At 46.7% G+C, this 72,089-nt stretch overlaps 1 protein-coding gene across 2 annotated transcripts; it reads left to right on the forward strand.

Annotated features, from left to right (window-relative positions):
• Positions 1 to 368: 368 nt before the first annotated feature.
• FAXDC2 (fatty acid hydroxylase domain containing 2) lies at positions 369 to 51,864 on the forward strand. 2 transcript variants are annotated; one of them, XM_075344307.1, is made up of 9 exons: positions 369 to 473; positions 16,031 to 16,075; positions 16,157 to 16,248; positions 20,107 to 20,210; positions 32,451 to 32,572; positions 34,096 to 34,301; positions 36,177 to 36,282; positions 45,403 to 45,569; positions 50,672 to 51,864. In XM_075344307.1, exons 2-9 carry the CDS (start codon positions 16,031 to 16,033, stop codon positions 50,826 to 50,828), a joined length of 999 nt encoding a protein of 332 aa, XP_075200422.1. In that variant the 5' UTR covers positions 369 to 473; the 3' UTR covers positions 50,829 to 51,864. The 2 variants fall into 2 exon arrangements, with proteins under 2 accessions (XP_075200422.1, XP_075200424.1); XM_075344309.1 differs by lacking the exon at positions 369 to 473 and adding an exon at positions 763 to 784.
• The last annotated feature ends 20,225 nt before the right edge of the window (positions 51,865 to 72,089 follow it).

Raw genomic sequence — 72,089 nt, forward strand, 5'->3', positions numbered from 1 at the left:
TAAAAGCACATTTTGTCATACCATGCCTGAGGAAGAGACCTGAGATGTCTCGAAAGCTTGCTTAATAACATCATCATATATTTTATTTTAGTTAGCCATTAAAAGGGATCACAACTGCAAAATTTTAATTTTGTTTCTCTCACTGAGAACAATCAATCATTTTTCAACTGACTAACACGGTACCAAAACCTTTTTATTTTAGCTAGGACGGAATGATTTTAAATTTCGAGGACCAGTGAGAATAAATGGATAAATGTGACGCTGTGCATTTATCCACTGTCCCTTTAAGGGGTGTGCTCCAGTTCTATCTGAAGTCAATGCACTTTGGCTCAGCATCACGGGTAGGTGGGACTAGGACGAAGCTTGGGAGGCTGTCAAAAGAAATAACAATAAAGATCTGCAGAGAAGCCAGGCTGCCGGTCCCAGAAAGCCCTGAGCCATCGAGGAAGAGCGGCCAGAGACAGACAGCAGGGGTAAGGGCAGAAAGGGAAGGGGAAAGTGTCTGCTCAACTTTTCAAAAATCACAACTTGTGACTTAAAATGCAGGAAATGTATCGGGCGGATTACAAAGGGTTATTTATTTTTTTTAGTGTCGGCGTGATCAGCATTTCCCTATGATCACTGGTTCGGCTTTGTCTGGTGATTGAAAGCGATTCATGCAGAATGTAATATCTCTAGGGGATTGTGTGGTGTTAATGGAATTATGTGATGTTCTTTTATGATTAAGAAATTTGGTGCCTAAGTGTCCACATCACAATTTAATATTTTCAAAACAATTCCAAGGGTAAGTTATTATTATTATTTATTCACTTATATAGCACTGTTAATTCCGCAGCGCTTTACATACATTGGCAACACTGTCCCCATTGGGGCTCACAATCTAGGTTCCCTATGAGTATGTTTTTGGAATGTGGGAGGAAACCCACGCAAACACGGGGAGAACATATAAACTCCTTGCAGATGGTGTCCTTGGTGGGATTTGAACCCAGGACCCCAGCGCTGCAAGAGTGCAGTGCTAACCACTGAGCCCTAAGTTCACTTTGAGGTTCAAACTGACAAAGTGCTGGACCAATATCTTATCTAAGGAATATGTGTGTATGTAGATATCAGCGAACAGGTCAGTATTCCTTGCCTCCTGCATGGGAAGCCCCGAGAACTGCCTCCTACCAGACGACATCCTTGGGTTCTCTTCTGTTTAGCCAGACTGATGCGACATCGTCGGTGTGGTGTGACACACACACAACGTCACACTAGGTGGCTAATGAAGGACGACAAACATAAAAAAAGACAGGCACCACCAACTAAGATCGCCTCACCCCAAACATGGCGAATCAAAAAAAGAGCCGCGAATAGGTAGGAGGTAGGAGGCGATTCTCGGTGCCCTCGTACAATGGCCAAGGAGTACCGACCTGGCCACCCGACCAGGGACCTGCAAATTGATTCTTTTATCTCTAATATACGTGTGTATGTATATATATATATATATATATATATATATATATATATATATATATATATATATATATATAGATATAGATAGGTAGATAGATAGATAGATAGATAGTGGGGAAAATAAGGATTTGATACACAAGTTTTACGACCTACAAAGAATGATGAGATCTGTAAAAAAAAATCCAGAAAATCTCATGGTATGATTTTTAAATAATTAATTAGCATTTTTTTGCATGAAATAAGTGTTTGATACAATAGAAAAACAGATTTGGTAGAAACCTTTGTTTGCAGTTACAGAGGTCAGACGTTTCCTGTAGTTCTTGACCAGGTTTGCACACACTGCAGCAGGGATTTATTTTGGTGACTCCTCCATACAAGATCTTCTCCCGATCTTTCAGGGTTCGGGTCTGTCGCTGGGTAACATTGAGTTTCAGCTCCCTCCAAAGGTTTTCTATTGGGTTCAGGTCTGGAGTCTGGCTAAGCCACTCCAGGACCTAAAAATGCTTCTTACGGAAGTTGCCCTGGCTCTGTGTTTTGGGTTATTATCATGATGGAAAACCCAGCCATGACGCATCTTCAATGCTTTAACTGAGAGAACGAGGTTGTTGACCAAAATCTCACGATACATGAGCCCATCTATCCTCCCTTCAATACGGTGCAGTCGTCCTGTCCATTTTGCAAAACAGCACCCTCAAAGTATGATGTTTCCACCTCCATGCTTCACGGTTAAGATGGTGTACTTGGGGTTTTATTTATCCTTCTTCCATTCCACATTTCAAGTGAAGTTGGTACCAAAAAGTTCTATTTTGGGCTCATCTTACCACATGACCTTTTCCCATGCCTCCTCTGGATCATCCAGATGGTTATTGGGGAACTTCAAACGGGCCTAGACATGTTCTGTCGTGAGCAGGGGGATCTATAAGATTTTAATCCATGGCAGTGTATTGTGTTACTAACAACTGTAATCTTTGAGACTGTGGTCCCAGCTCTAATCAGGTCACTGACCAGGTAGTCCCATGTAGTTCTTGTCTTATTAATGACTTTTCTCAGAATCATCCTTACCCCATGAGGTGAGATCTTGTATGGAACCACAGACCGAGTAAGATTGACAGTCATCTTGTGTTTCTTCTATTTTTTAATAATTGTGCCAACAGTTGTTGCCTTCTTACCAAGCTGCTTGCCTATTGTCCTGTTGCCCATCCCAGCCTTGTGCAGGTCTACAATTTTGTCCCTGGTGTCCTTAGACAGTTCTTTAGTCTTGGCCATGGTGGAGAGGTTGGAGTGTGATTGATTGAGTGTATGGACAGGTGTCTTTAATACAGGTAACATGTTTAAATAGATGCAATTGGTACAGGTAATGAGTGCAGAGTAGGAGCTTCTTATTGAAAAAATAACAACTCTGTGAGAGCCAGAATTCTTGTTGGTTTCCAGATGATCAAATACTTATTTCATGCAATAAAATGCAAATTAATTATTTAAAAATCATACAATGTGATTTTCCGGGGGTTTTTTTGGATTCTGTTTCACAGTTGAAGTGTACCTTTGATAAAAAAAATTATAGACCTCTCCATTCTTTGTAGTTGGGAAAACTTGTGAAATCGGCAGCGTATCAAATACTTATTTTCCCCACTGTATACACATATACTGAACGAAAATATAAAGCTGAACTTAAAGATCTAAGACTTTTTCTATGCACACAAAACAAATATTGGTCACAAATTTGTGTAAATCTGTGTTAAATGAGCACTTCTCCTTTGCAGAGATAATCCATCCACTTCACAGGTGTGACATATCAAGATGCCTTTTAGACAACATGATTATTACACAGGTGCGCCTTAGGCTGATCACAATAAAAAGCCACTCTGAGGCCGGTTTCATACGGGTGTCATACTTGTGACATCTGTGTTTGCATACGTGTGACATGTTCCGGAGAAAACACTGGGATTTGTAATAAAAAGATTTTCTATATTCACGTGTATCCAGCGCTGTTTTCTTCGGCTCTGCTGTCTCCTGCTTCTGACCCCAGCTAATTATTCTCATTGAATATTCACTGCACCTCGGACATGGAAGCCAGAGCATCGCAGGGGACAGCATCACCGGTGACAGGTGAGTATTCAGCAAGCAGTGTGTGTGCAGTGACGTCCAGGAGGTCATCAAAGTTCCCAATGAACTCTGATGACACCCCCGCGATACCCACGCTACAGCGGGTGTCATAATGGTGACATCACAGGTTCATTAGAGTTCATTGGGAACTTGGATGACCTCCTGTACGTCACTGCACACACACTGCTTGCTGAATACTAACCTGTCCCCAGCAATGTTGTCCTTGACGATGCTGTCCTCAGCGATGCTGTCCTCGGGCTATGATCCGGCTTCCAGGTCCAAGGTGCAGTGAATATTCAATGAGTATAATGAGCGGCGGTCAGGAGCTGGAGACAGCAGAGCCGAAGAAAACAGCGCTGGATACAGGTGAATATAGAAATTTTTTTTATTACAAAGACACGTGTTTTCTATGACACGTGTCACACGTTTCACATCAGTGTGAGATCCGTGTGACACCCGTGATGCTGGAGAAAAAACGAACATGTCTCTGTGTGTGCGTGGGGATCACGCGGGGTCACACAGTCCGTGTGAAAACTCAGACATGTGTGTAACTCCAGAGAATAACATGTTAAAAACGGATGTCACATGTACCTAAAACACGGACGTCTGTAACCGGCCTCATATTGACTGAACAAAAAATATGAACTAGACCCTTTTGATTTTGCTCCCATTTTTCACAAAATGAACTGAACTCAAAGATCTAAGACTTTTTCTATGAACACAAAAAGCATTTTTTTCTCACGTGCCATTAATTCCGAAGCCTTTAAAAACATTGTGATCACCGTGGGGCTCACAATTTAAAATCCCTATCAGCATGTCTTTGAAGTGTGGGAGAAAGCTGGAGAACCCGATGGGAACCCACACCGAGCTCATGAATATAGAGCACTACATGGAAGCAGATTTACTAGGCCTCTAGTGATAATCTCCTGCTGATTAAACTGTGATTTTATCAAAACTATTGGCTTTAGAATGAAATGTCATAAGGGTAATGTGTAGGGTACTACATCTAGAGGAGCATGACGTCTCATTCTAAATCCAAAGTAATTCACATAGGGTTGGTCCTTTGCAGTTATAACAGCTCCCACTCTTCTTGGAAGGTTTCCGGCAAGACTTTGGAGGTGTTGGTGGTCATTTTTGCCCATTCATCCAGAAGAGCATTTTTTTTAGGTCAGACACCAATGTTGGAAGGAGGGCTAGGCTCACAGTCTCTATTTATTTCATGTTCTTCCACACCAAACTCCCCCAACAATGGTCCTGATTCATCAAGACTGGTGATTTTCTTTTGGTCTTGATGAGGGAGTATGTAGTAGTTGGAAGCTCTTGATTCATGAAGTTCATGAAGAGGTGCACACCAGGGACTTACTCTATGGACTTGAGCAGTGTTTCTGAACTCCAGTCCTCAAGACCCACCAACAGGTCAGGTTTTCTGGATTTCCTTAGTATTGCACAGATGATAGACTTATTCCCTATGCAATGCTGAGGAAATCCTGAAAACATGATCTCTTGGTGGGACTTGAGGACTGGAGTTGAGAAACACTGGATTAGAGTAATATATCTGGTGTAAGGAACCATTCCTTGTCATGAATTAGACCCCACGGTGCCCAATCCCTCCCAGCTTCACCCATTTTTTTCCGATCTGGTAGAAACTGGGGCAACAATGGCAAAATCTCAACATTTTTGCCCAAAATTATGCAACTTTCTACAATTTTTGGAGTTAAATCTTTGAGGAACCCTGCCCTGTATCTTTATGGATCGTACTTTGTGTTCATGGGGAACAGAAAATTGGCCTTCTTCCAACTGTTCTCACAAAGCTGAAAGCTACAATTGTCCACAGTGTCTTGTTCTGAATCATTAAGATTTTCCTGAGTTGAAACTAAGGATCCAAAGCTGGTGCCTAAAAAACACCTTCATAATATTATCTCTCCTCCGCCAAACTGTACAGCGGGCACAATGCAGTCAGGCAGGTAATGTTCACCAAACCCAGACTCGTCCATCAGACATCAGATAAAAAAGTGTGATCCATCACTGCACAGAAGACGTTTCCTCCAGTGGTGGTGGCTTTACACCACGCCATCCGACTCTTGGCATTGTGCTTGGTGATGTACGGCTCGGCATTGTGCTTGGTGATGTACGGCTGCTCCTGCTGCTTGGCCATGAAGTTCTTGATGGGGAGCAGTATTTGCGCTGGTATCAGTGAGCTCTTTACCACCAGCTATTGTGTCACACATGTAAGTTAGGGGTACTTCTCACATAGCGAGATCGCTAGCGAGATCGCTGCTGAGTCACAGGTTTTGTGACGTACCAGTGACCTCATCAGCGATCTCGCTGTGTATGACACTAAGCAGCGACCTGGCCCCTGCTGTGAAATCGCTGATCGTTACACACTGTTCTGGTTCATTTTTTGCTTGTTGGTCTCCCGCTGTGCAACACGCATCGGCGTGTTGGACTGCAGGAGACCAACGAGCGCCGGCTCTGTATAAGCAGCGTACGCTCTTAACCAGGGTAAATATCGGGTAACTAAGCAAAGCGCTTTGCTTAGTAACCCGATGTGTACACTAGCTACTTATACAGGGAGCCAGCGCTAGCAGCCTGTAAGCGGTGTATGCTGGTAACCAGGGTAAATATCGGGTAACCAAGCAAAAACGCTTTGCTTAGTTACCCGATATTTACCCTGGTTACCAAGCGCAGCATCGTTACACGAGTCACTGGTGGCTGATGGCTGGTCTCTGGTGAGATTTGCCTGATTGACAGCTCACCAGCGACCATGTAGCGACGCACCAACGATCCCTACCAGATCGGATTGCTGGTGGGATCGTTGGTGCGTCGCTATGTGTGACCCCAGCCTTAAGTCAGATGGCACAGTGAGGGGGTCGGATGTTATACACCAGAGGCAATGGGGCTGGATGGTAAATACTTAGGACAATTGAACTGAATGAGGAACCTGAATCCAAAAAACAAGTCACATGTCCCAAAAATGTTGTCCATGTGATAGACATACATTAGAACACCAAAGAAACAATATGTGCAGGATACACGACTAAAATTAATAATCTTTACTTCACCATACACATAAAAAACCTACATATACACGGTGTATGTATGCATATATATATATATATATATATATATATATATATATATATATATATATAGTAAAAACCACCTAGGCAAGCAGGAAGTGAAGGACAAAAGATACCAAAATTGCATGAACATCAGTGCAAATAAGGATATAAGCAAACCGTGTTGAAAATAAAATAGCAAAGCACACTGTACATAATGTGAAAAAATGAAATAATAAAAAACATGTCACCTAACAAAATGTTAGCCAAAACAAACCAAATTGTTAAAGAAGTAAAAAATACCAGGGAGAAAGTGAGAATCAGATATCCGTCTGCACCTTGTGTTTCGCCTGAGGCTTCATCAGGGCATATACATGTTAGGGGATGGATGGCAGAGCATGAACTGTGGTACTAGGCTGGATATGTATGTTGACTGTAGCCATGGCGACACATAGGTTTGCGTAAGAGTTGTAGACATAAAATATTAATTATTGTCTTGGGCATTCACACCCAGCTACGTTTATTTACTGCAAAGATATATGGGGTCTATAGAGATCCAGTGGCGGACCCTTCACTATGATGTCTGGTTGCCATAATTGGGACCACCCCTGTAGGCCCCTATACACAAAGCTCGGTGCTCGGGCTTTCTAGGTAACTTAGTTTACATCCGGACACTGCCTGGATATATACTTTCCACTTTCGCTCTATTTACCCCTCAGGGCCTTATGACAGACATGTGCGAGCACTGTACATTGAACCTGTTTGTATTGAGGCACATCGATAAGATGAAAAATTCTTATGGGATGACGTGTACAGTGAAAAGATTAATTATTTATAAACTGCTCCTTTAATATGAATGGGCACTTTATAGTTTATCCCATACAGTAGGCTGCATGTGTGTGTATGTTCAGTATTATAACCAATCAGATTCCAGCTTTCATTTCATCAGTGCAGGTTTAAAAATGTAAACTGTCATCTGATTGGTTATTAATAACAATATCTCCTGACGACATTGGTTGCTTTTGGCAACGTTCCTGCATTGGTTGTATGAGTGTTTGTATACAGAGCAATGTACTTTCTTTTTACGACTCAACTATGACAGATAGTATATGTCCTTCATTTCCTAAGTAATTTTTGTTTTATGCTATGTTGCTTCCCTGACCTTGCCCAGTCCACAGTTAAATGTGTACATAGTATGGTACTGCTTTCATGCCCCTTTCTGTGCCCCCTATATAGTATGATGCTGCCCACACACTACTAGTAGAATGCCAAAACTTTGCCCCCATACAGGATGATGTCCCTATAGTACATGACCCCACAGTCCCCCACACAGTACAATGCCTCCACAGCTCACCCTACACTAAGTGATCCCTTCACAGCCCACCCCACACTATGTGATGCCCCTCTAGCCTTCTAAGCACAGTATGAAATCCCAAAGCTACCTTCATACAGTATGATGACTCCACAGGCACCTACACTGTACGATGCCACTACACCTCTCCACACACAGAATGGTGCCCCCTCCCCCCACATGATATGATTCTTCTCACAGCCACCCTCAGACAGTATGAGATCTCCCACAGTCCCTAAAAACAGTATGATATATTCCACACACAGAGTATTGTGTATTCTGTCCATTTCTTGTGCTTCTTGAAGTATGTTTGGGGTCATTGTCCTGCTGGAATACCTATGATGTAGGACACAAACCCAGCTTTTTGACACTGGGAATTACATTGCAACCCAAAATCCCTTCGTAACCTTTAGATTTCATAATGCTTTACACCCAGTCAAGGCACTCAGTGCCAGAGGCAGCAAAAGAACCCCAAAACATATTTGAGCCTCCACCATATGTGACTGTAGGTATTGTGTTCTTATCTTTGTAGGCCTCATTTCCATTTTCGATAAACAGTGGAGTGATGTGCTTTACCAAAAAAAATTCTACTCGTCTCATCTGTTCACAAGACACTTTCCCTTCTCCCCTACAATTTGGCAAACTGCAGTCTAACTTTTTTATGTCTCTGTGTCAGCAGTGGGGTCCTCCTGGGTCTCCTGCCATAGCGTTTAATTTCATTCAAATGTGGACAGATAGTTTGCTCTAACACTGATGCCCCCTGAGCCTGCAGGACATCTTGAATTTCTCTGGATCTTGATTGGGGTGGCTTATCCACTATCCTTCATTGCAATATTTCATCAATTTTTATCTGCTGTCCACATCTTGGGAGATTAGCTACAGCGCCATAGGTTGTAAACGTCTTGATTACGTTGTGCACTATGGCTAAAGGAAAATCAAGATTTCTGTACATGAACTTGTAACCTTGAGCTTGTTGATATTTTTCAACAAATTTGGTTCTCAAGTCCTCAGACAGTTTTCTTCTCCTCTTTTTGTTCTCCATGTTTAGTGTGGCACACACAGACACATAATGCAACGATTCAGTCAACTTCTCCCCTTTTTACATTATTTCAGGTGTGATTTTCATATTACCCACACCTGTTACTTGCCACTGGTGAGTTTGAATGAGCATCAAATACTTGAAACAATGTTGTTAACCCACAATTTTGGAAAGGTGCAAACAATTTTCTCCTGTAATTTTTTGGGTTTTGTGCCTGTTGTGCCCGGCGTCGTCACAGAGCGGTCACAGATTGCTCCTGCCAGCAATTCAGCAGCTTCCGCTGACGTCACGTCAACAGAGCCGTGGCTCATTTTCTGCTCGACGCTTTCGACAGGGCGTGAGTGCCGATTTCATGCTGATTGACAGCCGGTGCCAAACTGCAGGAGCTGGCCGTCAATCAGCAAGATGCTGGCAGTCATGCCCCGTCAACAGAGCAGCCCGGAAGAAGAAGAGACACTGGCGGCAAGAGAAGTTGGTAACCACTATGTGCCGATGCCGGGTAGAACAGGTAGGTAGTTGCCTCTGTTAGTAACTATCTTCCTTTTATTTCTATTGCCTAAAATCTAAGTTCCGGACCATCCCTTTAAAATTACACACTTTTAAAGGGATAACATACCCAGTCAATTCTTTGCTGGATATAGAGACTGACACCTCCATTGTCTGGATTGATGAGTTTAGTTTCAAACTTTCATGGTATTCTCATCCATAAATGTCTATAATGCCTGGGCCACACGGGATCTAATACGATCCTCGCAGGACACTCGGCTCGCGCTGGCAGTGTCAAGGGAGGAATTTTGGGTAAAGATAGCTAATGGTATCTTCATACAGGGTATCAGAGACGGTGCCATATTAACTATATATATCAGAGCCGATATTAATGAATCAGACAATGAATACATGAGACATGTTCTCCTTGAGCCAGCGTCACCAACAGACTTTCGTGTATTCAATAGATCCAATTATACAGTATGCATCAATAACCTTGAAGCCAGAACACAGAACTTAGGGAGGATTCTACTCCCCAATTTCTCCCAGCATGTTATGAAACACATCTTTGTTCGTTAAAACATTGTTTCTGTGTGAAAGCTACTGATAAGACTTTTGCTCATTATTATAAAACTTTCACTGTTTGTACATCCGTTCACTTATCCTTGGTAACCCCTTCATGACTATACAGCTTAGAATCATATTATGGGTCTATGTGATTGCTACATAGACAGACAGATAATTATGCAACTACATCTATATTTTGATTATTTACATACACAGATATTTTTATTACGTTTAAACAAACAAGCTATAGCTCAGACCACCTCCACAGCAGCACAGCAGCAGCCGAGTGCCATGTGAGTGTCACTGCGACTGAGGTTCGATCATGCGAATGGACCTCAGCTGCGGGGGACGGGCCAGTGCTGAGGAGGGGCAGGCCAATGCTGAGGAGGGGAGGCAGGGATTCATCTCCCTCTCTCCTCCGTAGTCGGCTATTGCCATTCTCACCCTGCACTCGCAGTACAACGGTGTACAGCGAGTGCAGTGTGATCGTTCTCTCGCCCCATAGACTTGAATAGCTGCGAGAGAAAGAGTCTCGAATTACAATCGCAGCATGCTGCAATTGTTTTCTCGGTCCAATTGGGCCAAGAAAATAATCGCTCATGGGTGCTGGGACATAGGTTAATATTGGTCTGAGTGGAATGCGATGTTTTATCGCATTCCACTCGGTCCGATTTTCATGCCGTGTGGCTTAGGCCTTATAGTAAATGTGTTGTAGTAAGTTTAGCTATAGGTGTCAGCTGTAATTATCCCGATTAGTTTCAGAAAGTGTCAGAAAAGTGTAATTTATATATACTTTAACAGTTTCATCTCAAGGTCATATGACACTAGTATCATAACATGATAAGAAGAGCACTTACGTTTTATCTGTCCTTGTTTATTGGTGTTTTTTTTCTCTACAATTAGATAAGTAGCCTAGGTAAAAGTGCGATAAAACTAGTGTTATTCTAGGATATTGCCTTGCTCATTCTGGACACGTACCATTTTTTGCTTACACAGGTATACTAACTACTAATTTAGTTGGGCTGATTTTGTCTTGTTAACGAGCATTGGTCGACTTACACTGAGGAGCAAAAGGGTAACAATATTTAGAACTTTTGACTTTCAGGCTCCGTATCTCACCATCCACGACAGCTTTAAAGGGGGCTTTAAACGCTACGATATCGTTAATGTTTTATCGTCGGGGTCACGTTGTTAGTGACGCACATCCGGCGTCATTAACGATATCGCAGCATGTGACACTTACAAGCGACCTTAAGCGACCTCAAAAATGGTGAAAATCGTTCACCATGGAGAGGTCGTCCCAAACTCAAAAATCGGTAAGGGTTGTTTATCCATGTTGTTCATCGCTCGTGCGGGAGCACACATCGCTATGTGTGACACCGCGGGAGCGAGTAACGTCTCCTTACCTGCCACCGGCCCCAATGCGGAAGGAAGGAGGTGGGCGGGATGTTACGTCCTGCTCATCTCCGCCCCTCCGCTTTGATTGGCTGGCCGATTAGTGACGTTGTGGTGACGTCGCTGTGATGCCGAACGTCCCTCCCCCTTGAAGGAGGGATTGTTCGGCAGTCACAGCGACGCCGCCGACCAGGTAAGTGCGTGTGACGCTGCCGTAGCGATAATGTTCACTACGGCAGCGATCACAAACAATCGCATGCGCGACGGGGGCGGGTACTTACACGCTCGATATCGCTAGAAATTGCTAGCGATATCGCTACCGTGTAAAGCCCCCTTAAGAGTGACACGACCTTCATATTATAGACAATCATCTTGGCTATCTCATACCTAAATTTGACTTACAACTATTTAGCATATGATTAGTTATGCAGATTCTTGTCATGTCACTGCATTGTTACTGTTTTGTTCCTAAAAATCTAAATTTTAATTGTTATTATTTGTTACTATTTTGTAAATCTCCTTTGAATCCTTCTGGGCTCTCAATCCAAATCAAGCAAGTTTCAACCAAAATCTGATCCCAGGTCTCTTCTACACGTTCCCCATGTTGGTGTATACTGGTCGGCTCTCTTGGGGATGTATACAGATTTTTCTTCAACTCTACCCACAAGTATTGGATTGGGTTGAGGTCAGGGGACTGTGGGGACAATCCAGCTCCTCTACTTCATTGTCATTGAACCATTTCTTCTACAATCTCGATGTATGATTCGGGTTGTTGTCCTGCAGGAACACTATGTCGTCCTTTTCATATCCATAGTACTCGAGTGTATGAAGTAACTCGTCTTGTAGGATACTCGCATGAAGCTCAGCATGGAGACCACCATCAATCCTCGTCAAGTATCCAACGCCTTTGGCTGTGAAACAACCACATATCATCAGGCTTCCTCTACCGAACTTTACAGTTCCTTCAATTTCTCAATCCATTAGCCCCTTCTTTCCCATGTTTCTTTCAGATCCATTTGCACCCATCAGAGCCTGTTAATTTTTGTCTCATTTCACCAAATCATGTTTCCAATCTTTTACTGTCCATTTTTTGCACACTTGAACTAACGCTAAAAAAAGGTGAAGAAGCCTCAATTTCAATATCTTATGACGATATTGAAATTGAGGCTTCTCACCTTTTTTTTGGCCACCATTCAAAATTTCTGTATTGTGAGTCGCACAGTGGTTGCATGGACATCAGTGCTCTCACTATTATGAAGCATATCAGCCGCCTCCACTGCCGCATTTGTTGCGCCAGAACTAATAGACCTTGTAATGAGCCGACTTGTTGACGCCGATATTTTGCCTCTTCTTGGCTTTTCAATGGATGGATAGACTTCATTGTATATTCTTCCAGCTGTCATGGCGCTCACATGATGCAATTTGGCAATTTTCTTGCCCAAGAGACCGCTATCTATGAGCTGGATGATGCTGTTTCTCTTTTCTTGGGAAATCTTTTTCATGGCTGCTCCTCGATTCAAACCAGTGACCTTTCACTTGGGAATCAACCTAATAACACACTGAACTATTAGGTAATGAGAACAGGTTGTAAGTTAAACACCAGGAGCAAAACAGTAACAATGCAGTGACATGACAAGAATCTGCATAATTAAACATATGCTTAAATAGCTGCAAGTCAAATTTATGTATGAGATAGCCAAGAAGATTGTCCATAAAATGAAGGTCGTCTCACACTCAAAGCTGTAGTGGATGGTGAGATATGGAGCCTGAAAGTCAAAAGTTCTAAATATTGTTACCCTTTTGCTTGTCAGTGTATACAAGATGATTGGCGCCTGTTTACTGTCCCATTCACACATGCTGACAAAAACTGTATTTTGAACAACAATCATTAATCCCTTTGCGTAATAAGATGTTAATTACCATCCTGGGGAGGGGTCCATATTTATGAAGAGGTCTCAGGAGCTGAGTTCCCTCCACACGTGGCTGATGCCGGCTATATTACATAACCGGCATCTGTCTCTCACAATCAAGGCTTCGACTGAGCTACAATTGCTGCTGTTAACCATTTAGTGGCGCTGTTAACCATTTAAATGTAAGACGACAGTACTAGTGTGCATTATTTCCCTTTGGCCGCTCTGATAGCAGGAGACGTTACAATGGAAGCCAAGAGCTTGTTGAAGACCCCATCGTTGCCATCTTGGTTCTCTTATTAAGTTTAGGCACAGGCTGAGACTATGATTTCCACTGCATATTGCAATACATTGGTTTTGCACTATATAAAATAGGAACTAACAGAGTTAAAAAGATGGGTAGAGTGCTCAAAAAGGGACTAACATGTAATCTCAACCCTATTTTAAAATGTGCAATTTTTATTAATATTCATTAAAATGTACCCACAAACAGACACACAAACATAAATGAGAATGGATCACGATATCCTTGTAAATAACCAAGGAATTTTATATACACACTCACTTTAGGAAAGGGAAGGGAAACTAATATAGCCCTATAAGGGTAGTGTATCCCTACCTAACAACGGAGGGTATGACACCATAAGTTACCGGGCGCCCCCGTTCCACGTCGGCTCTCCCTCTCCCTGACCCTGATATAGGGATGGGATGGAAAGCCCTATAGTGGTGCTTGCACAGTACAATATATAGGAGTTCCCAAATGGTAATACTCTTCCCTGTATTGTTTTCCTTAGATCAAGAAGGTATCAATTTACTGATCTACAACCAGGAATTCCTATTCATGATACTAGCACTGTACAAGACGTATAGACTTCTATTCCTAATAAATTATCTTTATGCAAGGTAGTGATCCATAAGAGTTATTTACAACCACATATGTTACAGGGTGGTATACCCCACAAGTATATTACAGTCACCTAGAGTCCTATCACAAGGGGCTCAGATAATCTCCCCTTTATACCCCAGGAGCTGAAAGAAAAATGGGATACAGACACCCCTGCAAATTACTGCAAAATAGAAAAGGTTGCTCCAATCATATTCTATATAATATAGTATAACAGGGAGAAAAGATGAATTACTTCCCTGAGAAGCAGGAATCCAGGCCTGCCAGGCCTCAACGCGTTTCTCCTCTCCCTTTAGAGGGTCATCAGGAGGCTAAGGGGAGACGGCAGCGGGTCCTGTTCAATAACAATCCATGGCTGTAAGCCAGTAATTTGCAGGGGTGTCTGTATCCCATTTTTCTTTCAGCTCCTGGGGTATAATGGGGAGATTATCTGAGCCCCTTGTGATAGGACTCTAGGTGACTGTAATATACTTGTGGGGTATACCACCCTGTAACATATGTGGTTGTAAATAACTCTTATGGATCACTACCTTGCATAAAGATAATTTATTAGGAATAGAAGTCTATACGTCTTGTACAGTGCTAGTATCATGAATAGGAATGCCTGGTTGTAGATCAGTAAATTGATACCTTCTTGATCTAAGGAAAACAATACAGGGAAGAGTATTACCATTTGGGGACTCATATATATTGTACTGTGCAAGCACCACTATAGGGCTTTCCATCCCATCCCTATATCAGGGTCAGGGAGAGGGAGAGCCGACGTGGAACGGGGGCGCCCGGTAACTTATGGTGTCATACCCTCCGTTGTTAGGTAGGGATACACTACCCTTATAGGGCTATATTAGTTTCCCTTTCCTAAAGTGAGTGTGTATATAAAATTCCTTGGTTATTTACAAGGATATCGTGATCCATTCTCATTTATGTTTGTGTGTCTGTTTGTGGGTACATTTTAATGAATATTAATAAAAATTGCACATTTTAAAATAGGGTTGAGATTACATGTTAGTCCCTATATAAAATAGGCAATTAAACAAATGCGGGGTGGCTAATAAATAATAATAAAAAGTAAAGATAACAAATTAAAAATAAATAAATTTTAAAATTTATATATATATATATATATATATATATATATATATATATATATATTTGGTATCACTCATCTGTACAAGATCAAAATGTAGAATTAATTAACTCCTACAGTAAACACTGTAATGAAAGAAAATAGAGAATTGCATTTTTTTTCTAGTAACCTCCCAAAAAGATGCAATAAAAGTTCATCAAAACATCGTATGTACCCCGAATTGGTATCAATAAAAACATCAGCTCACTACGTAAAAAACCCTCCCAAAACTTAGCACAATTGATAGAAAAATAAAAATATTAATGGTCTCGGAAAATGGCTTCACAAAATCAATGCGAGTTTGGTATTGCCGTAATCACGCTGACCTGGTCATTGTATGGCAAAATTAATGGTGCAATATGAAACTATAGCTTGGACTGCAAAATATCAAGGCCTCATACATCTATATCAAAGGAAAATTGGAAGACAAGATCTAGTGGGTGTAGAAGTATCAGGTTAGACAAGAAGTGGTGCAGAGGTCGCAGTTGCACCCGTCTCTTGGGGATAAGAAGGCACCAATATTGTAGAAAGAACTCGGTTGATGGAGGACGAGGACGTGTTATGGTTTCTACATTGGCCAAGGTGGTCCTCAAGTTGAGTCCTGCACTCCTAATTTTGTTGGTTTTCTTTCTTTACAGATGGGCAAAAGTGAAACTTCTGCCCTCCCAGAACGTAGGGCCCAGGTAAGATGTATACTACACCATAATACTGATAACATGGCGTCCATTTACCCAATAATGAATATTCTCTGTCTCACTCATTAGGATGGTCAGGTTTGGGACTCTGTGAAGAAAACAGCCTTTGTGTTGGGTACTGGGCTTCTTACCTTTGCTGCTTTCAGGAACACAGTCACATGGTGAGGAGCAAAGCTATATATATATATATATACAGTATATATGGTATATAGTAAGTAAGTGCATTTTGTCCTTAAAAAGGGCCTAATAACATTACTTGATTATCGGAGACACCACAAGAGTTCAATATAGTTTCTTATTTCTTATAAAGTAATCCTTACACCCGGTGACATATTATTATTTTATGAAGATTCACTGCGGCTGTACATCCAGCTTTTATGTTGACTTCTACATTGTTGTTGAAACCTCTGGTAAGGTGGACAGAGCCGGACTCTTCCAGCTGCCGTCACCCAATTTTACCTCCTCCTAAGGCTGATGCTGATACCGCCCCTACTGAACCTGGTGCCGCCCATGCTGAAGCTGGTGCGACCTGTGTTGAAGCTGGCACCGCCTTTGCTGATGCTGGTGCCTCCCCTACTGAAGCTGATAACGCTCCTGCTGATGCTGGTGTCTCCCCTGCTGATGCTGGTACTATCCCTGCTGATGCTGGTGTCTCCCCTGCTGATGCTGGTACTATCCCTGCTGATGCTGGTGTCTCCCCTGCTGATGCTGGTACTATCCCTGCTGATGATGGTGCCGCCCCTATTCAAGCTGATGCCACCTTTTATGATGCTTGTTCCACCCATGCTAATGCTGGTGCCACCGATGCTGAAGCTGGTGCCACCCCTGCTGCTGATGGCACCACCCAGGCTGATGCTGATACCGCCCTTGCAGGAGCTGGTGTCACCCCTGCTGATTCTGGTGCCACCCTTGTTGTTGCTGGTACCTCCCCTGCTGATTCTGGTGCCGCCCCTTCTGATGCTGGTACCTCCCCTGCTGATTCTGGTGCTGCCCCTGCTGATGCTGGACGTCCCCTGCTGATTCTGGTGCCGCCCCTGCTGATTCTGGTGCCGCCCCTGCTGATGCTGGACCTCCCCCTGCTGAAGCTGGTGCCGCCCCTGCTGATGCTGGACCTCCCCCTGCTGAAGCTGGTGCCGCCCCTGCTGATGATGGTACCTCCCCTGCTGATTCTGGTGCCGCCCCTGCTGATTCTGGTGCTGCCCCTGCTGATGCTGGACCTCCCCCTGCTGAAGCTGGTGCCGCCCCTGCTGATGCTGGTACCTCCCCTGCTGATTCTGGTGCCGCCCCTGCTCATGATGGTACCTCCCCTGCTGATTCTGGTGCCGTCCCTGCTGATTCTGGTGCTGCCCCTGCTGATGCTGGACCTCCCCCTGCTGAAGGTGGTGCCGCCCCTGCTGATGATGGTACCTCCCCTGCTGATTCTGGTGCCGCCCCTGCTGATGCTGGTACCTCCCCTGCTGAAGCTGGTGCCGCCCCTGCTGATGCTGGTGTTCCCCCTGCTGATGATGGTACCGCCCCTGCTGAAGCTGGTACCTCCCCTGCTGATCTCCTCCTCCAGACTACGGACCCTCTCCTGACTAATTGTGTAGCTGAAAGTGTTTGGCAGCGATTTCAAGTCATAACTCATAAAATGGAGAAGACAAGCTAGCAGTCAACAAAGAACAAAAACATCACAGTAACAACAAATGGAGCCACAACTATGAGGACAGGAGGACATACAGATAACACTTCCCAGATTATTATATTTTTCATCTATTTTATTATTTTATATGACATATCATCATATTCTTTGATAAATATCAGTCTGTACTATGCTGGAAGTCTGATGACTCAATCATATGACTCTACTGCAGTTCTTCAACAACCACAGAATGATGGAATTACTGTAAAAAACAAACAAACCCCATGTAAATAGGAATTGAAACAGGTTTTAAAATAGCAATTTTTTTCATTCCTACTAGATTAAGTTTAGAACTTTCCTTCCTATTTGATAAATTCCCCTTTAAGGTTCTTCTAAAAAAAAAAGATTATTATAAAATTGCGTTTAACTATAAGATAAAGACTCTGCAAGCACATTGGTTAAAAAGCAATAAATCTTTAGCAAATTTCTTGTAAAACTTCATGAAAATGGAAACAATCACTTAAAGGGGTTGTCCAGTGAAAACAACTTGTATAACTTACCTGACCACTAGGTGGCGCTGGCTGCTACACAGTTCTGGCTCTGCTACCTTGGGGACCTGTAGTTCATTAGCACCAATGATTGCACAAAACACATTTCTAACACGTAACATTTTGTATTACAGACAGTATAAAACAGTAAGGGGCGCGACCACCTCATAAATGAGCATACAACTGCTGGTTACGAGTACGAAGCACCCGAGCATGGTAGTGCCCGCTCATCACTAGTTACCAGTAATGAGCACCCGAGCATGGTAGTGCCCGCTCATCACTAGTTACCAGTAATGAGCACCCGAGCATGGTAGTGCCCGCTCATCACTAGTTACGAGTACTGAGCACCCGAGCATGGTAGTGCCCGCTCATCACTAGTTACAAGTACTGAGCACCCGAGAATGGTAGTGCCCACTCATCACTAGTTACGAGTACACAGCACCCGAGCATGATAGTGCCCGCTCATCACTAGTTACGAGTACAGAGCACCCGAGCATGGTAGTGCTCGCTCATCACTAGTTACGAGTACTGAGCACCCGAGCATGGTAGTGCCCGCTCATCACTAGTTACGAGTACTGAGCACCCGAGCATGGTAGTGCCCACTAATCACTAGTTACGAGTACAGAGCACCCGAGCATGGTAGTGCCCACTCTTCACTAGTTACAAGTACTGAGCACCCGAGCATGGTAGTGCCCACTCATCACTAGTTACGAGTACTGAGCACCTGAGCATGGTAGTGCCCACTCTTCACTAGTTACAAGTACTGAGCACCCGAGCATGGTAGTGCCCACTCATCACTAGTTACGAGTACAGAGCACCCGAGCATGGTAGTGCCCACTCTTCACTAGTTACAAGTACTGAGCACCCGAGCATGGTAGTACCCGCTCATCACTAGTTACGAGTACAGAGCACCCGAGCATGGTAGTGCTCGCTCATCACTAGTTACGAGTACTGAGCACCTGAGCATGGTAGTGCCCGCTCATCACTAGTTACGAGTACTGAGCACCCGAGCATGGTAGTGCCCACTAATCACTAGTTACGAGTACAGAGCACCCGAGCATGGTAGTGCCCGCTCATCACTAGTTACGAGTACAGAGCATCCGAGCATGGTAGTGCCCACTCATCACTAGTTACGAGTACTGAGCTTTCGAGCATGGTAGTGCCCACTAATCACTAGTTACGAGTACAGAGCACCTTAGCATGGTAGTGCCTGCTCATCACTAGTTACGAGTACTGAGCACCCGAGCATGGTAGTGCCCGCTCATCACTAGTTACGAGTACTGAGCACCTGAGCATGGCAGTGCCCGCTCATCACTAGTTACGAGTACTGAGCACCCGAGCATGGTAGTGCCCGCTCATCACTAGTTACGAGTACTGAGCACCCGAGCATGGTAGTGCCCGCTCATCACTAGTTGTCACCCATTTACTGGATAGGTGATAACTTGTTGTTCGGTGGGTGTCCGACCTCAGGAACTCGCACCGATCTGCAGATTGTAGAACCTTTATCCCCACTGGAATGGAAAGTCAGTGTATATGCGCAACCTACACATCTTCCATCCCCTAAGGTGCTGTCAACCCCTGCTCTTGGCTTTTTCCTGCAGCCCCATAGGAAATGAATAGATTGACAGACGGCGCCCAACCTGCCGCTCCATTTTCCAATTGGGATAAAGTTTCCCTGATCTTCCGATTGGTGCAGATCCCAGTGGTGAGATCCTCATTGATCAGCAAATTATCACCCATTGGGTTGGTCATTATTCTAGATGTCTACGTATATATATATATATAGTACAAGGGAGTTTATTTTTTATTAACTTATACATTCTCCTCTCATTGCTTTGTCACCCTCCTAGGCATCTACAGCATTTTTGGGGTGCATCTGGTGATTTCTGGCAATCCCTGTGGGGCAAGCTGCATGACTACTATGGGGGCAATGAACTGTCTTTATTCTGTTTGGGTGAGTGTGAGTCAATATATGTCTCTTATGTAATATTGTGCCACATATAGTGGGGGAAAATAAGTATTTGATACACTGCTAAATTTGCAACTTTTCTCACCTACAAAGAATGGAGAGGTCTGTAATTTTATCGTAGGTTTATTTGAACTGTGACAGACAGAATAAAGAAAATCACATTGTATGATTTTAAAATAATTAATTAGCATTTTATTGCATGAAATAAGTATTTGATCACCTATCAACCAGCAAGAATTCTGCCTCACAGACCTGTTATTCTTTTTTAAGAAGCTCCTACTCTGCACTCATTACCTGTATTAATTCCACCTGTTTGAACTTGTTACCCGTATAAAAGACACCTGTCCACACACTCAATCACACTCCAACCTCTCCACCATGGCCAAAACCATAGAGCTGTCTAAGGACACCAGGACAGAATTGTAGACCTGCACAAGACTGGGCTACAGGACAATAGGCAAGCAGCTTGGTGAGAAGGCAACAACTGTTGGCGCAATTATTTGAAAGTGGAAGAAACACAAGATGACTGTCAATCTTACTCAGTCTGGAACTCCATGCAAGATCTCACTTTGTGGAGTAGGGATGGTTCTGAGAAAGGTCAGGAGTCAGCTCAGAGCTAAACCGGAGGACCTGGTCAATTACCTGAATATAGCCAAGGCCATAGGCTCAAAGATTACCATTAATAATACACTACGGGGAGTGAAAACATCATACTTTGTTGAAGCATTTCTGTAAAAGAGACACAACGATAGCACCATATTGAAGGGAGGATGCATGGGGTCATGTATTATTATTATTTATTATTATAGCGCCATTTATTCCATGGCGCTTTACAAGTGAAAGAGGGTATATGTACAACAATCATTAACAGTACAAAACAGACTAGTATAGGAGGAGAGAGGATCCTGCCCGCGAGGGCTCACAGTCTACAGGGAATGGGTGATGGTATAGTAGGTAAGGACAGAGCTGGTTGCGCAGTGGTGTACTGGACTGAGGGGCTATTGTAGGTTGTAGGCTTGTTGGAAGAGGTGGGTCTTGGGGTTGTATCGCAACATTTTGGCAAACAACTTCCTTTCCTCTGTAAGAGCATTGAAGATGAGTCATGGCTCGGTCTTCCAGCATGACAATCACCCAAAAAACACAGCCAGGGCAACTAAGCAGTGGCTCTGTAAGAAACATTTCATGGTCCTGAAGTGGCCACCAGTCTCCAGACCTGAACCCAATAGAAAATCTTTGGAGTGAGCTGAAACTCAATGTTTCCCAGTGGCAGCCCCGAAACCTGAAAGATCTGTATGGAGGAGTGGCGCCAAAACCCCTGCTGCAGTGTGTGCAAACCTGGGCAAGAACTACAGGAAACATCTGACCTCTGTAACTGCAAACAAAGGTTTCTAAGAAATATTAAGTTCTGTTTTTCTATTGTATCAAATACTTATTTCATGCAATAAAATGCAAATTAATTACTTAAGAATCATACAATGTGATTTTCTGGATTTTTTTTATTCTGTCTGTCAGTTGAAGTGCATCGATGATAAAAATTAGAGACTTCTCCATTCTTTGTAAGGCAGAGGATCAAATACTTATTTTCCTCACTGTATTTTAGTGAATTAAAATAGTTGTCTACTTTATTGAAGTTATGTGCTGCCAATGTCCTCATGTCAAAAGTCCGGCACCCCAACAGTTAGGTGGTATGGTCCAGAACATGTGCGCTGCTGGAAGAGCATGTGACCGGATCCTTTCCATCAGCGGCCTCTATAGAACAGCGCTGCGCAGCTCTACGCATGCGCTAGTACCTAATGCTTCTCCAGTGGTATTATCTATTTGGTTGATATTTTCTGTGACATACTGTATATATGTCATATAATAAATCTTATATAACTGATAGAGATGTATATATCAGTTCTGCAGAAGTGGAACAACTCGTTCCATGTGACTTATTCTAATATTCCTCTGATGTCTGCTAACATACATTCCAGGCATAGTTAGGCAGGGCTGGTATTTTAATCCAGATTATCGGTGTTTTCCTGAAAGCAGCTATTTTATACTGCTAATATAAACGAAAGGAGGCCCTAACCCCCTGCAGGCACCATATACTAATAATGAATTTGCCTCCCTATGAGCTTCTGCTCCAAGTGACTTACAATTTAGGTACATTAGATTTGTTGACGACATAATTAAGCCCAGTATCGGACCTCACTTGCCCCGTGTACTTTTTGAACTTGCGCTTTTGACTTTTGTATCTGCATCCCTTATAGATTCAATACAGGTCTGGATATACCAAGGGGCACAAGGACAATAAACCCAAGGGCCCAGCCAGAGTCTAAGAAGGGCACCAAGGTACTCTAGGCTCAGAATTAAACATGGATTCCGGATACCTAGTATTGTTGCACCGACCCCAACCACAGAATTTTCATGGAACTCTATGTAACTATCTGGATTCAGCCACCCACATAATTAAAAAAAAGGAAAAAGAAAGAAAATAGGGAATAAAGCAAGAGCGTTATTCTTACCGAGTCTCCTGCGCAGCTGTGACACTGCCTCTGTAGCGCGCCTGAACCCTTCAGGGCACTACTAGGTACTGCATCCTGTCACAGATGCAGGGCCTACCTCCAGGGACCTGGAAGCTCAATGCCAGTACCGATCAAAACACATAACATCATCAGTTCCCTCACCCAGGTAGGGATGACTGACTAGTTGGGGTGTGACGCCCTGGGCAAGCCAGGGGTCACAGGTCACAACACCACACGCACCCCACACTCCCTGCAGGAACATCAAGCTAACCCAAAATCCTTGTTGCCTTCCTCCAGGGGCTGATGTCCACACCAGGGGGTGGGCCAGGCGGTGGGCTCCGCCCACCGAGGAGTTCACAGCCCTGGAGGCGGGAAAACCAGGCAGTTCAGAGAAGTGAGGGAAGTGAAAGTGGAAGGAAGTGAAGTGGTAGAGGAGCTTAGGAGAGAAGCTGAAGTAAAGTGAAAAGAAACAGTTTGTAAAGCCTGAAGTTGGTCCGGGTGTGTGCCCCGGACAGTGACAGCAAGGTCAGCAGACGGCGGTGATAGTCTGCAGGGGGACTGCTCGGAGGTTGCTGGAAGGACCGTGGACGGGTGGTGACCCAGCGGTACCGGAGCAGTATACGAAGAACAGTCAGCACCAGGGCAGGGGCCTTTCGGATGCCGGCAAGGCTAGGAGTCGCCATAATTTGCCAAATCCGTCAGTGAAGGGGACCTCTGTCTCCTAACAACCAAGTCCCGATTGAAGGCAACAGCCCGACCGTGAAGGGGAGACACCGCCACCGCCAGGGCACCAGTTTCCCAGGGCCAGCGCCTGCGGGCAAAGTAAGGCTCCTTCGGCCCAGCTTGAAGCCGAGGAGTGGGTAACCGGTGGGGACCCATCGCTACCAAGAGACTTTACATAGGTGCAGGGAAGAGACCGTCACCGCTAACTGCAGGGAACATCTGCACCGTGAACCGTCCGAGGGACCCGTCCAACCAGCCGTTTGTTTACCGAGAACTGTGTCGTGTTTACTGGCTGAGTGAGTACCTCCGTGCCGTACGGCACAGCGCTGCCCCTGCGCCCCTGCACCTCCACAGGCCCCAGACCCGCCTGTCCACCATTCCAACCCCATCACTGGGCCCCGGGAGCACCAAAACCCCTACCCACGGAGGGGCAAATCAACAACTGGCTGCTCCGTACCATCACTCCCGGGCTCTCCAGACAGAGCAGCGGTGGTGTCCACTTAATCACCACAACTGTGGGTGGCGTCACGGACAATAAACTATCCCAAATCCCAATCCCCTTTCACTCACGGGCGAGGAGCGCCGCTTGAGTCCCCGGGATCCGGCCCATCGCTCGAGCCACCAAGCAGCAGCAGGCCGCAGCAGCCGCGGCAGCCGGACCCGAGCAGTGGGAGAGCGCGGCGTCCCCTCCTCCGCCCGCGACAGGGGACCCAGTGGATGGCCACCTAGGGGTGGAGCCAATCCAGTCCACTAGCGAACAACCCGGGGGGAAGAGACAGACGACGGGTCAGTCAGTAGTGACAGTCTGAGGAGACGGACGTGTCTCTGAACGGGGTCGTGTAACGGTGGCCTGACTGGTACAGGAGAGTGGTTGACAGGGATGGTACGACGAGGTACCTCTGTAACCTGCACAGTGAGGGGACCTTCATGGACCTCACTGACCCAAGAATCCCGGGGCACCAGCAGTAACGATTGAGCCAGGGACCGGAACAGAACACCGACCCGACAGGGTTCACACTGCCCGTCATACGAACCAGAGCCTGACAACTAAAAGGAGGGGACAGCCGGAGATGCTCCAAGCTACAGGGTTCCACAAAACGACAGAGAGGTGCAGGGGAAAGAAGTCATCAGGGTACCACACCGACACTGGGACTACAGGGACCAGGGGTCTGAACCAGCCGTCCAGTACACCATCTGCTTTGAGTAAAGTCCAAGTTGCACTGCATTCCCATCATGTGGTCTCCATTCTTTCCACGCCGCACTCCATCATCTACACCCTGGGGCTCAGCCCTACTTGCGGAGGGCCCAACATCTCAGCTGTCATCACCACCAGCCCCAGTGGCCATAGACTGTGCAGCGGCAGCTCCAACTACTTAGCCGCAACCTGCAAGTGGCATCAGGATATAAGCTCTTTCATCTCTCCTGTATATACACCCCTTTTAAAAGCGTCCCCAGGGTCACGGAACCGGGCAACGGCCACAGCACACCCGTGACACAGCATCCCTGTATATAGACGGCCCGGGACCAGGTAACCCATAGCCCTGGGGCGGTACACCTCCAGGGCCATTCATTACCCTCATACATATTCACTGCTTCCCCTGCCCACCGGCAGTCCCGGCGTCTCTGATTGGTTACAGTCAGATCGCGCCCCACCCTGTGTGACAGCGTGTGTGATTGCTTGGAATCACACACGCTGTCTGCATCTCTATAGTGAAATAAAAATTTTGCGTAGGGTCCCTCCATATTGTCATACCCAGCACAGATAAAACATACAGCCCCCAGCCGTGCGCTTATCTTGGCTATGTATAAAAGTAAGAGGTATTAAAATTGGGGGGAAAATCGCACGCCATTTTTTAAAATTATTTATTTAAATAATTAAAAAAAAAAAAAATCCATATAGGGTCCCTCTTATTTTGATACACAGCCAAGATAAGCGCACGGCTGGGGGCTGCAGCCTGTAGCCGTATGCTTTATCCGTGCTGGATATCACAATATGTGGCAACCTACAACAATTTGTTTAATGTATTTATGTATTTTTACACCACTATAGAGACACAGACAGGGTGTGCGATTCCAAGCAGTGAGACACGCTGTCACACAGAGTGGGGGTGCGATCTGACTTCAACCAAGCAGAGATACGGGGAGTGCAGACACACTGTCACAAAGAGTGGGGGCACGGTCTGACTGCAACCAATCAGAGACGCCAGTACTGCGTCCGTGCAGTAAACCAACACACACACTAACTTAAAAAACACAGTAAATGTGCTTGACACCTGACAAAGCCTTGGGTGAAATGCATATCGGTTGCAGATATTGAGACATTTGACTGAGTTAATATGTGAATACTTAGGACGTGATTGCTCTTCACTCTCATAATTTTTATGGTGCTTATATACTTTAAATTTAGGGTGTTCATAACCTGGATATCATCTTGTCTTTTGGTGCTTCAGGGACACCATTATTGTTTGTTTTGTTCATGGCCCATATATTTTTGGCATAACATGTACACTTTGCTAAGCCAAGCATGTAGTGCTCTCACGATGGTAACGCACAGCAATGTGCTACTCACTACATTCACCGCTCTGCTCCGTCCACCACGCTGAATCTTCATGCAGCTCTTCCAACTCTGATGCATATCCCTGCTGTCTCCACCTGGCTATAGGGAGGCACAGCCAGTTCCTGTAGAAACTTATGCCTGCTGTGTCCTGCAGGATTTAACTTCCCCAACCTATTCCTAGGTAGCAGGGTTTTATTACGCAGCTCCCCTGGGGAGTTTGTCTCTAGTTCCTGTTTGTGCTAGTTCAGACCTGGGCAAGGGGCGGCCCGCGGGCCACATCCGGCCCGCCTACTCTCTGTGACCGGCCCGCCTGGCTCCGGGTGTCCTTGCTGGCCGGTCACTGATGAGGGCAATCTGACCTGTTGTCCGGAGCTCCAGGCTCCGGGCGGCCCGTGGTCAGATTGCCCTCATCACACGCTGCGTGCCGGCAGGGAACAGAGGACAGATAGTGCAGCAGCGGAACGCAGGAATCTGTCCTCTGTTTCCTGCCGGCACTTTCTCTGTGACACACACGCGCGCGCCCTGATGTCGTCAGTACGGCGCGCGTGTGTGTCATTTGAAAAGTTCCCGCCCCGGCAGGAGAAGAAGATGCAGCAGCCAGGGCCTCTATGAAGAGAGGAAGCAGCTCAGCGGGGAGCCGTACAAGACAAAGATGTCAGCGGGAGCCTGTACGGAGGTGTCTGAGGAGGGAAAGGTGAGTGGTGACTAGTAACCAGAGGGGACAATGGGGGGAGTGGAGGTGAGGGGGGGGGGGGGTAACTGGTGAGTAATATTTGGATGTAGTATATGGCAATGTAGTTTTACAGGTGTAGTATATAGCGGTCTAGTGATGTATATGTGGATGTAGTGATGTATATTACAAGTGTATATAGGGGTGTAGTGATGTATATTACAGGTGTATATGGGGGTGTAGTGATGTATATTACAGGTGTATATGGGGGTGTAGTGATGTATATTACAGGTGTATATGGGGGTGCAGTGATGTATATTACAGGTGTATATGGGGGTGCAGTGATGTATATTACAGGTGTATATGGGGGTGCAGTGATGTATATTACAGGTGTATATGGGGGTGCAGTGATGTATATTACAGGTGTATATGGGGGTGCAGTGATGTATATTACAGGTGTATATGGGGGTGTAGTGATGTATATTACAGGTGTATATGGGGGTGTAGTGATGTATATTACAGGTGTATATGGGGGTGTAGTGATGTATATTACAGGTGTATATGGGGGTGCAGTGATGTATATTACAGGTGTATATTGGGGTGCAGTGATGTATATTACAGGTGTATATGGGGGTGCAGTGATGTATATTACAGGTGTATATGGGGGTGCAGTGATGTATATTACAGGTGTATATGGGGGTGCAGTGATGTATATTACAGGTGTATATGGGGGTGCAGTGATGTATATTACAGGTGTATATGGGGGTGCAGTGATGTATATTACAGGTGTATATGGGGGTGTAGTGATGTATATTACAGGTGTATATGGGGGTGTAGTGATGTATATTACAGGTGTATATGGGGGTGTAGTGATGTATATTACAGGTGTATATGGGGGTGTAGTGATGTATATTACAGGTGTATATGGGGGTGTAGTGATGTATATTACAGGTGTATATGGGGGTGTAGTGATGTATATTACAGGTGTATATGGGGGTGTAGTGATGTATATTACAGGTGTATATGGGGGTGTAGTGATGTATATTACAGGTGTATATGGGGGTGCAGTGATGTATATTACAGGTGTATATGGGGGTGTAGTGATGTATATTACAGGTGTATATGGGGGTGTAGTGATGTAGTATATGGGGATTGTTTGTGTATATATGTATATAGCGTGTGCGTGTGTGTATGTACGTGTGTGTGCGTGCAGAGAGAAAAGCCCGTAACTGCGAGTGGTACTGGAGTTACATCGGGTACCACGTGCTCTCTCCCCGCCCCCTGCAGCGCCATACCGCCATTACAGGGCCTGATTGCGTTTCTCCGGTACCTGTTTGCATACATGTGACAGGTACCGGAGAAAACACGAGTCTGTGAAATAAAAAGATTTTCCATATTTACCTGCTTTCTTCAGCTCTGCTGCCTCCCGCTCCTGACCACTGCTCATTCATTGATTATTCACCGCACTCAGGACCTGGAAGCCGGAGCATCGCGATGACCGCACCGGGCACAGCACCGTTGAGGACATCACAGCAGGGACAGGTGAGTATTCTGCAAGCACAGTGACCTCCAGGAGGTCATCAGAGTTTCCAATGAACTTTGATGACCATCCTGCGACACCCACGCTACAGCTTCATGGGTTCATCAGAGTTCATTGGGAACTGTGACTAGTCCCCGAGATGCTCCGGCTTCCAGGTTCTCAACACACACACACCTGTATACTCACCCAGCGATTCGGTCCCCAGCGCTGTCCCTGCTTCCAGCTGCTCACTGCAGTGAATATTCAGTGAGTATAATTACCAGCGATAAGGAGCGGGAGGCAGCAGAGCCAGAGACAGCAGCGCTGGAGAGAGGTAAATATAGAAAATCTTTTTATTAAAAAGACCCGTGTTTTCTCTGGTATTTGTCACACTGATGTCACACAGATCACATCAGTGTGTGATCCGTGTGACACCCGTGCTGCCAGAGAAAAAAAGGACATGTGTGCGTGCAGGGCCACGAGGGGTCACACAGTCCGTAACTTACTGTTTGTATATGAAGGGATAGTATATATGCTATATACAGTATTGGGTAAAACTGAGTTAATTATATTAGTCCGGCCCTCTAAAACCATCCCAATTTCTCATGCGGCCCCATGAGAAAATTAATTGCCCACCCCTGTGCTAGTTGGTTGTATGCTTATACCGTGGAGGAAAGGGACATTTTGTTCTCCGGTGCCCTTTCAAACCAGGAAACTCCAGCACCCAGGGTTGGCTGGAGTTATGACCCAAGGTGAGAGTAATTGCTATCCAAAGCTTATGACTGAAGTAATCTTGGCTTGGGAGGAGAGGTCTCTCCCCACGGTTGCCCATCTGGACTCTGGATCCACAAGCAACTTCACCCATCATGATATGGTCCATCAACTTCAGCTCCCTGCACAACAGCGGGATCCACCCCTGACTATTGCCTATATTAATGGGCAATTCATGGCAGAGCTTATTCGATTTGTCACGCTACCAGTTAAGCTGCGCATTGGAGTCCTGCATCCTGAAAAAATGTTGTTCTTTGGGCTACCCAAATCCCTGAATTCTGTTCCCCTGGGCCTTTCATGGCTACATCTTCATGCTCTAGTTATTGACTGGTCTACCAGTTAGGTTCTTCATTAGGGACCATATTGTGCTGCCAACTGTCTCACCAAGGTCACTCTCAAAACTGTGCCCTCAGTGCTGAACACTGCTTCCTTGCCCATCCACTATTGTGCCTTTGCAGATGTCGTCTGTGAAAAGAAGGCTGAGGTCTTGCCACCTTACGACTGTCCCATCGATCTTCTACCTGGTACTTCACCTCCCTGGGATCGGGTGCGTCCACTATCTCTGCCTGAAACTTGGGCCTGTCCGAATGCACTCAAGAAAATGTGTTGTCACAAGTGTCACGTGTCATGTGTGACAGACAGTCTTGTGGTTTCTGGCCACAGAAGGTCATCACGTCTGGCTGCGCAGAATGCTCCCTGACTTTCTATTGTTCCTGCTGTCAGAATTCATTGGTATAGGTAGCTTTCCTGCTAGATTTATCTCTATCCCTTTTGGACCCAGCAGGAGCTCAACTTCCAGCCAGCTATTATTCCCTTGGTTTTTAGCTACCCCTTCCTTCCTTTGGACTGTGCTGGTGATATTTTCAGTTCCTTCAAGCTGAGGTTGCAAGTAGGTGGCTTGTACTCCTATGTGGTATCGTTTGCTGAAAGCTCTGCTGGACTCCCACCTCTCCTGAACTTTTCCCCGTGTGTCCTCCTTGTGTCGTCTATAGTTGTTTAGTGGGGTTGACGAAGAGCTCATCCTATCCCTTCCCTATTTATGGCCAGCACTAGAGATAACTACGGTCAGGTATCCGGCTCGGCGCATAGGTGCAGAACCTATTTAGGGTGGTGAGGGACCCCAAGGACCAGCAGTAGGTTTGGTCAGGGGTCACCATCTTCCCTTTCCCTAGACACAGGGTTTCCCTTCCCTTTCGCCGTACGCTTGGTACTTCTCCGTACCTAGTGTGACACTTGTCCAAAGGATTTATCCATAAAACCTAATCTCCGGCTGGAGCCAACTTCTTCTTTGTGGCTAAGATGGATGGCTCGCTACGTCCGTGCATTCATCTGGGTCTTAACAAAATCACGATCAAGAACAAGTACCCAATGATGTTGATCTCGGAGTTATTTGATAGAATCTGTGGGCCAAAGATTTTCACAAAATTGGATCTTAGAGGGGCTTATACGTAACTTGATGTGAAGTTGTCTAAATGTGTCTTTGAAAAAACGTTCTTGCTCTTCCTCGGCTACGTTGTCTTCAAACAGGGTCTCAAGATGGACCCAGAGAAGGTTTCTGCTGTTCTCTCTTGACCTTGTCCTCACCCACCAGCGCTACAGTACTCAAATGAAGAAGAAGCATATTGTTTACGTGGGTCATTTAAATAATCTTATCGGCAGCACGTCACACCATGTAAACATAGTAGGGGGGCCGCACCACAAAGTGTTCATGTACCAGGTTTTATAGACTGTTGAATATTGTAAGATGTATATGTTTGTACCCACAACTGCCATCTAGTGGCAAGTCAATTCTAGCATAGAGGTTAGATATGATAGGGTTAAGATAGCAGAAAGGAGGAGTGGCAAATGACGGGAAAGAGGACAGGAGGGAAGGCTCGAGAGGGGACCAGTAGAGAATAGGGTCCAAGTGTGAGAAGACGTGGCCTTGGTGTTAGGGCCAGTCAAAGAACCCTGAGGTTACCTCGAGAGGTCCAGAGCCTATGGCTCACCCCGACGGGCTTAAAGAGTCGTCCGACTAGAGAACCATCAGAATCAAATGAATGTGAATAGAGTTAGGGGTAAGGAAACAGAGCACGGAGCTTGAGGGCGAAATCCAAGATAGCGAGGGGGGGGGGGGGGGGAAGAGAGGTTGAGGAGCAGTACCTCAAAGAGGAAAGGAAGGCCACGTGTTGTGACTACGTTTTCCAGTTTGGGGCTCCCTCTTGTGGTCAGTGCTGGCGGTGCAGTTGATGTGTGGAATAAAAGCTACACACCTGTGGAAGACTGGCAATCAGGGTCAGACTGGGACTATATAACTGAGTGGTTTTCTCTTGTTTCTTACGGGTGGTCAATGTCTCATGTGTGTTAAGGACATTCTGTAACCAGCTCTGCTCACTACCAGAACTCCTCTAAGATAAGTGGTCTTTGTACCTCTGCTGTTTGTTTTCCACTTTCTTGGTGTTTTTTTCTGCTTTAATACTAAGGCTTGATTCCTATTTTGTATGTGTGGAGTTCTTGGTGGCATGGGATAATTCCCTGCTGGAAGTGTCTGTATACTTAGCTCCATGATTCTGCAAGGTATTGTGTTTGTCATGCTTGGTAATAATTCAGTCCCTCATCTGTATTAGTGTTTTTGGATCCCAGTAACATCTGAGTGCTGATACAGTGGGGGAGAGGTTGTGTGACCTCAGGATTTTTTTCATATCAGAAGTGCTGGTATATATTAGGGTTTTTACGGCTGCAGACAGTTGCTCTTTTCTATCCTTTCCTATAAAGATAGTTTGGGCCTCACCTTTGCTGAAATCTGTCTTTTCTGGCTTTGTATTGTGTTTTTCTATATCACCGTAGCCTTTACATGTGGGGGGCTATCTATCTATCTTTGGGGACTGCTCTGAGGCAGATTAGCTTTTCTTATATTTCTATCTGTGAGATTATTTAGTTCTCCGGCTTTGTCGAGGTGTCTAGGTCATTGTAGCCTCGTCCCATGGCTACTTCTAGTTGTGTATCAGGATTAGGTCTGCAGTCCGTTAAGTTTCCAGCCACTCGGTTACCTTTTTGGGATTCCGCATTTTTTGATCCTCCTCGGTCCCTGAATCATAACAGCCACGTCTGTCATGAACTATTCTGGTTGGCGAAGCAAAGTCTGGTGTTACGGACTGTCCATGATGGCGACTGGCAGCAGGGTGACGGACACCGGCCTGAAGACATCAGTAAGTGTCCTGCACTCCACCCAAAGTCACATCCGGCACCTTCCCTTATTAACAGGGGAAGTGCGGCCGACATTGTGCATTCTGTATGGGGCCAGAATGATCATATTAACAATTTTTCCTTCCCCATATAGTGATCAGCACCTGTTTATGGGTTGAAATTGGCCCGTGAAACAGTCTTGGATGAAAAATATCAAGACATTTCTTACCAACATCGTCTTGACCCTCTGTTAGCCGAGTTCCATTGTAAATCATTTAACCAAGTTGATATATTTTTTTATATTGTTATCCAGGGGCCATGATAATTCCCAGTCTGTCCTTCTGGATGTACAATGCCGTCTTAATGGTCACTGACCTGACTGGAAAACCGAACTTTATAACTCGGTACAGAATTCAGCTTGGGAAGAACGACCCGGTAAGTATGAAAGCCAGTCAGTCCTAGATAGCAGCCTATGTACCATTTCATAAATCCTATCAATATGTTTGATGGAAGGAAACCAGAGATTTTAGCTAAAACTGAAGCAAGCACTGGGTATATACAGCCATTATCTTGTGTAGGTCCCTTGTACCATCTATTCGCTCATAAAGAATTTTCAGCAAACTCCTTATCAGCAGAGGCAGGATGCCAGCTATTTTAGACCTATACATCCTGTTTGCTCATGAAGAGTTTTCAGCAGGCTCCTTATCAGCCTAGGCAGATTTACAGCTATTTTAGACCTATACTTCCTGTTCACTCATAAAGAGTGTGCAGCAGACAAATTATCAGCAGAGGCAGGGGTCCAGCTATTTTAGACCTCTATTTCTTTTTTTGCTCATGAAGAGTTTTCAACAGCGATTTTAGACCTATACTTCCTGTTGGCTCATGAATAATTTTCAGCAAACTCCTTATCAGCAGAGGCAGGATTACAGCTATTTTAAACCTATACTTCCTGTTCGCTAATGAAGAGTTTTTTTGCAGGCTCCTTATGCGCAGGGGCAGGATGCCAGCTATTTTAGACCTATACTTCCTGTTCACTTATGAAGAGTTTTCAGCAGTCTCCTTATCAGCAGAGGCAGGATTACAGCTATTTTAGACCTGTGCATCCTGTTTGCTTATGAAGAGTTTTCAGCAGACTGCTTATCAGCAGAGACGGAATAATAGCTATTTCAGACCTGTATTTCCTGTTCACTCATGAAGAGTTTTCAGCAAGCTCCTCATCAGCAGAGGCAATGCCAAACAACACCTCTATATGCAGTACATAACAGAGGATCCACCACTCACAATAGGCAATTTTACAGCTCCCCCTGCTCACTTCACAATGATCTTTGCCATGTCCATTGTATGCTTCAAAACAGAAGATAGGGTCTGAGTCAGTTAAATGTGGCAAATGTCCATGTGGATTTTTTGAAACAGGAATTTAGAGTCTAAAATAGCCCCAGTGGCAAGCGTGAGATTTCCAGGATTTCTAAAATTTTTTTTAATACAAATGTTAAATCTGTCCCCAGATTTTTGTTATGTAATTTGAGAGCAGCCTTATGTAGTGGCTGACTCCCTGATTCCAGCGATGTGTCACTTGCTGGTCTGCTTCCTGTTATTTTAATAGAATCCCTGTTTTCTCTGCTGCAGATTTAGCAGTTCTTTGACTGCTGAGCTGTATAGAACCCCGCCCACACCACTGATTGGCAGCTTTCTGTGTACACTGCACAGTCAGCAAGCTGCCAATTAGTGGTGGATTGGGGTTACACAAAGCAGTTGACTAGGAGGTACGAGACTCCTAGTCCTGTAGTGATAATCTCCTTCTGATAAAACACTGATTTCATTGAAACGGCACCACACAAGTGACACATTGTTAAAATCAGGGACTCAGCCCCTACATCATGCTGATAGATTCCCTTTAAATGTAAAATGTCTGAGATATAATGCCTCTAATACGACTGTTTTCTGTCTGATGTTTCCAGGTGGACCCAGCAAAGCTCAAACATGCAGTAAAAGTTGTCTTCTTCAACCAGATTTTACTCTCATTTCCTATGGTTCTCCTCATGTACCCATTTATGAAGTGGCGGGGTAACCCTTGTGGCACGGAGCTGCCCACATTTCACTGGGTTTTACTGGAACTTTCCATTTTTGTGCTGGTTGAAGAAATCCTTTTCTATTACTCTCACAGGTACGACGGTGAGGATAATGAGGGTGATTTGGAGGTCATTTCATAGATCAGTGGTTGCACAGGAATCCAGTATACTTAAATATCCAACTTCTTACACCATTACATTTCTAGGTCGGTGCAGATTAATTATGTTTGCAGCTTTGTTTTTCTGGTATACAGCACAAAATTCCCAAATAGACTTAGATGATAACATTCTGCCACCACTAGAGGGAGCTCCTGAGAATAACAACATGAGCTCAAAATTGTGGATGGACAATCCCTTTAAGGCCTTATGCATATAATGGTCCGATTATGGATGTGTAGGGGGAGGAGTAAAGTAAAGGGAAATGTTCTGATACTTGTTCATATTTAAACTGAACAAAAATAAATACAACACTTTTTGTTTTTGCTTTCATTTTTCATGAGCTGAACTCAGACTTTTCCTTTGTACAGATTAGACCTTTTTCTCTCAAATATGGTTCACAAATTTGTCTAAATCTGTGTTAGTGAGCGCTTCTTCTTTGCCGAGATAATCCATCCACCTCACAGGTGTGATATATCAAGATGCTGATTAGACAGAATGATTATTGCACAGGTGCGCCTTAGGCTGGCCACAATAAAAGGCCACTCTAAAATATGCAGTTTTACAGAATTGGGGTGCAGGAGGTCAGAACACCAGTCAGTATCTGGTTTGGCCACTATTTCCCAGTTTGCCATCTACCCTGTACAGTGAAAACTGGAATTCATCCGTGAAGAGAGCACCTCTCGATGTGCCAGATGCCATTGAATATGAGCATTTGCCCACGCAAGTCGGTTATGATGACAAACTGCGGTCAGGTGGAGACCCCCGATCAGGAGGACGAGCAGCAGATGAGCTTCCCGGAGACGGTTTCTGACGGTTTGTACAGAAGCTCTTTGGTATTGCTCCGGTTGTTGCAGCCGCTGTCCGGGTGGCCGATCTCAATGATCTTGGAGGTGAAGATCCTGGCTGTGGAGGTCCTGGGCTGGTGCGGTTACACGTGGTCTGCGTTCGGTTGGATGTGCTGACAAATTCTCCGAAACGCCTTTGGAGGCGGCTTATGGTAGAGAAATGAACATTCAATTCATGGGCAACAGCTCTGGTGGATATGCCCGCAGTCAGCATGACACCTGCACGATCCATCAAAACTGGCGACATCTGTGGCATTGTGCTGTGTGATAAAACTGCACATTTTAAGAGTGGCTTTTTATCGTGGCCAGCCTAAGGCACACCTGTGCAATAATCATGCTGGCCAGCATAAGGCACACCTGTGCAATAATCATGCTGGCCAGCCTAAGGCACACCTGTGCAATAATCATGCTAGCCAGTCAAAGGCGCACCTATAATAATAAGTTTTATTTCTATAGCGCCAACATATTCCGCAGCGCTTTACAATTAAGAGGGGACATGTACAGACAATATGAGACAATACAAAATAACAAAATTAAGATACCAGGAGGAGTGAGGGCCCTGCTCGTAAGCTTACATCCTATGCATTCTATGTACCTGTGCAATAATCATGCGGCCCAGCCTAAGGCGCACCTGTGCAATAATCATGCTGGCCAGCCTAAGGCACACCTGTGCAATAATTATGCAGTCTAACCATCATCTTGACATGTCACACCTGTGAGGTAAATGGATTATCTCTGCAAGGGAGAAGCGCTCACTAACAGATTTACACAAATTTGTGAATAGTTTAGGGAAAAAGGCCTTTTGTGTCCATAGAAAAAGTCTTACATCTTACAGTTCAGCTCATGAAAAATGATGGGAGCAAAAACAAGAGTTGCATTTATATTTTTCAGGATATGTTCAATGAATGGGCTTTTCTGGAAGGCAGATATATATTTATGGAGCTACTTTTTTTTCTTCTTTTACAGATTGTTTCATCACCCAAGCATTTACAAACGTATCCACAAACAGCACCACGAGTGGACGGCCCCTGTAGGAGTGGTGGCTCTGTATGCTCATCCATTGGAGCACATTGTAAGTACAGTAAAAATCATCTACAAGTCAAAATATCAACTTTAAAGAGGGACCGTCACCAGATCAAGAGTGGCTAGTTGTAGCACTTATTTTATTCTCACTGTTTTCCTGAGCATGACATTTTATTATCTTTATTTAGTGCTTATTTTTATGGTATTTATCAAGGGGGTGTGGCTCACATTTTTCTCTGAGGGCGTGTATTTGTGCCATTCTGCATAATTACTCTGAGCCACGCCCCTTTAAAAAGATCATTAAAAAGTAGCATGAAATAAAAAGGCCCATATCTCTGGAACTGTATGGCAGAATTATAAAAATAAAAAAGTGGAATACTCAGGGGAGCGGCAGGAATAAGATAAGAACAAAAACTGGCCATTTTTGGTATGGTGACAGGTCGTCTTTAAAGTAGTTGTCACATGACAAACAAACCCTTTAATGTTGGAGTTGTTGCGGCAACCCACCTAAAAAAAAAACAAAAAAGCCCAAAAACCTTCAATATTATATATATATATTTATATTTATATATATACACTAGAAGGTAGCCCGATTCTAACGCATCGGGTATTCTAGAATTTACTGTGTAGTTGATGTATGATTTTTGTATATATATATATATATATATATATATATATATATATATATATATATATATATATATATATATATATATATATATATATATGTTGTTGTGTGGTGTAGTTGCCAAGTGTTTGTGTAGGGCGCTGTAAATGTTCTGGGTGTTGTCTGGGTGGGGGGGGGGTGTGAGAGCGGTGTTTGTGTGTTGCATTGTGTGTGTTGCGTTGTTTGTGGAGCGCTGTGTGTCTGCAGCGTTGTGTGTGTGTGGTGCTGTGTGTGTTGCGCGGTTTGTGTGTGAAAGTGTGTGTGTGTTTTGGGGGAGGTATGTTTTGTGCAGTGTGTGTGTTTGTGTTAGGCGGTATGTGCGTATATTTGTGTGTGCCGTGGTGTTTGTGTGTTGGGTGTTGTGTGTGTGGCGTTGTCTGTGTGTGTGGGTGTCTGTGTAGGGTGATGTTTGTGGTTCCCAGTGTGTGTGTGGTGTGTTGTTCGATGGGTGTGTGTGTTTTGGGGGGAGGTGTGCACCCCCATCGTGCTCCTTCCCCCATGCTGCGCACCCCCCATCGTGCTCCATCCGCCATGCTGCGCACCCCCCATCGTGCTCCATCCGCCACGCTGCGCACCCCCCATTGTGCTCCATCCCCCATGCTGTGCACCCCCATCGTGCTTCATCCCCATGCTGCGCACCCCTATCGTGCTCCATCCTCCATGCTGCACACTCTCATTATGCTCCATCCCCCAAGCTGCGCACCTACCATCGCGCTCCATCCCCCATGATGCGCACTCCCATCTGCTCCATCTTCCATGTTGCGCACCTCCATCATGCTTCATCCTCCCAAGTGTGTGCTGAGCGGGCAGAGTGTGAGGGGGCGTGGCCGAGCAGGCAAAGTGTGAGGGGGGCTTGGCTGAGCCGACCCGAGCGGCCAATGCGTGCGGGGGGCGGGCCGAGCAGCCAATGCGATGGTTGTCACTGTAATGACATCATTTTGGAGCAAGACAGACAGACAGAATAAGGCAATTATATATATATAAACACACACACATACACATACATACATACATATCTATATATCTCTATATCTATATATATATATATATATATATATGTACCCTTACAAAATACTACCCCCATACATATAATACGTATGCCCCCCCCCCCAATCTTTGTGACTGTATATATTAGTTATATCCCCCCACTGTTTCTCCACACAATAATAATGACCACTTTGTGCCCACACTCAATTATACCCCCCTCTTGGTGCCTTTTTAATTGCAGTTATGCCCCCTTTTTTTGTCCCCATAGAATAATGCCCCCTTTGAGCCTCCACAATGCAATAATTCTCCCTATGTGCCCATACACAAAAATACTACTCCCATACAGTAGTAATGTCCCATCTTTGTACTTGTATGAAATACGTACGGTATTCCCCCCTCCCATTGTGAGTTTACATATGTTACATCCCCCTCTTTGCATTCTCACAATAATAGTGCCCCCCTTGTTTCTCCACACAATAATAATGCCCACACACAATTATAATATCTTTTCTTTGTGCCTCTGTATTAGTTATGTCCCCATATAGCCAGGGCCGTATTTACCATTAGGCACCCGTGGTCCCGTGCCTAGGGCGGCAGGATGCAGGGGGCGGCACCTTCTAGCAGTAAAAAAAAAAAAAAAAATATATTTTTTTTTTTTTTACACATTCATTAAATCCGCTGTATTTTCGGAGGGGGGAGAGGCGCACCTTTATTTATTTGTATCCACGTCAATTAAGACGCAAATGCAGACAAACTGCAGCGGCCGGGCACAGAGAGCTGATTGACCACGGAACTGCCGGCGCCTGCACTTCCGGGGTCACAGGCGCGCCAATCAGCTCCTTCCTGAGGCTGATGCTGGGGGAGGCTGATGCTGGGGGAGGCTGGGAGGAGAGAGGCTGATGCTGGGGGAGGCTGGGAGGAGAGAGGCTGATGCTGAGGGAGGCTGATGCTGAGGGAGGCTGATGCTGGGGGAAGCTGGGAGGAGAGAGGCTGATGCTGGGGGAGGAGGAGGCTGGGAGGAGGGAGGCTGATGCTGGGGGAGGCTGAAAGGAGGGAGGCTGATGCTGAGGGAGGCTGGGAGGGGGGAGGCTGGGAGGAGAGAGGCTGATGCTGGGGGAGGCTGGGAGGAGGGAGGCTGATGCTGAGGAAGGCTGATGCTGGGAGAGGCTGATGCTGAGGGAGGCTCGGAGGAGAGAGGCTAATGCTGAGGGAGGCTGATGCTGGGGGAGACTGGGAGGAGAGAGGCTGATGCTGGGGGAGGCTAGGAGGGGGGAGGCTGATGCTGGCGGAGGCTGATGCTGGGGGAGGCTGATGCTGGGGGAGGCTGGGAGGGGGGAGGCTGGGAGGAGGGAGGCTGATGCTGAGGGAGGCTGATGCTGAGGGAGGCTGGGAGGAGAGAGGCTGATGCTGAGGGAGGGGGAGGCTGGGAGGAGAGAGGGGGAGGCTGGGAGGAGAGAGGCTGATACTGGGGGAGGCTGATGCTGGGAGAGTTTGGGAGGAGAGAGGCTGATGCTGGGGGAGGCTGGGAGGAGAGAGGCTGGTGCTGGGGGAGGCTGATGCTGGGGGAGGCTGGGAGGAGGGAGGCTGATGCTGGGGGAGGCTGGGAGGAGGGAGGCTGATGCTGAGGGAGGCTGATGCTGGGGGAGGCTGGGAGGAAAGAGGCTGATGCTGAGGGAGGCTGATGCTGGGAGAGGCTGATGCTGGGGGAGGCTGGGAGGAGAGAGGCTGATGCTGGGGGAGGCTGGGAGGAGGGAGGCTAATGCTGAGGGAGGCTGATGCTGGGGGAAGCTGGGAGGAGAGAGGCTGATGCTGGGGGAGGCTGGGAGGAAAGAGGCTGATGTTGAGGAAGGCTGATGCTGGGAGAGGCTGATGCTGCGGGAGGCTCGGAGGAGAGAGGCTGATGCTGAGGGAGGCTGATGCTGGGGGAGGCTGGGAGGAGAGAGGCTGATGCTGGGGGAGGCTAGGAGGGGGGAGGCTTTTGCTAGGGGAGGCTGGGAGGAGGGAGGCTGATGCTGTGGGAGGCTGATGCTGGGGGAGGCTGGGAGGAGAGAGGCTGATGCTGGGGGAGGTTAATGCTGGGGGAGGCTGGGAGGGGGAGGCTGATGCTGGGGGAGGCTGGGAGGAGAGAGGCTGATGCTGGGGGAGGCTGGGAGAAGAGAGGCTGATGCTGGGGGCAGAGAGGCTGATGCTGGGGGAGTCTGGGAGGAGGGAGGCTGATGCTGAGGGAGGCTGATGCTGGGAGAGGCTGATGCTTCGGGAGGCTCGAAGGAGAGAGGCTGATGCTGGGGAGGCTGATACTGGGAGAGGCTGTGAGGGGGGAGGCTTATGCTGGGGGGGCTGATGCTGGGGGAGGCTGGGAGGAGTGAGGCTGATGCTGGGGGAGGCTGGGAGAAGAGAGGCTGATGCTGGGGGCAGAGAGGCTGATGCTGGGGCAGAGAGGCTGATGCTGGGGGCAGAGAGGCTGATGCTGGGGGAAGCTGGGGGAGAGAGGCTGATGCTGGGGGAGAGATTCTGAAGCTGGGGGAGAGAGGCTGATGCTGGGGGAAGCTGGGGGAGAGAGGCTGAAGCTGGGGGAGGCTGGGGGGAGAGAGGCTGAAGCTGGGGGACGCTGGGGGGAGAGAGGTTGATGCTGGGTGGGCTGGGGGGAGAGAGGCTGATGCTGGGGGAGGCTGATACTGGGAGAGGCTGTGAGGGGGGAGGCTGGGAGGGTGGAGGATGATGCTGGGGGAGGCTGGGAGGGTGGAGGCTGATGCTGGGGGGGCTGATGCTGGGGGAGGCTGGGAGGAGTGAGGCTGATGCTGGGGGAGGCTGGGGGCAAAGAGGCTGATGCTGGGGGCAGAGAGGCTGATGCTGGGGGAAGCTGGGGGAGAGAGGCTGATGCTGGGGGAAGCTGGGGGAGAGAGGCTGATGCTGGGGGAAGCTGTGGGAGAGAGGCTGATTGCTGGGGGAAGCTGGGCGAGAGAGGCTGATGCTGGGGGAAGCTGGGCGAGAGAGGCTGATGCTGGGGGAAGCTGGGGGAGAGAGGCTGATGCTGGGGGATGCTGGGGGAGAGAGGCTGAAGCTGGGAGAGGCTGGGGGGGAGAGAGGCTGAAGCTGGGGGACGCTGGGGGGAGAGAGGTTGATGCTGGGGGAGAGGCTGCTGGTGAAGGCGGGGGAGAGCGGCTGCTGCTGGGGGAATGGGAGAGAGGGGCCAATCCTAGAGACAGAGGACAAGGGTTGAGGGATAGTGCAATGACCAAATAGATGGCGGGGGAGTGTAAGGACTCAGAATGAGAGGGGGGCAGCATTGGGAGCTCATTATGGAGAAGGGGCAGCATGTGTGGGCTCAATATGGAGTGGAGCAATGTAGGGGAGTCAATATCAAGAGTGGGGTAGTGTGTGTGTGTGTGTGTGTGTGTGTGTGTGTGTGTGTGTGTGTGGGAGGGGTGTCTCAGCATAAGCGTTAGTGTGGTGGTCTTAGGATGAGTGAGGCAGCATGGAGGTGTCATTATGAAAAAGAGGAAGGCAGCATTAGGAGCTCATGGAGAGGGGCAGCATGCATGGGACATTGTGAGGAGGGAACAGCATGCATGGGAAACTGTGAGGAGGGAGCAGCATGCATGGGACATTGTGAGGAGGGAACAGCATGCATGGGAAACTGTGAGGAGGGAGCAGCATGCATGGGACACTGTAAGGAGGGAGCAGCATGCATGGGACACTGTGAGGAGGGGGCAGCATGCATGGGAGATTGTGAGGAGGGGGCAGCACGCATGGGACATTGTGAGGAGGGGGCAGCACGCATGGGACATTGTGAGGAGGGGGCAGCACGCATGGGACATTGTGAGGAGGGGGCAGCATGCATGGGACATTGGGAGGAGGGGGCAGCATGCATGGGACATTGTGAGGAGGGGGCAGCATGCATGGGACATTGTGAGGAGGGGGCAGCATGCATGGGACATTGGGAGGAGGGGGCAGCATGCATGGGACATTGTGAGGAGGGGGCAGCATGCATGGGACATTGTGAGGAGGGGGCAGCATGCATGGGACATTGGGAGGAGGGGGCAGCATGCATGGGACATTGTGAGGAGGGGGCAGCATGCATGGGACACTGAGGAGGGGGCAGCATGCATGGGACATTGTGAGGAGGGGGCAGCATGATGTGAGGTCAATGTGCAGATCATATTTCATAATCGAGGAAGGTGTGGTGGGTATAATTTATAAGGGAGGGCAGTGTGTAGTTTATTAGGGGCAGTGTGACAGTCACAGTATATAAGTGGGGACGGTTTGGTGGGAATATTTTATACTCATGCTATGGTTTGATGTGCCTGTGGTGATCCCCATTGGGGGGGGGGGTTAGTGCCCTTCGTTTCTCATTGATACTTTTTCAAGTGTTTTACAGAGTAGATCTGCCTTAAACAGATGTCGTGTGCGAGAACTCAGTGTTACGTTGTCACTAAGGGGCGCGACCACTTAAAGTGCCTAGGGCAGCACGAAGGCAAAATACAGCCCTGCATATAGCAATGTAATAATTCCCCCTATGTGCCCTTACACGATAATAATACCCCCCATACAGTAGTAATGTCCCATCTTTGTACCTATATAAAATGTGTCCCCCCATTGTGACTTTATAGATAAGTTATAGCCCCTCTCTGTGCCTTTTCACAATAATAGTGCCCCCTTTGTTTAAAATAAATAAATAGCTTTTTGTTCCCCCACACAATAATATTGCCCTCTTTGTTCCCCCACACAATAATATTGCTCCCTTTGTGCCCCCACACAATAATATTGCCCCCTTTGTTCCCCCACACAATAACATTGCCCTCTTTGTTCCCCCACACAATAATATTGCCCTCTTTGTTCCCCCACACAATAATATTGCCCCCTTTGTGCCCCCACACAATAATATTGCCCCCTTTGTGCCCCCACACAATAATATTGCCCTCTTTGTTCCCCCACACAATAATATTGCCCTCTTTGTTCCCCCACACAATAATAGTGCCCTCTTTGTTCCCCCACACAATAATAGTGCCCTCTTTGTTCCCACACACAATAATATTGCCCCCTTTGTTCCCCCACACAGTTATATTGCCCCCTAGAAGATGCAGATTCCATTGAAGATAGTGTCCACCTGGGGGGCTGGATACACCTCTTTTCTCTCCCGGTTGCACCCTCAGTGACTGCGTTTGTAAGAGACGTTAATCTGATTTACATGAGATGTAATTTAGTCCAAACAGAAGTGTTGACCTTGTGTGGGTTACGATCCCCCGTGACATCCTACCTGCCCTGCGGTGACTATCGGCAGCTCTCAGTGTTATTTGCAGGAACACTGATGTTGATTTTAATGCACACCAGCTCACAATGACAAATCACAACTAAATATGTATGGAAAGCGGCATTTATATGTTACCTGGAGCCTGAGGCTGAGATCCACAGTAGGATATGCTGCATATAGGCTCTTTTTGGGGGGGGGGGAAAAAAAAAAAAAAAAAAAGAGAACATCTGCATGATTTTACCATTAGGTTCACACTGCAAAGTGACTTCATCTACAGGTCCCGCTGAAACAAGAATTGACTACACCTATAGGCTCGTACTGCAAAAATTTTAAAAAAAAGTGACTGCACTTATAGGCCCATATTGCAAAATTGTTAAATAAAAAGTGACTACATCTATAGGCTCCTACAGCAAATAAAAATGACTACATCTATAGGCACTCACTTAAAAAAATAACATGTATAGGTTGCAATGCAAAAATTACATATAGGCTCCCACAAGAAGAAAAAAAAAATGCATCCATAGACATCCACTGCAAAAAAAAATGAAGGAAAAAAATCTGCCATTAGGCTCCCACTGGAAAAATAAAATATAAATGCACCTATAGGCTTCCACTGAAAACAAAACAACAAAAAACTACATCTATGGACTACTACTGCAAATTAAAATAGCTACATCTATATGCACCCACCTAAGTAAATGGCAACATCTATAGGCTCCAACCTAAAAAAATAGCCTCCCATGCAAAATATGAGTATACTGTACTTCTAGGCAACCACAAAGAAATAAAAAAAATGTAATACAGCCATAGGCATCCACTTAAAAAAGGGCTACATTTAGAAGATCCAATAAAAGAAACACAATGGGTACACTTATAGGCTCCAACTGGGAAAAAAATTACTACATCCATAGGCTCCCAGTATAAATAAAAATGACTACATCTATTGGCTCCCATACAAAAAATTTAGTACATCAATAGGCTTCTACAAGTAGAAAAAAATACTTCCATAGGGATCCATTGCAAAAAAAAATGAAATTAAAAATATATACATATAGGAAAACTGGAAAACTAAAAAATAACTGCACCTATAGGCTTCCACTGCAATAAAAAAACTAAAAAAAATACATCTATGGGCTCGCACTGCAAATTAAAATGAGTACATCTATAGGCACCACTTAAATTATTACATCCGTAGCCTCCCATGCAAAATATGAATACACCTATAGGCTTCCACAAGGAGAATAAAATGACCACACCTATAGGCTTCCATGCAGAAACAAATTACTACACCTATAGGCTCCTATCTAATATATAAAGCTGTGTGTGTGTGTGTGTGTGTATATAATATATATATATATATATATATATATATATATACATACATACACACACACACACACACACACACTTGTACGTGTGTGTGTGTGTGTGTGTGTGTGTGTGTGTGTGTGTGTGTGTCCGCACCGTCGCATTTACAATCACAACATTTTGCACAGGGAACTCAGGGAACGTTATAGACTGTTTTGAGGGGAAAATTTAACCCCGCGCTTTACAGTTACTCTCCAAAACACCTGCTTACATTGAAGTGAATGGAGCTGGTAGCTACAGGTCATTATTAGAAGCTGTGATTGGTTGCTATAGGCAACGAAGGACATTGTTAGTAGAAGAAGCTTATGTGTGAGGTAATAGGATTTCTGTGGAGAGACACAGAGATACAGAGAGAGACGGACAGAGACAAACAGGCAGACAGAGACAGACAGGGAAAGAGACAGACAGACCGACCGAAAAAAACAGACAGAGAAAGAAAGATGGATAGAGAGAGACCGAGAAAGAGACAGACAGAAAGACAGACAAGGACACAGACAGAGAAAAACAGGGAGGGACAGACAGATAAACAGAAAGAGAGAAAGACAGACAGACAAAGAAAAAATAAAATGACTACATCTATTAGCACCCAATCTAAAAAAATACTACATCTATAGCCTCCCATACAAAAAAAAGAGTATATTTATAGGCACTAACAAAACAAAAAAAAAGTCTACACTTTCCTATACAGAAAAACAAGGGTATTCCAACACTTGTGTACTCCAAATGGACATACTGATGCTGTACTCTGGGAACATCGGTGCCTGTGGACATGGCATGGGAATATGTCTGGTGTGTCCACTGGCACCGATGTGGAGAAAAATGAGATGTGTACATAGCCTAATAGTCATCACTTCTCTTGTACGCGCCACAATAAATATGCTTTTTTGAAACTTCAGTTTTCCAACATGTTACCATCCATGGCCGGACCGATGATGATGGGATCACACGTAGCCACCATCATGCTGTGGTTTTGCCTTGCTCTGATTACCACCACCATATCACATTGCGGCTACCATCTGCCCTTCCTGCCTTCCCCCGAGTTCCACGACTTTCATCATCTCAAGTAAGTTGTAAATCAAAGCTATGGAACATTATATTTCCTCAAGGGGATAGAAGGATGGACTGTTCACACCGCCCAGGATTAGGACATCAACTTGCCCAGGACCAAGTGCAGTGTCTGTAAGTCATTTATCGAGCTCAGTGTTTTGCAAATCTGAACCAACTCATCAGATCTCCTGCTCCCCCTCTTAGTGTTAGAGATAGCAGAAGGGAAGGAAAGGGTGTTTTACTCAGATCTGGAGAAAACTGCCTATAGAAAAGCAAGAAAGTACTTGAGGAAATAAGTGCAGGATAGAAGCTGTGCTGATATATTAGCAGTGAAAGCAGCAACACACAGAGCTCACGTCCAGCCTATAATACTGAGAGAGACGCTCCAAGAGTAAAAAATCTGAACTTGGATCAGGATGCAGTCTACATATCAGGGGTCTGAAAATTAATGAGGGAGGAAAAATTGCAGCACTGAAGCTTATCAAAATTGCACTAACTACAGGTAACTACTATCAAGTCTTCCATGGCAAAGGTATTCATAGCCACTAAAGGGAACCTTTCAGCTCCACCATCCAAACCAATGATGTGTAGGTAATAAGAATACAAGTGAATTCATACCTGTATGAAACAAAAACGCTGATCTGGTGCAGAGGGATCCACTTTAGAAGATGGAGGCGCTTTGGACAGAGCAGAGCACTTCACTGCCTCGGCTCCCAGCTCCATTCTTAGCCTAACTTCGCCCTCCACTGGGTGATTGACAGCTATTATGTACTTCTACAGCATGTCAATCACTTAGTGGAGGGTGGAGTTAGGCTGATGAATGGAGCTTGATTGTCGGATCCAAAAGATAAGCAAGCCAAAATAAGGGGAGGGGAAATTTTGTTTTGTGAGATCTTGGAGGCTCATGCTTGTTCTTCCTTGCAGATCTCTCCATAAGCATAACACAAAACATGATTTCTGCCCCAGAGTTTTCCCTTAAGTGATGATTTCCTTTTCTGTTCCTTTAAAAGAGTTGTACCAAGTTTGGAGGTTATTCTCTCTCTGTGGTTTAGGGGCTTACTTCCTGATTGGTGGGACCCCATCGATCATAGGAACCAGGGCTCTGAAAAGCCCCTTGTGAATGTAGCTGTGGCCGATCTGGGGTACTTCCACTCCATTCATTCTTTATGGGCTTACCAGAGATAACTGAGTGCAGAATTCGGATGGTCTTGTCACGTAGGGACTACCAGGGTTCTGCCGGGACTAAGGGAACCACCAGCGAGCGCTGCAACAAGTAGGCTACACCGGAAACACGATACAACAATGGGGCCTGGCGCTAGGGAGAGGGGAGCAGGGTTACTTCCTGCACTCATCTGAGGCTGATCCCTGCTCTCCCTAACAGGTTACTTCTCCCCTTAGCCGATCACATGCCTAGGCCCTCGCTTGCCCTGAACTCACCCTGGCTAGTGAGAAGGATGGTGAGAGCACTAGTCTGACCACTGCAATAATCCAGCACGAGGGAAGGGAGACTGGCAAGGGGAAATAAAGTCCAAAGAACTGTCAAGAAACTTCAGCTTCCACCAGAGACTGGCTCCTTCCAAAGTCAACAGCTTAGATATGAGAATCTATATAACCAGCATCAAATGTTAAGACACGTGATTACGATATTTAGAGCAAAGGGGAGTAGTCACAAAGAACTGGACTTGCGATTAAGGCTCCAAAGGATAGTCAGATAGGGAAGAGTCCTTAACATTATACATAAGATGGAGACGTGTGCACAATAAGGCGTTGGGACCTTCTGGTCCCAGACTCGTCAGAAGTCCCCCCCCCCACCCCCCCAGAGTGGGGCACATCCATAACTGGTCTTCAGCATTCCTATAAGAATGAATGAAGCAGAGGAGCACATGATCAACCACCACTCCATTCACATGGGGCCTTTCAGAGCCTTGATTCTCCGCATCTGTGGGGTCCCAGCTGTCAGACCCCCAGTGATCGGGAAGTTACCAATGGATAGGGGATAACCTCCAAACTTGGTACGCCTTTAATTTATAAATCAGCAAGTAGACTTTGTGTAGTTTTCAGACAAATATTAATTTTGGTACATTCTCTAAATGGGCCATAGTCAGCAGTGGGGCCGCAGGGATCTGTGCTAGGACCAATTCTTTTTAATCTCTTTATTAATGACCTCGTGGATGGGATTGATAGTAAAGTGTCAGTCTTTGCTGATGACACCAAACTATGTAGGATATTAAAAACTGACCTTGATAGTACAATATTACAAAAAGATCTGGATAAGATGTCAGAATGGGCAGATACTTGGCAAATGAGATTTAATGTTGATAAATGTAAAGTAATGCACCTAGGACGGAGTAATCCTATAGCTGTGTATACATTAAGGGTATGTGCGCACTAGGTGTTTTTTTCACGCTGCGTTTTTATGTGCGTTTTGGTCTCAAAAAACGCCCCCGCGGCTTAAAAACGCAACAAAAACGCATGCGTTTTTAACGCTATTTGGTGCGTTTTTTTGCTGCGTTTTTGCTCACTGCGTTTTTAATCAGTGCACAATGCCATTAAAGATTGTTGATGAAAAAAAAAAAAAGATCTGATGTCATTTCCTTCTTCAAAATGTTCATTGTATGCAGGAGAGCAGACAGCTGCAGAACTAGTGTACGCAGGAGAGCAGACAGCAGCTGCAGAACTACAAGGCTCAGCATCCTCCATCCAGGACTGTATGCAGGAGTTTTTTGCCCAAAAAGAAAAAAAAAATAATGATATGGGCTTCGCTATATTTTTGTATGCTAGCCAGGTACAGCAGGCAGGTACAGGCTGCCCCCAATCCCCACCTGCCTATTTGTACCCGGCTGGGAATCAAAAATATAAGGAAGCCCTTTTTTTTTTTTTTTTTTATTTCATGAATTTCAAGAAATAATTAAAAAAAAAAAAATGACATAGGCTTCGCCCAATTTTTGAGTCCAGCCAGGTACAACTAGGCAGCTGGGGATTGGAATCCGCAGTGCAGAGTGCCCATGCTTTCTGGGCACCCCCACTGCGAATTGCAGTCCGCAGCCACCCCAGAAAATGGCGCTTTCATAGAAGCGCCATCTTCTGGCGCTGTATTCAACTCTTCCAGCTGCCCTGATGCCGGGTGGCTCACTGGGTAATAATGGAGTTAGGGCTAGCTGTATATTATCAGCTGGCCCTAAGCCCGAAATTCATGGTGTCACGCCAATATTAGACATGGCCACCATGAATTTCTAGTAATTATAAAAAAAAAAAACAACACAGAAAAATATTTTTATTAGAAATAAAACAACACAATTAGTGACTCCATCTTTATTGAAATAAAGAACCCCCCTCCGCAGTAATCCTGGGTCAGGGTCCCGCGCCGTCCAATCCAGATCCAATATCATCTGATCGGTTTGCTGGAAGGCAAAGTGATCAGATGATGTGTCAGGATCAAGGATGTGAATTCCATCACACATCAGCTGATTGTATAAAAGCCGATTATACAATCAGCTGAAGAATCAGTGCAAAACAAAAAAAAAATACTCACGTCTGTGCTGATTACCGGCAGCTCCTGGAGCGATCGGATGAGAGTCTGATCCTGTCCCATCGCTGCAGGAGCTGCCGCTAATCAGCTGATGAAGTCTCCTGACGGCAGGATCAGCTGATAGCCGGCCGGGCGCGAAAAAGCCGGTGACACCGCGAGAATTACGATCAGCTGATGCGTCAGGTGACTGCATCAGGTGATCCACCGCCAGGTCCTGCAAGCTTCGTACGTGCCCCGGGGAGACTGCACACAGCCAGAGCGGCGGAACCGGGAGGAGATGGGAGCGGGCATGGCACCGGGACCCTGCAGACAGGTGAGTATATATGACATTTTTTTTTTCTACTGTTCACTTTTGTTTTCGCAGCTGCCTCCACCTCCCGCCCAGACATGGCGCCGCACGGCAGCATACATGCACAGGATGGGAGGTGGACGCAGCGGTGACGGTACCGGGAGGATTCATGCTTCTGTGTTTACCAACAGAAGGAATCCTCTTCCTGTACACGTCACTTTACTGCCCACCCCTTGCGTTTATAGCTGCGTTTTTAGTCATAGAAACGCAGCTATATGCGTTTTTCATTGCGTTGTTGAACATCTCATTGAACTTAATGGGTGAAAAACGCAGTGAAAAACGCAGAAATAATTGACATGCTGCATTTTTGTGGTCACCACAAAAACGCAGCTACAAAAAAACGCTGTGTGCGGACAGCACTTATGAAAACCCATAGACATTGCTGGGGAAGCAATGTCACTGCGTTTTCAGCACAAAAACGCGGTAAAAAACGCCGCTAAAAACGCAGCAAAAACGCCTAGTGCGCACAAGGCCTAAATGGAAGTAAACTCGGGACTACAGAGCAGGAGAAGGACTTGGGTATTCTCATTACAAATAAGCTGAGCAGCAGTACTCAATGTCAGGCAGCAGCTGCAAAAGCAAACAAGATTCTAGGGTGTATAAAAAGAGAGATTAGATCCCGTGATCCCAACGTATTGTTACCCCTCTATAAATCCCTTGTAAGGCCACATCTGGAATATGGGATCCAGTTTTGGGCTCCACATTTTAAAAAAGGACATTCAGAAGTTAGAGTCAGTTCAAAGGCGGGCGACTAGACTACTACAAGGAATGGAGGCCGCCCATATGATGAGAGGTTAAAAAGGTTAGAAGCTTAGAAAAAAAAAAAAAGATCTCTCAGAGGAGATCTCCTTTATATGTATAAATACATGTGTGGGCAATATAAAGGACTGGCACATGACTTATTCCTTCCAATACTAAGGACCAGGGGACACTCACTGCGAGTGGAAGAAAAGTGATTCTAGCAGCTAAATAGGAAAGGGTTCTTTACAGTTCGAGCAGTCAGACTGTGGAATGCCGACCACAAGAGGTAGTAATGGCAGATACTATAACAGCTTTTATATCAGGGCTGGAGGATTTCCTCACTACACACAACATTGTTGGTTATAAATGACTTAATGACAATGTAGACTTGGTGGAAGAAGGTTAATGTAGATGGACCTAGGTCTTTTTTCAACCTATGTAACTTTGTGTAGTTTAAGACAAATATTAATTTTGTGTAATTTTTTTCTCTCCCTTTTAGATTTAACCAGTGCTATGGAGTATTAGGAGTTTTTGACAGACTACATGGCACAGATCTGATATTCAAGCAAACCAAGGCCTACGACAGGCACATTTTACTACTGAATTTTACGCCTTTGACTCAAAGCATTCCGGATCTGCCCAAGAAAGCAGAGTGACGTCCTCGAGAACTGTCCCTTACCGACTCTGGAAATGTATTATTGTTCTGTAGGCCAAAAGTGTTTCCCCCCCAAAAAAAATAAAACACCAAAGTGTTAAAATTGAATTGGGTTTTTGGCTTGGGTCAGATATTGGGATGGTCATCAGATTGGCGAGGCATTTCCAACTGTAACCAGGGTCTGATCCAACCTATAACCCTAAGTGGACAGATCTCCAGTCTTAAAACCAGTGGTCCCCAACCTGTCTCTCCAGCAGTCCCCAACCTGTCTCTCCAGCAGTCCCCAACCTGTCTCTCCAGCAGTCTCCAACCTGTCTCTCCAGCAGTCTCCAACCTGTCTCTCCAGCAGTCCCCAACCTGTCTCTCCAGCAGTCCCCAACCTGTCGTTCCAGCAGTCCCCAACCTGTCTCTCCAGCAGTCCCCAACCTGTCTCTCCAGCAGTCCCCAACCTGTCTCTCCAGCAGTCCCCAACCTGTCTCTCCAGCAGTCCCCAACCTGTCTCTCCAGCAGTCCCCAACCTGTCTCTCCAGCAGTCCCCAACCTGTCTCTCCAGCAGTCCCCAACCTGTCTCTCCAGCAGTCCCCAACCTGTCTCTCCAGCAGTCCCCAACCTGTCTCTCCAGCAGTCCCCAACCTGTCTCTCCAGCAGTCCCCAACCTGTCTCTCCAGCAGTCCCCAACCTGTCTCTCCAGCAGTTACTGCTTTGACAACATTTGGAGAGACACCGGTAGGGGACCTCTGCTTCAGAAAGTCCATTTTGACCCAAGTATCTTTATATTAGGCCATCAAAGTTGATGAATGTGGTTGGTGACATATGGTAAAGATGGACATCACGTCCTGCCCCAACGACGGCTCTCCTGGTAGATCATAATCGAAAATTTGCTTGTAATTGAATGTATTGTGTGCAATACTTTATATTTCTTTTAATTTAATGACTAACCAATGTACAGATATGGAATTATCCAAATGCGTTTGTGCAGTATGACTGGATGCAGAGCATTGTCCCAGATTAGAGTAAACTTTATCATTTCTAAAACATTTGAGGAGTCCGTTCCGGTTATTGCTGTTGATGGAGACCTCTACATGCCCATTGTTGCTCATCAATGATGTTCTCCTTTTAGTCGGATTCATATTTCAGCCCCAAAGCTGCATAACATCTTTAAGCTGAAATAGGAATCATCAACCGCAGTCAGACATTTTGGACTCTATAGAGATGTATATTAAAGGGAAGGTGTCGTAAAAAAAAAAAATAAAAATTAAAAATAACTGAAAAAATGTAAAGTATTAATGTTTTAATGATTTGTTTAAATATTGTTTTTAATTGAGCAAAATATAAAAAAAAAATTAAAAAGTTTGATATTTTCTACTGTTAAACACTAGGGGGAGCAGCTGCTTAAATCCTACAGAAATCCTACTGTAGAGATAGCCTGGATTACAGCTGCAGTAAAGTGGGCGGAGTCTGCTCTCCTGTGTGTGATGGCACGCCTCCCCCTCCCAATCTGGGTGTTTCCAAAGGATAACAGAGAATGAAATTTAGGATCATAGTGTGAAGCCATTTTGTTGGTGACCAGAAATGTCTAAAGTGTCACCAAGGACAACTGGAGTATCACATAGGATAGGATTAGATACACAGCTCATCAGACAGTATCACAGGATAGGATTAGATACATAGCTCTGCAGACAGATTCACACAGGACAGGTTTAGATACACAGCTCTGCAGACAGTATCACACAGGACAGGATTAGATACACAGCTCTGCTGACAGTATCACAGGACAGGTTTAGATACACAGCTCTGCAGACAGTATCACACAGGACAGGATTAGATACACAGCTCTGCTGACAGTATCACAGGACAGGATTAGATACACAGCTCTGCAGACAGTATCACAGGATAGGATTAGATACACAGCTCTGCAGACAGTATCACACACGATAGGATTAGATACACAGCTCAGCAGACAGTATCACACAGGATAGGATTAGATACACAACTCTGCAGACATTATGACCGGTACACACACAGGCCGACAGGTGGCAGGCGGAAGGGGGGGGGGGTTTAGGGGGGAGAGCGGGGGGTGTTATTGGAGACGGTAGCAGCGGCGGTGGTGGGGGAGGGACGCTGGTACTCACATGTAGAGGCACACAAACACACACACAGCAGCGGCGGGGCGCAGAGCCGGGGTTGGGTAGAGTGGAGGGAGGGGGTGTCATTGGAGACGGTAACGGTGGGGGGAGGGGGTGTAGCAGTAGCGGGGGGAGAGCGGGGCTGGGTATAGCAGAGGGAGGGGATGTCATTGGAGACGGTGGGGGGAGGGGAGGCGGCCCGTACTCACACATCCTGGAGGTTGACAGGGGTAAAGTGGAGCAAACAGCATACGCTGTGAGCTCCACAATGATGGCGCTGATCTCCTCCCTCTGCTATGATCTGCACAGCCCAGGGGGAACGTCCAGGTCACAGCAGACGCCTACTCTAAGGTTACTAAATGGGGTTGGATCCCGACCACTGTTCTCTATGCACAGGGGCTGCCATAAAGGAGTGAGTGACTGTCGTTACACACTGCAAATCCAGCATGGCAGCCCCCAGTGCCTCCAGTAAAATTAGAATTAAATAAAAACTAAATAAGCAGTGATTTTAATTTTGTATTAAAAATACTTGATTTCATAATCACTATTTTTAATACAAAAATAAAAAACCGTGACACCTTCCCTTTAAGTAACTTGAGAGTGTAGAAGGCTTGATGTACAGGATGACTTTGGCCAGGACATGTCGCATAGCCAAAAATTGCTAGGTTGCTGCTACATTGCGATGTTATACAAGTGAATAGGGTCACATGCCAATCCCAAGAGACAAGCAAATGGCAAAAAAATCCAACAGGACACAATTTTTTGCAACCTGTCAACATTCCAGTACTCACAGGGTCACAATGCAAAGCCATGCCATCTCGCTAGATACAGGGAAGTACCAAGTGAACGGCAAAAGGGAAGGGAAACCCTGTGTCTGAGGAAGGAGGAGATGGTGACCCATGACCAAACCTACCACCCTGTCCCTGGGGTCCCTCACCACCCTAGATAGGTTTGGCACCTATTTTCTGAGCCGGATACTTGACCCTAGTGCTGGGGCCTAAATAGGGAACGGGTAGAAAGAGCCGTTAGTCAATCCCACTAAACACTAAAGATGACAACAAAGAGGACACACGGGGAGAACACTGTGAGAGCACTTATCCACACATGACTCAGGTAGAAATTCAGCAAAGTAACAGCAACACATCAACTGAGTACAAGCCACCTGCTTGCAACCAGAGCTTGAATGAACTGAATAATATCACCAGCACCAGTCCAGGGAAGAAGAGAGTATTTAAGCACATGGAGAATGCTGATAATCAGCAGCTGGGTGGAAGGAGGGCTCAGCTGGGTCTTAAAGGGGAGAGATGAATCCAACAGGAAAGCTACCTATTGCAATAGACATTGACAGCAGGAACAATGGAAAGTCAGGGAGCATTTTGTGCAGCCAGACGCTGTGACCTTCTATGGCCAGAAACCACATGACTGTTTCACCCATGACACATGCACTTGTATTGCAAAGTGATGTAGCAATTTTTGTTCATGTGACTTTTGTTAAGGTCGAAATCAATATGTAGCTAGCGATGGGCGAGCACTGCAGTGCTCAGTACTTATAATGATGAGAGAACACTATGATGCTCGGGTGTTCGTTCCTCAACGGCCCAACTACATCAAGATGAGTGTAAGGGGCACTTTGCACGCTGCGACATTGCAAGCCGATGCTGCGATGCCGAGCGCGATAGTCCCCGTCGCAGCTGCGATATCCTTGTGATAGCTGCCGTAGCAAACATTATCGCTACGGCAGCTTCACATGGACTCACCTGTCCTGGGACGTCGCTCTGGCCGGCGACCCGCCTCCTTATTAAGGGGGCGGGTTGTACGGCGTCACTGCGACGTCACACGGCAGGCGGCCAATAGGTGCGGAGGGGCGGAGATGAGCGGGATGTAAACATCCCGCCCACCTCCTTCCTTCCGCATATCCTACGGAAGCTACAAGAGAGGCAAGGAGAGAGGCGATCAATTGGTACAAAAATTATTTTTATTCACAATAATAGCATACAGGTGAAAGGATGGGAGGCAAAAAGCGATTTACATCACCACAGTGTAAGGTGATAATATTTAGCAATAAAATGGCTAACAAGTGGTGCATAGAGGTATATGTGTTGAGCCCATGCTGCCATGTACAGCACCAATATCCTTTATATCCATATCATTGTCACATCAGCAACATGGGGTCAACACAGCACATGCCATACACGGACAAATAATCAAACACATATGTTCATATCAGTATCATGCTGCTATGTCCATGTAAGCATTTATTCATTTCTCCATGATCACAATAATTCTGATCATAGAATATAACCTGGCGCTACGATGAAGACACATATGTCAGGGATTAATAGAGAAGGCTCATTGCATATCTATATATTTAAATGGAAACCCATAATGCGCATTACCATCACAGTGTTTATTATCATCTAGGTAATGTTATCCACGCTGTTTTATGGCTGGCGTTGCATTTTTTCTATTCTCTGCACTTTTGTATGAGTACCGATAAATGTATGGCTGTGTCTATGGTATCCTGGCGTGCTATGTGTGCTGCAATTGACTGCGCCTTTTTGGTTGACATATAAGGGAATGGTGTTGGCTCTCTATTTGAACGCAATCAGTTAATGGACTACCTGTGAGACACCTCTTATGATCTCATGCTAGATATATATATTTTTTTCTCTGCATGTGATTATGTGGTGATGTCTGAGGTGTACTCCATTATGTATTTTATTGCGAGTATGTGTTGGAGTATTGAATAGACATCCCTTGATCCTATGGTGGATGATATATTTTTTGATGGGTTTCCATTTAAATATATAGATATGCAATGAGCCTTCTCTATTAATCCCTGACATATGTGTCTTCATCGTAGCGCCAGGTTATATTCTATGATCAGAATTATTGTGATCATGGAGAAATGAATAAATGCTTACATGGACATAGCAGCATGATACTGATATGAACATATGTGTTTGATTATTTGTCCGTGTATGGCATGTGCTGTGTTGACCCCATGTTGCTGATGTGACAATGATATGGATATAAAGGATATTGGTGCTGTACATGGCAGCATGGGCTCAACACATATACCTCTATGCACCACTTGTTAGCCATTTTATTGCTAAATATTATCACCTTACACTGTGGTGATGTAAATCGCTTTTTGCCTCCCATCCTTTCACCTGTATGCTATTATTGTGAATAAAAATAATTTTTGTACCAATTGATCGCCTCTCTCCTTGCCTCTCTTGTAACTTTTTAGCGATTTGGTCCATATTTAGTAGTCCTTATTTTCAATTTAGGATTTACATACATGATATATTGATATATCCTTATGAACATGCTGATGGTTATGCCGTTATTTATATTATCCTACGGAAGCTGCGGTGACACCGGTAGGAGATGTTCCTCGCTCCTGCGGCTTCACACACAGCGATGTGTGCTGCCGCAGGAACGAGGAACAACATCGGACCGTCGCGTCAGCGTAATTATGGATTACGCCGACGCTGCACCGATGATACGATTACGACGCTTTTGCGCTCGTTAATCGTATCATCGAACCTTTAGGCTACATGCGCACGCTGCTTTTTTGGCTGCAGTTTTGTTGTCAGAACTTTCTGACATTTGACTTCCCAGCAAAGTCTATGAGAAGTCAGATTTGTCATGCGCACATTGCAGTTTATTTGTCAGCGTTTTATTTGTCAAAGGTTTGTGACAAATAAAATGCAGCATGTTCATTCTTCCTGCGTTTTTGTCAACATTTGTCAGAAAAACGCAGCAAAAACGCAGGGTGTGAAAAACGCACCGAAAACGCACCAAAAACGCACCTAAAATTACATGCGTTTTTTGTGACATTTCCAGGCTCTCTCTGACAAGGTGCAGTTTTGGCTGCAGTTTGTGAACACAAAAAGATGCAGTGTGCGCATGTAGCCTTACACACTACGATGTCGCATGCGATGCCGGAAGTACGTCATTTTCAATTTGACCCCACCGACATCGCACCTGCGATGTCGTAGTGTGCAAAGCCCGCCTAAGATTCCAAATATTGAAAATAGTGAAATAAAAACAAGGTAAACAATAGACCTAATAGAAAGGCAACTAGACTTATAACAGACTCTCAGACGTGATAGCCTAAAGCAGATCAGAAGAGAAAGAAAAAAGAAAAAGGAAGAAGAAAAGACCAGAACAGGGGGTATAGAAGAAAGGGAGGGAGGGGGGGGGAGAGAGATAGGGTAAACAAGGCAAGGCAACCCACCGTCTCTCCGAACCCAAGCCAAGCGCCACTCCAGACCTACAATGACGCCCCACCATTGGACCCTGCGCAATCCCCCACCAGGTCTCGGTACTCCACTGTTTGTTGGAAGTCCATCCACTCTCTCCAAGTGGCCCAGAATTTTGTGTAGGAGTCATGCACAGAAGAGGTCAGGTCCTCCATGTGCATGAGTTGAGAGGCTGGTTTTTTGGGGGTTTTTTTGGAGCACACTACATCCGAAAAGATTCTTTTTTCCTCAGTGAGAGCCATTCAGAGACTGCAAGTGGCTCTCACCGGGGTGCTGGCACCCATCCTTCAGTGAAGCGAACCTGTGCTTTGTGCTTCAAGTCTCAAGAACGATACATCCAAGTGTGACGCCCCTGGACTATCAGGTCGTCACAGGGTACTGCACAAGCTGCCCTCCCGTGCAGTATTCCAAGCCCCTCATGGCTCTGGGTCCCTATCTTATAGTATTACCTCCAACAGCAAATCAAATCCTAGATGCACCCTGCACCACACCCACCAGATACACCAGTGGACGGGCTTGAGTGGAATAGAGTCACCCACTTGGGGGTGAGGGAGGGGAGGTGAGTAGTGTAGTCAGTCGGTCAGTGAGTAGAGAGTTGGGAAGTAGCCCTTGAGCTGTGAGCTCAGAGGAGGTTGGGAGTGGTGGCTCCCAAGAGAAGCTGTCTAGGTTGCAGACGGTGGTCTGGATCTAGAGGAGTCGGACCCCCGGTTGCAGGGGATTGCGGCTAGGAGCCTGGATGTGTCAAGGAGGACGGTCAGCAGCATGGCACTATCAGCGGTCCGGGACCGAAGACACGGCGGGGTACACGGACCCTAGGTTGGGGAGAAGCTTCAAGCAACCCGGCAATTAACCTGAGGAGAACGGAGCCTTTACGATCTGTTCCCACCCTCTCCAGAATCGGGGCACTAGCGCAACGAGGGGGATAGGGCCTTCCAAACAAACGGTCCAGAAAATCCCAAGCGTGAGCCCTAAGAGAAGACTCCCACACTTAGCCACAGTGGGGAACGGGACCCGGCAAGTTTCAGACTACAGGGCCACCACGTTGAAGTTAAACCTAGTGCCAGGAGGCAGGTCACGGATCACCAGGCAACACCATAGGGGACGGGACCCAGACGTGCTCCCCTCAAGCGACAGCGATACCCTGAGATTTGGTTTACCCGGTTGTCAGCGTCTGCTTATTGACTGAGTGAGTACCTGAGTGACCCCTGCATCCCACCGAGTCCCGGGGCATACCCCTACCCATGGAGGGCGACGACACCTTAGCTGTCCCGCTCCATCACCCCGGGTACTCCCAATGGCAGCGGCGGTACTCCCGATTACCGTACACCACGGGTGGCGTAACGAACTATATCTCCCCTGTAAATACCCCCTCTTCATTTGAGTGTGGCCCCTGGCCCCCGGGTCCGGAGACCCTCGAGCCAAGAATAATCACCCCAGGATCCGAGCGGTTCGAACCGCTACAGGGGGGGGCACACGAGCACTCAGGTGAACACCAAGCGTACCTGAGCATCCAAATGCTGAATCAAGTACTGAGCATGCTTTCCCATCATTACATGTAGCCAGTTGTCGGACATTTGTGGAAACGGCAATCTTCCCAACATTATCATTAGTCATGAACAAGCACTACCATGCTCAGGTACTCAGATGGGCGCAACTTTAGTACAGAGTATAGTAAAAGTCAATGGGGAACTTAAGCATTGTTACGGGAAATTTTCCAGAAAAATGCTCCAGTTCCCTATTGACTTCCATTATATTTGGGTACTTGAGTCACACCCATCCAAGCGTCCAACTGCTCGTTACGTGTACCGAGCCCCAGAGCATAGTAGTGCTCACTCATCACTAGTTACGAGTACCGAGCACCCGAGCATAGTAGTGCCCGCTCATCACTAGTTACGAGTACTGAGCACCCGAGCATAGTAGTGCCCGCTCATCACTAGTTACGAGTACCGAGCACCCGAGCATAGTAGTGCCCGCTCATCACTAGTTACGAGTACCGAGCCCCAGAGCATAGTAGTGCCCGCTCATCACTAGTTACGTGTACCGAGCCCCAGAGCATAGTAGTGCTCACTCATCACTAGTTACGAGTACCGAGCACCCGAGCATAGTAGTGCCCGCTCATCACTAGTTACGAGTATCGAGCACCTGAGCATGGTAGTGCGAGTACCGAGCACCAGAGCATAGTAGTGCTCGCTCATCACTAGTTACGAGTATCGAGCACCTGAGCATGGTAGTGCCCGCTCATCACTAGTTACGAGTACTGAGCACCAGAGCATGGTAGTGCTCGCTCATCACTAGTTACGAGTACCGAGCACCCGAGCATTGTAGTGGCCGCTCATCACTAGTTACGAGTACAGAGCACACGAGCATGGTAGTGCTCACTCATCACTAATCATCTATTAAGGGTAGACTGTCCCAGGACTTTCCAGCAGAGCTCATTCAAACTGTGGATCCAATCACTAATCTATGTCATTAATTTCTCCTTGGCGTTGGGTTTCCATTAATTTCTTAAAAAAAAAAAACAAGTCATATAAACGCAAGAAAAATGAAACCACCATTTAAACCATATTTGCCAACTGATCCAGAACTAGAATTAATCAAAAAGATTTGCAGGACCTTGGTCAGTCATCCGCGTTGGTATCTCGTTGCTTCCAGACCAGGGCAGTATAAACTTGTCAGGCCGCTAAATGTGGGCATCCTTGCAACCTCTTGAGATTATTAGGGCCCCGCAATATCATGGGGGCTTAATAATCAGAAAAGGCGCCCAGTATGCCGATATTTGAGTGCTGGCAAAAGAAGATCATACTGTCCTCGGAGTACCAATGTGGACACCAGACCAGGATTCTGCAAATATTTTTGGATTGTCCAAAGGCTCCCGGAACAAAGGGGTAAACCCACTGGACAACACAATTTCCGATGGAGATGCAGGAGTTTACTGAAAGCAGCGCCCCCTAGACGTTTTCAGTGCATGTGATCAGTAAGCTGTTCCATCAGACTTGCTCCAGCGCAGAGCTGAATGTTCAGGTGACAAGATCAAGGAGCAGAAAGGGGCAAGGCCACAAAAAAATGGGTTTATTTAGTTTAAAAAAAATAAGCATAGCACTCCCAAGTGAAGTTGGCATGACCGAAGCTTCCGGGATTTCTTTGGAGAGGGGAAGCCCTTCAAACGCCAATGTGCTCAACGGTAGGCAAGTACGATCGGATGTTGGGTCTCCTAACCTGCACTGAAGAATGGGCCAAAATCACACATGGACAATGCATGCGACTAGTTTCTCCATACAGGAGGCCACTTGAAGCCGTCATCCCTAACAAAGGTCTTTGTATGAAGCATTAATTACATTTTATAAAGTGTGATCAATATTTTTCTCCGATATTTCTCATTATTACACATCACTAAACTTATGGACATCTGTGGTTAGATTTCTTTGCCTGTGTGGTATGGATGAGTGGTTGACATCTGGAGAGAAATTCATGTCAATAGCACCCTTAGGCTACTTTCACACATCCGGTTTGAGCCCTGCGGCTCAATCCGGCTGTGAAAACTATGCAACGGATGCGGTGAAAACACCGCATCCTTTGCATCAGTTTTTACATGCGGCCGGTCCGGTTTTTTCCGGTTGCGGCATGCTACTGAGCATGCGCAGTGGAAAATACCGCATGCGGCGACCGGATGCGGTTTTTTCCGCATCGCGCCGCATCCGGCCTCCATAGGGATGCATTGAAAAATGCGCCGCAGCGGCCGGATTCGGCGCGATGCGGTGTTTTTTGCCGGAGCAAAAAACGTTGCAGGGTACGTTCGATCCGGCCGCCGCATCGGCTAAATCTGCCGCATGCGGCAAAAACCGGACCGAACGCAAGCCCCTACGGCACAATGCGGCACTAATGTAAGTCAATGCAAAAAAAAACCGCAATCGGCGTTACAAAAGCCGGTTGCGGTTTTTCTGCAGAACGCCGTATTGTGCCGCAGAGCAAAAATCCGGATGTGTGAAAGTACCCTTAGAAATATATTTACTTAGAAATTGGGGACGTGTTCAATACTCATTTCACTCGATGTGTGTGGCGTTGACCGCGATAGTAACTATCTCTCTTCTAGTTTCTGTCTGTCTGCCTGTCTCTGTGTGTCTGTATCAGTCTCTGTCTGTCTGTCTCTCTCCATTTCTGTGTCTCTCTTTCTCTGTGTCTGTCTGTCTCGTTCCCAGTCTCTCTCCTTCCAGGGATGTCTCTTTCCCAGTAGGTCTCTTTGCCCGGCTGTCTCCTTCCAGGGCTGTCTCTTTCCCAGTAGGTCTCTTTCCAGGGCTGTCTCTTTGCCCGGCTGTCTCTGTCTCTAGCTTTCTGTCTCTTTCCTCGTCTGTGTCTCTCTATCCGTCTCTCCACCGACATCATATTACCTCACACATAAGCTTCTTATACTAACAGTTTATTTTGTTCCTATAGCAACCACTGACAGTTGCTATTAATAGCCCGTATCTCCCACCTCCATTCAGATTAACAGAGGCAGGACTTTGGAGAGCAACTGTAAAGCGCTGGGTTAAATTTTCCCGTCCAAACAGTCTGTCACGCAGCAAGACAGGGAAAGCAGCTCCTTGAAACAGACATTGAAACAATGAAATTGCCTCCCAGAATAATAATCTATACCCAATAGAAAACCTCTGGAAAATCCTATGTGACAAAGTTATGTCCAAGAAACCCACAATAGTTAAAGTACTGTGGAAAAGACTGGAAGAAGAGTGGACCAAAAATCACACCAGAGCAGTGTGAAAGACTAGTGATGTCCTGTGGCTGCAGATGTGCTGAAGTCATTCACAGCAAAGCCTGTACACGTCCTACTGATGGTGACTGTTACCTTCATAAACTGTACTTATCTTTCTCTGTGCTACAGTCATTGCTGTTCTCTAATTATGATTAACACTAGTGATGAGCGATCCCGATCTGTAAAGATTGGGAATCGTACCGATTGCATAGTCATCATATACACGATCCCGATCATGAGCTTTCCTGGGACGCTCGTGTTACAGATCAGGTCCAGGGGTGTAAAGAAAAACCAACCCCATTATGATCATACTTACAGGTCCCGCGACGCATCCTGCAAACTGTCTCCTGGACGCTGCTTCAGAGTCCATCCGATCATTGCTGTCGCCCCCCGGTAATTACCTGACTGAAAGGACCTTCCGTGACGACAGCCATGTGACCGGTCAGGTGTGAATATTGTATCACCTAATTGGCTACAGACTAGTCACATGACTGACGTAATCCGAGGTCCTGGTAACTGAACTTTGATTGTCACTATGCGAGTGTCGCATCTCATCACAGCGCACAATCTCCTGACAGCAGCGGGTTAAGCTGCATGTATTTCCATGCAGCTGAGGCGTTCGTGGTCCTGAGAGCATCAGGTGCGGGGTGATGCAATGCGAGACATAAGTGCAATCATCCCCTCACTGTCAGCTTGCTTCTCGCTCTGTGCAGAGCGATGTAGCAGAGCTGACAATGCTCTCTGCTTCTCACTGAGTATAGACTGTCTGTACAGAGTGATGAAGCAGAGCTGACATTGCTGTCCCTGTGGATTAAGTCGGGCTAAGGATTGTTTTTATAATAAAAATAGTCTTTGAATGTTTGTTTTATTTCTAATAAAAAAAAATAATGTTTTTTCAGGGTTTTTTTTACTGTTTATTAGAAATTCATGGTGGCCATGTCTAATTTGGCGTGACACCATGAATTTCGGGCTTAGTACTATCTGAGAATACAAACCTGGTATTAACCCCTTTATTACCCAGCTTGCCACCTGGCACCAGGGCTGCTGGACATGCTGGGTAAAACGCCTGGTAATGGCGCTAAGTAACAATGCGCCATTTCCAGGGGCGGCTGCGGGCTGCCGAGAATCCCAGCCCTCAGCTGCCTGGCTTTATCTGACCGGCGATCAAAATACTGCGGAAGCCCACGCATTTATTTTTTTTAATTAAAAAAAAAAAATTAATGGGCTTCCTGTATTTGGATCGCCAGTCAGTTGGGGGAGACAGCCCGTAGCCGTCCGTTTTATCTGCGCTGAGAATCAAAAATACCGGAGCGCTACATTTTTTTTTAATTATTTATTTTTATACAACTATATATTGTGCTATATCTCTCTCTCTATATAAAGCTGAATGTGTGTGTGTGTGTGTGTGTAGAATGTGTGTGTGTGTGTGTGTAGAATGTGTGTGTGTGTGTGTGTGTGTGTAGAATGTGTGTGTGTGTGTGTGTGTAGAATGTGTGTGTGTGTGTGTGTGTAGAATGTGTGTGTGTGTGTGTAGAATGTGTGTGTGTGTGTGTGTAGAATGTGTGTGTGTGTGTGTAGAATGTGTGTGTGTGTGTAGAATGTGTGTGTGTGTAGAATGTGTGTGTGTGTGTGTGTAGAATGTGTGTGTGTGTGTAGAATGTGTGTGTGTGTAGAATGTGTGTGTGTGTGTGTAGAATGTGTGTGTTTAGAATGTGTGTGTGTTTAGAATGTGTGTGTGTTTAGAATGTGTGTGTGTAGAATGTGTGTGTGTAGAATGTGTGTGTGTGTGTGTGGAATGTGTGTGTGTGTGGAATGTGTGTGTGTGTGTGTGGAATGTGTGTGTGTGTAGAATGTGTGTGTGTGTGGAATGTGTGTGTGTGTAGAATGTGTGTGTGTGTGTAGAATGTGTGTGTGTGTGGAATGTGTGTGTGTGTGGAATGTGTGTGTGTGTGTGTGGAATGTGTGTGTGTGTAGAATGTGTGTGTGTGTGGAATGTGTGTGTGTGTAGAATGTGTGTGTGTGTGTAGAATGTGTGTGTGTGTGTAGAATGTGTGTGTGTTTAGAATGTGTGTGTGTGTAGAATGTGTGTGTGTGTAGAATGTGTGTGTGTGTAGAATGTGTGTGTGTGTAGAATGTGTGTGTGTGTGGAAAATGTGTGTGTGTGGAAAATGTGTGTGTAGAATGTGTGTGTGTAGAATGTGTGTGTGTGTGTGTGTGTGTGTGTGTGTAGAATGTGTGTGTGTATGTCCGGGATTGGCATCTGCACCGTCGCAGCTACAGCCACAACATTTTGCACACTCACACTTCTGGACCCCGAGAGCGTCATAGGCTATATTTTAAGAGGAAATTTTAACCCCGCTCTTTACAGTTATTCACCAAAAAACCTGCCTCCATTAAAGCGAATGGAGCTGGGAGCCACAGTGCAGCCAGAACTTCAGAAGAATGCGCAGCCACGCCCTTATATGGAACTAGCTGTACTACCCGGCTTCGCCCGGGTTAATAACTGCTGTTAACAAAATAGAATGTATTAACATTCCCGGGATAGAATGTATAAATAGAATGTATTAACGCCCGGGATAGTAACTGTCTCTCCGTTTCTCTCCCATTCTCTGTCTCCCCCTCTGTATATATCTCAGTCCGTCTCCTTCCCTGTCAGTCCGTCTCCTTCCCTGTCAGTCCGTCTCCTTCCCTGTCAGTCCGTCTCCTTCCCTGTCAGTCCGTCTCCTTCCCTGTCAGTCCGTCTCCTTCCCTGTCAGTCCGTCTCCTTCCCTGTCAGTCCGTCTCCTTCCCTGTCAGTCCGTCTCCTTCCCTGTCAGTCCGTCTCCTTCCCTATCAGTCCGTCTCCTTCCCTGTCAGTCCGTCTCCTTCCCTGTCAGTCTGTCTCCTTCCCTGTCAGTCTGTCTCCTTCCGTCTGTCTCTTACCCTGTATGTGTCTGTTTCTTTCCCTGTCTGTATCTGTCTCTTTCCCTGGCTGCATTGTGACACGCCAACATTCCATATAAGGGAGTGGCTGCGCATTCTTCTGAAGTTCTGGCTGCACTGTGGCTCCCAGCTCTATTCGCTTTAATTAAGGCAGGTTTTTTGGTGAATAACTGTAAAGAGCGGGGTTAAAATTTTCCCTCAAAACATAGCCTATGACGCTCTTGGGGTCCAGAAGTGTGAGTGTGCAAATTTTGGGGCTGTAGCTGCGACGGTGCGGATGCCAATCCCGTAAATACACACACACACGGCTTTATATATTAGATGTTGACGTGTCACAATGAAGCCAGGGAAAGAGACAGACAGGGAAAGAGACAGACACAATGAGACAGACACAGACAGACTAACAGGGAAAGAGACAGACAGGGAAAGAGGGTAAGAGACAAAGACAGGTCAAGAGACAGACACAGGGAAAGAGACAGAGGGAAAGTGACAGACAGGGAAAGAGATTGAGACAGACGGAGAAAGAGAGCGGTATATACAGAGTGGGAGACAGAAATTATAATTACATTTCTATCTATTTTGTGGTTTTGTGTGCAGAATACATTTTTGTTAATACATTCTATTTTGTAAACAGCAGTTATTAAACCGGGCGAAGCCGGGTAGTACAGCTAGTATACCTATAAAAGAGAAAGTTTTAGCCAGAGCTGGCTGTGTGTGTGTGTGTGTGTGTGTGTGTGTGTGTGTGTGTGTGTGTGTGTGTGTGTGTGTGTGTGTGTGTGTGTGTATACACACACACACACACACAAAAAAGAGAATTTTGTTTACTTACCGTAAATTCTTTTTCTTATAGTTCCGACATGGGAGACCCAGACCATGGGTGTATAGCTTCTGCCTCCGGAGGACACACAAAGTACTACACTAAAAGTGTAGCTCCTCCCTCCGAGCATATACACCCCCTGGATGACAAATCTAACCAGTTTAGTACAAAAGCTGAAGGAGGACATCCACCCATAAGTAGAGATAGAGTAAAACCCGGAATAACCGGAACCTCTGTCTACAACAACAGCCGGTGAAAACACACGGAACAAGAACTGCCAACAGGCAACAGGGAGGGTGCTGGGTCTCCCATGTCGGAACTATAAGAAAAAGAATTTACGGTAAGTAAACAAAATTCTCTTTTTCTTCATCGTTCCTTATGGGAGACCCAGACCATGGGACGTCTCAAAGCAGTCCATGGGTGGGAAATAAACAGAAACTGAGAAGTAGGCAAAACCTAACTTCACAAATGGGCGACAGCCGCCTGAAGGATGCGTCTGCCCAAGCTCGCATCTGCCGAAGCATGAGCATGCACTTGGTAGTGCTTCGAAAAGGTGTGCAGACTAGACCAAGTGGCAGCCTGACAAACCTGCTGAGCCGTAGCCTGGTGCCTGAAAGCCCAAGAGGCACCGACAGCTCTGGTCGAGTGCGCCTTAATCGCCGGCGGGGGAGGCACCTGAGAACATTGGTAGGCATCGGATATGGCCGACCTAAACCAACAAGCCAGAGTCGGTTTAGAAGCCGAGAGACCCTTGCGCTGACCTGTGGTTAGCACAAAAAGAGGTGCACCGCCTGAGAGCGGCGGTGCGTGACACATAGATCCGGAGCGCCCGCACCAGATCTAAAGTATGCAACGCTTTCTCAAAGCGATGCACAGGGGCCGGACAAAGGGAAGGCAATGAAATGTCCTGGTTAAGGTGGAAAGGAGACACCACCTTAGGGAGAAAGTCCGGAGTCGGACGGAGAACCACCTTGTCTTGGTGAAAAACCAAAAAGGGTGACTCCGAAGAGAGCGCAGCCAAATCAGAGACTCTCCTGAGAGAAGTTATGGCCACCAGAAAGACCACTTTCTGTGAAAGTCGAAACAAAGAAACCTCCCTAAGAGGCTCAAAGGGGGGTTTCTGTAAGGCCGTGAGGACCAGATTAAGGTCCCAGGGATCCAAAGGTCGCCGGTAAGGAGGAATGATGTGAGATGCGCCCTGCATGAAGGTGCGCACCTGAGCCAGTCGGGCGATACGCCGCTGGAACAACACTGACAGAGCAGAGACCTGTCCCTTGAGGGAATTGAGGGATAGTCCTAGCTGCAGACCGGACTGTAGAAAGGACAGGATGGTCGGCAAGGAAAACGGCCAAGGGGCATGGCCGGAAGAGCGACACCAGGACAGGAAAATTCTCCAAGTCCTGTGGTAAATCCTGGCCGAGGAAGACTTCCGAGCCTGAGTCATAGTGGAGATGACCTCGGAAGGAATGCCTGAAGCCGTCAGGATCCAGGACTCAAGAGCCACGCCGTCAATCTGAGAGCCGCAGAATTCTGGCGGAAAAACGGACCTTGAGAGAGAAGGTCTGGGCGGTCCGGGAGATGCCACGGCACCTCTCCGGACAGACGGAGCAGGTCTGGGTAGCAAGCTCGCCTGGGCCAGTCTGGAGCAATGATTATGACCCGATGGCCCTCCATTCTGATCTTGCGCAGGACTCTGGGCAAGAGAGCTAGAGGGGGAAACATGTAGGCCAGACGGAACTGGGACCAATCCTGAACCAGCGCGTCCGCTGCCAAGGCCTGAGGATCGTGGGAGCGAGCCACGTAAACCGGGACCTTGTTGTTGTGCCGGGATGCCATTAGATCCACTTCCGGAGTGCCCCACTTGTGGCAGATTGACCGGAACACTGCCGGATGCAGGGCCCACTCGCCGCTGTCCACGGTTTGACGGCTGAGATAATCTGCCTCCCAGTTTTCTACGCCTGGAATGTGGACTGCGGATATGGTGGACTTGGAGTCCTCCGTCCACTGAAGGATGCGTTGAACCTCCAACATCGCCAGGCGGCTGCGAGTCCCGCCCTGGTGATTGATGTTGGCAACTGCTGTCGCGTTGTCTGACTGGACTCGAATGTGCTTGCCCGCCAACAGGTGGTGAAAAGCTACGAGAGCTAGGAGCACAGCTCTGATTTCCAGCACATTGATCGAGAGGGCTGATTCGGACGGAGTCCAAGTGCCCTGTGCTCGGTGGTGGAGAAATACTGCTCCCCAGCCGGAGAGACTGGCATCCGTGGTGAGGATCACCCAGGACGGAAACAGGAAGGAGCGTCCCTGAGACAGATAGAGGGGCCGAAGCCACCACTGAAGAGAGCTCCTGGTCTGTGGCGACAGAGCCACTAGCCTGTGCAAGGAAGAGGTCCGCTTGTTCCAAAAGCGGAGAATGTCCAGCTGCAGAGGACGCAGATGGAACTGGGCAAAGGGAACCGCTTCCATTGACGCCACCATCTGACCCAGCACCTGCATGAGATGCCTCATGGAATGACGGCAGAGCTTCAATAGAGAACGCACCGCCAGATGAAGGGACTGCTGTTTGACTAAGGGCAGCTTCACAAGTGCCGGCAGAGTCTCGAATTGCATCCCTAGGTACGTAAGTTTCTGGGTCGGGGTCAGAGTGGACTTGGGCAGATTGACAAGCCACCCGAATTGAACAAGCGTGGCGAGAGTGAGCGAGACACTCCGCTGACAGTCTGCACTGGACGAAGCCTTGACTAGAAGGTCGTCCAGGTAAGGAATCACTGCCAACCCCTGGAGGTGCAGAACCGCAACCACTGCTGCCATGACCTTGGTGAATACACGAGGGGCCGTGGCTAACCCAAAGGGGAGAGCCACGAATTGGAAATGTTCCTCTCCGATTGCAAAACGTAGCCAACGCTGGTGTGAAACTGCAATTGGCACATGCAGATAGGCATCTCTGATGTCGATGGATGCCAGGAAATCTCCTTGGGTCATTGAGGCAATGACCGATCGCAGAGATTCCATGCGAAAGTGCCGCACCTGAACATGCTTGTTGAGAAGCTTGAGATCCAGGATGGGCCGGAAGGAACCGTCCTTCTTGGGGACTAGGAAGAGGTTTGAGTAGAAACCTCTGAACCGTTCCCGGGCGGGAACCGGAACAATTACTCCGTTGGCCTGCAAGGATGCCACGGCCTGAGAGAAGGCGGCGGCTTTGGAGCAGGGGGGAGTGGACAGAAAAAATCTGTTTGGCGGGCTGGAAGAAAATTCTATCCTGTAGCCGTGGGAGATGATATCCTGTACCCACTGATCGGAGACGTGTTGAAACCACACGTCGCCAAAGTGGGAGAGCCTGCCACCGACCAAGGACGTTGCTGGCTCGGCCAGATAGTCAAGAGGAGGCTGCCTTAGTGGCAGCGGCTCCTCCGTTCTTCTGAGGACGCGGCTTCCCGCGCCAGCTGGGTTTTCGATCCTTGGCTGAGTTAGTGGACGAGGCTGAGGGCTTAGAGGATGACCACTTAGAGGAACGAAAGGAACGAAACCTCGACTGGTTCCTGCCCTGGACAGGTTTCCTGGTTTTAGTTTGTGGCAAGGAAGTACTCTTCCCGCCAGTAGCTTCCTTAATAATTTCATCCAGTTGTTCACCAAACAGCCGGGACCCAGCAAAGGGGAGCCCAGCAAGGTACTTCTTGGAAGAAGCGTCTGCTTTCCACTCTCGAAGCCACAAGATCCTGCGGATCGCGAGGGAATTAGCGGAAGCCACCGCCGTGCGGTGAGAAGCCTCCAGAATGGCAGACATGGCATAGGATGAAAAAGCCGAAGCCTGGGAAGTTAAGGCAACCATTTCGGGCATAGAGTCCCTGGCGAGGGAATGTATCTCTGCCAGGAGAAGCGAAGCAGAGACTGCCTTAAGAGCCCACACTGCTGCAAAAGACGGGGAGAACGAGGCCCCTGCCGCCTCATATACAGATTTGGCCAGAAGGTCAACCTGGCGGTCAGTGGGATCCTTAAGAGAGGTGCCATCGGCCACCGATACAACTGTCCGGGCTGAGATTCTAGACACCGGAGGATCTACCTTTGGTGAATGAGCCCACTCCTTGACCACCTCAGGTGGAAAGGGAAAACTGTCATCAGAACTACGCTTTGGGAAGCGTTTCGTCAGGACAGGCCCTGGGCTTGGTCACAGTGGCCTGAAAACTGGAGTGGTTAAAAAACATACTCCTTGCTCTCTGAGGTGAGGTAAACTGGTGTTTAGTGTCCTCCCCTCTGCTGAACGGCCGGTGGGCGGCGCCGCACTGTTCCCCTGCATGACTGACATGCAGGGGCACTGAAAACGAAACTAGGCCGCATCTGAAGCCGGGGCCTAGATTTTCCCATGCGGCCGACGAGCAGGCACTCTCAGCGCGGTTCTCAGGAAAAAAACAGAGAACCGGCCGGAAATCACAGCAAAGTGAAATAACACACTCTCCCCACAATAAATGTACAAGGGACCCCTGAATAACGTCTCAATACTTAGCTTATGAGACGCAGGGCCAGGTCCCTGGGGGGTGAGCGCTCCGTCCGGCAGGGTCCTGAAAGGGCTGCGGATGGAGACCGGTCTCCTGCAAAGCAGCGAGAACCGTGATGGCTCCCACTTCAAGCCAGAGCCTCAGGGGATGGTGAAGGAGCGCGGCATGTGAAGGCTCCAGCCTTGTAAAATCAACCTTAACAGCACCGCCGACACAGTGGGGTGAGAAGGGACATGCCGGGAGTCCAGATTGGACCCGCTTTTCTTCCAAATCTTTGAAATCAAAAATCAGATGAGAATGCATGTGTGTGTGTGACCTCCTGAACACAAAGCATTGAACTGGTTAGATTTGTCATCCAGGGGGTGTATATGCTCGGAGGGAGGAGCTACACTTTTAGTGTAGTACTTTGTGTGTCCTCCGGAGGCAGAAGCTATACACCCATGGTCTGGGTCTCCCATAAGGAACGATGAAGAAATATATAGTTGTATAAAAATAATTTTAAAAAATGACGTAGCGCTCTGTCGTATTTGATTATCAGGGCACAAAGCGGACAGCTGTGGGCTACCTCCCCCATCCGCATGGCTTTACCTTGGCTGGCAAAGTACAGGGAAGCCCTTTTTTTTTTTATTTTAAAAAAATAAAAAAAAAGTGGGCTCCCGCTGCATTTTCTATTGCTAGCAAGGGTAATCCAAGCAGCTACTGGCTGCTAACCCCCACTGCTTGCTGTCACCTTCACCGGCAATGGATAATCTAGGGAAGTTTTTTTTTTTGTTTTTTTTTTTTTTTTTAAGTTTTTTGCCAGCTGTCTATTGGTACCCAGCTGGGAACCAAAAATATAGGGAAGCCCTTTTTAAATTATTTCATTAAATTTAAAAAAGAACGACGTGGGCTTCGCCTAATTTTTGTGTCCAGCCAGGTATAGCTAGGCAGCTGGAGATTGAAATCTGCAGCGTATAGTGGCCAAAGCTTTCTTTGCCCCCCCCACTGCAAATTGCAGTCGTCCCAGAAAATGGCGCTTTCATAGAACTGCCATCTTTTGGCGCCGTATCCAACCCTTCCAGTGGCCCTGGTGCCGGTGGCACGCTGGGTAATAAGGGGTTAATACCAGCCTGAGATTCTTAATGTCAGGCCAAGTTTGACCCAGCCTTTAAGAATCTCTAATAAAGGGTATATATACATATATAGATACACACACATACACTCCATCTATACTACTCCCCCTCAGAGCCCTCCACGATCCTGGTCTTCTGTCACTAATCTAGCTCTGCTATATATCAGAAAGCACGAGGGGAGGAAGAACGCTTCTGCTCCCCGTGCTGTCTAATCACTCAATGAGTGGAGCAGAGACTGCGGGTTTGTAAGCGGTGACATCACTGCTGCCATAGTAACATAACGAGTGGGTTACTTTAACAATGGTGATCTCCGATCACCTAATTCCCGGCGCCGCTATTCACCGGCTGTGGCATTACAGTGTGTGGCAGCCAATTCCTGCATGTGGGCTGACTCTGTAAAGAACGCCAACATGCAGGGAGGGGGAGCCGAGCATGTGCTCGAGCATCTCGCCGGTACTCGGCGAGTATCTGGAGTACGAAGATGCGAGCATCGAGTACCGAGATGCGAGCACCGAGTACCGAGATGCGAGCACCGAGTACCGAGATGCGAGCACCGAGTACCGAGATGCGAGCACCGAGTACCGAGATGCGAGCACAGAGTACCGAGATGCGAGCACAGAGCACCGAGATGAGAGCACCGAGATGCGAGCACAGAGCACCGAGATGCGAGCACAGAGCACCGGAGATGCGAGCACAGAGCACCGGAGATGCGAGCACAGAGCACCGGAGATGCGAGCACAGAGCACCGGAGATGCGAGCACAGAGTACCGAGAT

Source organism: Anomaloglossus baeobatrachus, chromosome 4 (genome assembly GCF_048569485.1).
Source record: "Anomaloglossus baeobatrachus isolate aAnoBae1 chromosome 4, aAnoBae1.hap1, whole genome shotgun sequence".
In the NCBI taxonomy this organism is placed as follows: domain Eukaryota; kingdom Metazoa; phylum Chordata; class Amphibia; order Anura; family Aromobatidae; genus Anomaloglossus; species Anomaloglossus baeobatrachus.

Coding starts and splice junctions, on each gene's coding strand:
- FAXDC2 (XM_075344307.1), top strand. CDS start 16,031: ATGGGCAAAAGTGAAACTTCTGCCCTCCCAGAACGTAGGGCCCAG. Junction 36,283..45,402: donor CTCATCCATTGGAGCACATT/GTAAGTACAGTA, acceptor TTGAAACTTCAG/TTTTCCAACATGTTACCATC. Junction 45,570..50,671: donor CACGACTTTCATCATCTCAA/GTAAGTTGTAAA, acceptor TCTCCCTTTTAG/ATTTAACCAGTGCTATGGAG.